General features: G+C 39.4%; 8 protein-coding genes across 9 annotated transcripts in view; 2 read left to right on the forward strand and 6 right to left on the reverse strand.

Annotated features, from left to right (window-relative positions):
• The window catches only part of zfyve27 (zinc finger, FYVE domain containing 27), a 9,196-nt gene extending 6,450 nt beyond the window's left edge, over positions 1-2,746 (reverse strand). The window contains exons 1-4 of the mRNA XM_053332765.1: positions 2,458-2,746; positions 912-1,149; positions 718-788; positions 422-608 (exon numbers count right to left, since the gene is read on the reverse strand). Coding sequence (XP_053188740.1) covers positions 422-608; positions 718-788; positions 912-1,147 — 494 coding nt within the window. The 5' untranslated portion in view covers positions 1,148-1,149; positions 2,458-2,746. The remainder of the gene's footprint in view (positions 1-421; positions 609-717; positions 789-911; positions 1,150-2,457) is intronic.
• Positions 2,747-5,913: 3,167 nt separating this feature from the next.
• LOC128374431 (zinc finger protein 558-like) lies at positions 5,914-8,691 on the reverse strand. The gene is made up of 3 exons (XM_053334698.1): positions 8,051-8,691; positions 7,088-7,426; positions 5,914-6,652 (listed from the first exon to the last, which is right to left on the reverse strand). Exons 1-3 carry the CDS (start codon positions 8,580-8,582, stop codon positions 6,075-6,077), a joined length of 1,449 nt encoding a protein of 482 aa, XP_053190673.1. The 5' UTR covers positions 8,583-8,691; the 3' UTR covers positions 5,914-6,074.
• A 6,085-nt stretch (positions 8,692-14,776) lies between these two features.
• Positions 14,777-22,165, reverse strand: pi4k2a (phosphatidylinositol 4-kinase type 2 alpha). Its single transcript, XM_053335795.1, has 9 exons — positions 21,727-22,165; positions 19,885-20,085; positions 19,307-19,438; positions 17,535-17,692; positions 17,383-17,440; positions 17,140-17,239; positions 16,314-16,447; positions 16,168-16,227; positions 14,777-15,974 (listed from the first exon to the last, which is right to left on the reverse strand). The coding sequence occupies exons 1-9, from the start codon at positions 22,063-22,065 to the stop codon at positions 15,813-15,815; spliced, it is 1,344 nt and encodes a 447-aa protein (XP_053191770.1). The 5' UTR covers positions 22,066-22,165; the 3' UTR covers positions 14,777-15,812.
• A 3,194-nt stretch (positions 22,166-25,359) lies between these two features.
• pgam1b (phosphoglycerate mutase 1b) lies at positions 25,360-28,433 on the forward strand. Its single transcript, XM_053330814.1, has 4 exons — positions 25,360-25,759; positions 26,761-27,035; positions 27,147-27,327; positions 27,811-28,433. Exons 1-4 carry the CDS (start codon positions 25,621-25,623, stop codon positions 27,975-27,977), a joined length of 762 nt encoding a protein of 253 aa, XP_053186789.1. The 5' UTR covers positions 25,360-25,620; the 3' UTR covers positions 27,978-28,433.
• A 1,257-nt stretch (positions 28,434-29,690) lies between these two features.
• On the forward strand, positions 29,691-34,391 carry exosc1 (exosome component 1). The gene is made up of 8 exons (XM_053330969.1): positions 29,691-29,718; positions 30,919-31,034; positions 31,276-31,350; positions 31,473-31,561; positions 31,653-31,686; positions 31,798-31,848; positions 32,180-32,264; positions 33,224-34,391. The coding sequence occupies exons 1-8, from the start codon at positions 29,691-29,693 to the stop codon at positions 33,328-33,330; spliced, it is 585 nt and encodes a 194-aa protein (XP_053186944.1). The 3' UTR covers positions 33,331-34,391.
• A 140-nt stretch (positions 34,392-34,531) lies between these two features.
• On the reverse strand, positions 34,532-39,144 carry knop1 (lysine-rich nucleolar protein 1). Of its 2 annotated transcripts, XM_053332451.1 has the most exons (7): positions 39,108-39,124; positions 38,300-38,400; positions 37,828-37,896; positions 36,468-37,721; positions 36,278-36,349; positions 36,056-36,124; positions 34,532-35,091 (listed from the first exon to the last, which is right to left on the reverse strand). In XM_053332451.1, exons 2-7 carry the CDS (start codon positions 38,381-38,383, stop codon positions 34,786-34,788), a joined length of 1,854 nt encoding a protein of 617 aa, XP_053188426.1. In that variant the 5' UTR covers positions 38,384-38,400; positions 39,108-39,124; the 3' UTR covers positions 34,532-34,785. The 2 variants fall into 2 exon arrangements, with proteins under 2 accessions (XP_053188426.1, XP_053188434.1); XM_053332459.1 differs by lacking the exon at positions 38,300-38,400 and having other exon boundaries at positions 39,108-39,144.
• Positions 39,145-43,730: 4,586 nt separating this feature from the next.
• Positions 43,731-47,600, reverse strand: gprc5bb (G protein-coupled receptor, class C, group 5, member Bb). Its single transcript, XM_053335032.1, has 3 exons — positions 46,496-47,600; positions 43,882-43,994; positions 43,731-43,775 (listed from the first exon to the last, which is right to left on the reverse strand). The coding sequence occupies exons 1-3, from the start codon at positions 47,598-47,600 to the stop codon at positions 43,731-43,733; spliced, it is 1,263 nt and encodes a 420-aa protein (XP_053191007.1).
• A 4,934-nt stretch (positions 47,601-52,534) lies between these two features.
• Positions 52,535-53,339, reverse strand: LOC128374691 (LITAF domain-containing protein-like). Its single transcript, XM_053334951.1, has 4 exons — positions 53,231-53,339; positions 53,051-53,104; positions 52,732-52,879; positions 52,535-52,640 (listed from the first exon to the last, which is right to left on the reverse strand). The coding sequence occupies exons 1-4, from the start codon at positions 53,337-53,339 to the stop codon at positions 52,535-52,537; spliced, it is 417 nt and encodes a 138-aa protein (XP_053190926.1).
• Between the last annotated feature and the right edge of the window lie 12,055 nt (positions 53,340-65,394).

Below are 65,394 nucleotides of genomic sequence, written 5' to 3' on the forward strand. Positions count from 1 at the left end.
TGTTTTATGAAGTACAAAATGAACTGAACAAGTTTGTAAGGCCTCGAGAGTATATAATATATAAAAACTCAAGTATCTTTAAGCATTTGTGGAGCTATGACGAATAAATTTAGAGCTGCAATGACTAGTCGACTGACGGCTTCTCAAATGTGAGGATTTGAATTTATGTGTCATGCATGATAGTAAACTAATAATCTTTGGATTTTGAACTTTTGATCAGAGAAAACTGGACCTTGAGTTCTAAGAAATTATAACAGGCATTTTGCAACTTTCTGAATTTTACAGACAATTATTATCAATTGATTTCAAATTAAGTGATAATGAAAATAATCATTAGTTGCAGCCCTAAACAAATCTTTACAAAAGTCAAATATCACATCAGTACATCTCGTAACCCTAACCCCCACAGTGTCTGTCTTACAGGTCTTTGACTTCCAACATGGCTTCCTGTTTGGTAAGATGCACCGTCTGCAGGTCTTTGCGATGCACAGCATGATAGCGCCTCTTCTGGATCTCTGCTTCTGAGGATCTGCCCGCGCACCTGTCCTGCAGGTAACCCAGGGCAGCAGGCACTGTCAATGCCACCACACCAACTGAGAACCAACCCACTGAAACCAGAGAGGCACACAGAACAGCAAGTTGATAAATTATTCAAGAGTTTTTTTTAAACACCACATTAAAGATGGATCAATATTGATGCCTAATGCCTCATCTTACCTTCATTAACAGTGCAGAAGAAGACATTGAGGAATATACAGACAAGCAGAGAACACAGGGGCATCTTCCATCTGGGGGATACAAATCAACATGGCATTGAAAACTGCAATATGAATATGGTTCCTGCTATCACGGCCAAAAACATTTACATCAGCCACTTCTCAGGTGGGCCACAAACAAACACACATACACACCCAAGCAGGAAGCGGGTCAGCTCCACGGCATCCGCAACTGGTTCTAGGTACAATGCCATTCTCTTATAGGACACAACCATGTTGAGGAGGTCAAAGTGCGGGGTAGACCGTGGGCTCCCTAACTCAGAGGCATCTGGGGACCCTGGAGTCTCTTTGGATAATGAGTGTACCAGCTCCCCCCGTTCCCCTGTGCCCTGCGAAGGGTCCTGGGAAGTTGCTGCACTGTGCATCATCATTCCTGTGGTGTGAGGAAAACAGACAGTGAAAAGGAAAAAAGATTCCTGACTTAATGTCACAGCCCCCTAAATAAAGATTAACTAAACCCTGTCTGTAAAACCTGCTTACATAGAGTGCACACAAGGCTGCAAGTATGATGATCAGCTGATAATCAAACAGCAGCAGGTGGTGGAGATGCTGCCGTAAACTTTAATTTTCTATTTTTCCAATGTTCAAGTCTCAGCAGAAACATGTGACACATTTTTCATCTGGATTCAGGCAGGACAAACTGAGAGAAATGTATGTTTATTACGTGTGTTAAATAGAATATGAGAGCACCAATAAGAATATAATAAAGAGCAATAACCTGCAATATCACTCCTTCACACACTTTGGCATCAGTTCAGGTCAGATTATTTGAGTGAGTTCTTGGGAATTAAAGTTACAGGAATAGTAGGAATAGGAATTGTAGCAATAGTAAACTACTCCAACTACTACTACTACTACTACAACTTAAAAGTGGAATTTTAAGAGTAGAGATGCACCGATCTGACTTTTTCTGTCCTGAGACCAATACTGATACCTGGGTTTTGGGTATCAGCTGACAACCAAGTACTGATCGAATACCAGTGTTTAATCAATAAGTGGTATGCCTCACTGTGAGGAAGAGACTGGGATCATTCTGTTATGCGTAAGGAAGCATCAACCTTTACTTAAACACCACTTTCCTAACTTTGTAACACAAAACATAACAAATAAATACATAGATATGAATTTACATACTGGGTATCAAAATAATGGTATTGATACCAGATCAGCTCATTGTTAACGATATCTGATACAGATATTCGTGCAAGATATCAGTATCTCTGCATCTCTATTTAACAGTAAAGTGGACATTCAGCAGTAGGCACATAATGGGGGGGGGGGCTTTCAGATATGTGCATACTCCTGATAACATCACTGAATTAGCAGAAGATTAGAGAAGATAATTTATATTAAATGTTGTTGTCAAAACAAGGAGCCACAAAGTGACACTACTAACTGGTTACTTAAACTACTGTCTTACTTTACAAATAATCTTAACAACATACAATTCTTCTCTTTTTTTATATAACGTGAATTTAGACCATTTATTTGGCCCGAGGAGCACCTGATTAGCCACAATAAGCAACATCCCTAAATCAGCGCCACGGTATTTTTGGCCTGAGAGAGGATAGCAAACAGGAAAGTTACCTCGGCTTGCTGACAGAAGGACACTGTAGATATATTATAAAAACAGGTTCAGCTCTGCTAATACGGTGTGCTATGAGTGCAGCAGACAACTTACCCCGAGCTACGTGTCCAACAACAGTCCACAGTGAGACAGCAGCGGTGGCGGAGAGAGAGACGCTCAGACGAAGCTAGCCGACATCATCCGCCCGCAGGAAGGAAGAGTCTATAGATTTAACAGCTCGGTCAACATGACAGCAGCCCAGCCTCCTGTGTGAGCTTTAACGAGTCCAAACAAAGCAATTTTACCAAACTAGCAGGCTGTCTGCTGTGAAATCCGCCAGATAAAATCAGCTATTTTGACTGTGGACGGCTGCTCGGTCCCTGCTAGCTGTGTTAGCACTTCCTCGTTTGTGCCAGGTCAGATAATTGATAGTAGAAAAGGGGTTCATTGCCCGATATAGTCGATCACAGAGTAGGATGATGGTTTTTGGGAGGGCTATGATTTAGGTGTAGTAGCCACATATTTCCCACACAGCAACATTTCATGTGTTCATTTTTGATGGTTGTTTCACAAACAGTTTTCAAACTAATAGATGAGGTTAATTTAGTTATTATTTTATGTTCACATTTAATGACATTTATATAAGCAACTGCAATTTGGGGCTTTGTTACCTATCGATGCTGTGGGTGTGGAGTCAAAAAGACAGAGGCAACAGCTAATACAAAGGTACAAATACAAGGAAATAAAGAAAAATAAAGATGAGGATGAAGGATGAGGAGAGCAATCGGAAGTACTAAGTAAGCTATTCATCTGATCTCTGTGATGCAGTTATTTCTCCAAACCAATTGAATTTTAATGTACAAGAACTGACATGTAGAAATTATCAGTGTATTACATGAACTGAGATACACACATATTCACACAAATGCAACAACCTTTAGTGTTCGGTGTTGCACTGGGAAGTTCACTGGTCCTGAAACACACATTCACTTCAGTGGGTAATTCAGCCATATAAACACACACACACACACACACACACACACACACACACACACACACAAACCACCCTTCTGTTTCCTTATTAACACACACAGTCAAATTACTGAGTCAACAGACGGGCAGGGTGTGATGGGATGTGACTATCTCCTGGGACACTGGAATGATTCAATTAAGCCTTAATGAAACAGTTTAGCAGCTGCAGCAAGTTCATAAGTACCAAATCATTTATAACTCCACCACACAGCAGCAGCATCAAGCTCCATGAGGATATAGGAGAAGACAAGATGCCAATAAGAAAGAGTGAAGCTGGAGGGAATGGACAATTACCTGTGAAACAAACTATAGTAAATCTACTGCATATATGGCTAAAAGTAACTTATTGTTTTTGCTCCCTTAAGTCTACAGAATATTTTAGTGGTTATTGTGTGAATGAGAGCTGGCTTATGGTTAGGAATGAAAAATACAGAAATTACACTACATGGAAAAGGGCTGTGGTGGCAGCAGAAAAGATAAGTCAACCGCAACTACTGATTGTGCAACTTTATGACCAACAGTAATATCATGTAACTACAGCTGTATCACAGCTCAGTCAATATGAATTTGCCTGGGAGGTATAATTTCACACCAGAATATTTCTAGTTTGGTATTGAACCAAGTCCCTCCAACCATATTTAAATAACATTACCCTCTCCAAGGGCCTAATTTCTTTCTTTTTTTAAGTCAAGATTGTGGTTGATATGACTTTAATATGACTTCTTGGGAATACAGTATATAGTAATACGTGTATATGATATATGATATGGTTTATTTATGGATTACACACACACAAACACATATACATACATACACAACCACACAAAATCCATCCAGGTGTTTCCACTTAAACATGTTATACTTATTTCAAAAGAAACAAACAAGCACAGGACATTCAAATAAAACTGAACAATGAAATCCAGACATCCAAGTACACAACATCAAATTTTAAATAAAAAATGATAAAACTCACATGAAAAAACATAAATACCTAATAATTTATTTATCACATATATATCTAGTCTGATGTGATGAAGTCTAATGATCAGCCAGAACTGACATTTCGTTTTCACTTCATGTGACCTCTGATGCCCTCTACTGGCAGCCAGCACAAAGTGCGTCTAGCACAATACAAGTATTTGTGTTGGGAGTCGACTATTGGAGGTTAGAGCCAATGCTCTCTTGGAAAGTACTCTCTTGTTACTTGTTTCAGGTGTTTATCAGGTAGCCAAGGATGAAAGCTACCTCTGCAATATGGAGTTAGATTTGTGTCTTTATTACATGCGAGAAAATAAATGATCTGAGAGAAAAAAAATGTTTGAGAGAAAAAGTCATCACACTGATAGCAAAAAAGAATTTTATGAGAAAAAAAATATTTGAGAGGAAGTTTTCATACCAATAGCAAAAAATAATATTTGAGACTAAAAAAAGTTTTGAGAGAAAAAATATAAAATAAAATATAATTTGAAAATTATTTCTGAGAGAGAGAATCTCTCAAAATACTTTTAACTCTCAAATATATATATATTTTTGCGCTATCAGTGTGAAAACATTTTCTGTCAAAAAAATGTGTTTCTCTCAAAACCTAAGTCTTTGCACTCAATGCAATTTCTTTGCTCTGGGGGGCAGGATTTTGCTCTCGCTGCGAAAATAATGTCATGGGTGGGGCCACGTTCCTATTGGCCAGTCGGGTGAGAATAGTAAAGGAGGAGGTTGTATATGATGAACAAGCAGTTACTCTTCATGTGCTTTGAGGCTAGCGCTACTCACTAAATAAGAAGTCAAACTATCTAAATCAACATATTAATTTGGCATTTGATTTAAAAATAGTATGAACCAGGTGAGTTTGCAAGTTTACCTAGCATGATGGCTAATTAGCGATTCTTATGATGGGAATGATTTTGATTACCAACTTGCTCAGCTAGCTACCCATCGAGTTGTGTGTGTCATCATCTTACCCAAACATCGGAGTCTGACATACAGCGAGCGAGCGAGCGAACCAGCGATGAAATCTTGTGCGAAACTGTCCTGATATGCAGCGTGACGAATTTATCGTGAGTATATTCCAAACCAATCAAATTATTGAGGGGCTAGCTAGCTTGTCAACAAGAAGCAGCATGTACATTTCAACCAAAGTGTATAGGAGCGGGACACGGCCACAAAATTTTGTCCAGATAGAGACAGAGCGAGCAATATTTTGAGGGGTGGGCATCATCGCTGGACAGCGCGATGTCGCCCGCGGCATGTCAGCGGCTGATTGATAACTCATGCATTTGAATCACTTTTTCTCGCTTGCTTGCGTCGCTGTATGTCAGGATGCGATGTAAGGCCACGCATCTATGCCGGTGAATCGACAATGGTGTAATGATTCAGTTTGACTCCCAAGACGGATGGTCTATGAGAAAATATTTTCTCTCAAAACTTTTTTTAGTCTCAAATATTATTTTGTGCTATCGGTATAAAAACCTTTTTTTCTCTCATAAAATGCTTTTTTGCTATCAGTGTGATAACTTTTTCTCTCATTTTTTCCCTCTCAGATCATTTATTTTCTTGTATGTAAAAAAGAAACAAATCTAACTCCATACTTGTTCACGTTAAAAAATATCAAATTAAAAACACACTGAGCATTGCATAAAATCATTTACATCTTGTGTTGAAAAATGTCGTTCCTGAAGACCTCAGCACTGTTGTGTCCCACTCTACTGGAGCAACTTGCTATGTGAACGCTGGTGGAATTTGAGTCCCCCACAGTTTCTGAAAGACTTTCCACACTGCCCGCAGATGTAAGGCTTCTCTCCGGTGTGGATACGGAAGTGTCTGGTTAAAGCCCCAGAGTGACGGAAACATTTGGAGCACACAGAGCAGGTGTATGGTCTCTCTCCTGTATGGATGCGAAGGTGGGTCTTGAGGTTCTCCATGCGGTTGAACTCTCGGTTGCACTCTGTACAGCGGAAGGGGCTGCAGCCCGGTGGGTAAAGCTGCAGCCTGGTCCTCTTGCTTCCTGCCACCGGCTGCTGACGCTTCTGCTGACACTGGCTGTAATGCCGCCGCAGCAAGCTTGGCAGGTGGAAAGTCTCACCACAGGACTTGCAGGTATAGAGGTTGGCAACGGTGTGGCTGAGGTTACGGCTGGTGCAGACATGGACTCCAAAAACCTGTTGGGAGGCTTCCTGGATGGGAGCCGGTTCTGCCAGCTGAAAGATGTTTGGGAACTCTGAGGACAGGGATGGAGGATCTATGGATGGTGTGAGGTCGGAAGTCTGGTTTGAAGGATGAGCTGTACAAAAATTACACATGAAGGAGATGGAAATTTGAAGGCATAAGTGTTAAGAAGAGAATTTAAATCATATTTGATTAGTTCATAATTATTTTAACTTAGTTGTATCTGTTTGCATGTCATTTTGTTTTAATAAGTCACTCCCCAACTTGTCCAGATGCATACTTTTAACCCCAGCACCTAAATACATGAAGATGATGAAATTGGACTGACACATACTATATGATGCAAATTGGCTGATGACATTGTGAAACTGATCAATACCACAGGGGTTATTAAAATCATGACAATAGTGGTTCTCAGCTATGTGAAACAGAGGACCAAAGCCGTTTCAAGTGCTTCTCCACCCTGACTGGGGTAAAACCAAGGCGGCATAAAATGTCAACAATCTGAATAGTTGTTATGGAGATACATTTGAACGGTTTTCCATCTTACCCTGAGCCAGCCTGGTGCAGGACAGCTGTGTGTTCAGGTCTGGGCAGTGAATATTTTCCACTTCTGGTTCCCACTCTTCCAACATTGAGGAATGGATTGCAGACATGCACTCTGGGCTGAAATCCTCCACTTTGATAGAGTCTAAACAACAAGAAGAATCACCAACTCCTCTCTCTTCTTCTGGCTTCTCTTGCTTCACAGAAACCTGCTCTGTTGGGAACTTGTCGTTGGCGTTGGGAAGTGGCGGCGAGTGGCAGGGTTGAGCTGCCAGGTCTTGACATGGATGGTTAATGTTTTCTAGCTTCACCACACATACAGGGGAAAGCTCCTCAGTGACATCTGCAAATAGAAAGAGCACAAGCACATTTAACCTTTCTCAATATTATTAACAAGGCACTAAAACATAATTTAATTTACCTTGAAAAGTTTGCATTCTTATGAGTTGCAGATACTTGAGCATATTTTGTGTGAAATCCTTTTAAATGAACAAAAGTAGTAATCCAAGTACACAGCTGTTTTTCGATAATCCATTCATTAAATAATCGAAAAACCTTCTAAAAGATATTTATCATAATGACGTACATGAATTAAGTCATTTGACAGAGCAAAAAAAATATGAGAGTGTGCTACAGGCCTTAAGCTTTTCAGCTGATGTTGGGTTTCACATTGTGTGGAATATTTTATTATAAATTACATTTTTGAGGAGGTCTCTGCACAGATATCCACACTCACAAACAAATGTATCATTCTGCAATTGCTTTTGCATCATAAAAATAAAGACAACAATGTTTCCACTTACTGTTAGTAACAAATGCACTAGAAAAGGATGTGTCAACAAAATGTGTGAAAACAATCAGTGTGTGTTCATGCAGTTAATGTACATGTCATTTGAGGCATTATATTGACCTACATGGTATGACAGTAGGAAAAGTGGTCAGACAGAAAGTAGAAAGTGCTGGTTACCTTTAGTCAAAGCAACGCCAGCACATTCATCTCTTTCTTTCTGTGGGTCTGAAGCAGCATCACTGACGAGCCGCTTCCTTACATCCCCGTCTGAGATCTGCTCCTCATTTCTTCTCATATGTTTATCTTTATGGTCAGAAGGAGGCAAATGTGCACGGCTGTGACCTTCAGGAGGATTGTCACTTCTGCCCCCCGTGTTAGGGTGCACTTTAGCTTTTTGCGACATGGGATTGAGGTGAGGTTGACTTGTCTGCTTTGCGGAACGAGTGCTGCCACCCATTTCCTCCAGCATGGCTTCAGCTCTCTCTAGCCTTTGTTTGAGGGTCTCGTTTTCTCGCTGCATTTCTTCATAGATGTCGCCTGTTGCATGACCTACGAGCTCCGTTACCTCTCGCACTGCGATCTCCACAGCCACTTCAAAAGCTCCATGTATCGCTGCTACAAGCTCCTCTTGCAGGGACAGAGCCACCTCAGATGCGGTTACAGCTGTCACAGACGGGCGCTTTTTGTTCCCAATCATCTGCGGCTTCATGATGCATTCAAAGACACATTCACTTTGCGCAGGGGTTTGGAAATGCTGGAAAAAAAGACATCAGTTATACGACTTCCCTGCCTCCTTCTCTACCTGCAGTCTGTTTGTAAGCATTGCGAAAGGTTTCACTTCCGGTGACAGCGTCTGACCCCTAGCGACGTATAGGTGGAACTGCATCAGCTCATTCAAAAAAATCAAAGTGACAAGACGAGAATAAAGAAATTTAGGTTTATTGTTTCAAGTTACAAAACATTTACAAACAGCAGGCACACTGGCTTTAATAAATGTAGACGATGCTTCCATGCAGTGCTCCATCCATCAGTTGCAGGTTTTATAGTGATCCACGTTGGCAAGTATCCAACCAGATGGTCCAAGGGTGGCCAAATTCATCATAGCCATGACAAATAGACTTTCCTGTAGGACAATACAAAATTACTCAGAAATCACCTGTCAGGGGTCCTTTAAGAGCCAGAAGTAGCCTATGAGACAGTTTCCAGTCCCTGAGAGGAGATCATTTGGGAACTTACCATGGTGCTAACTTTATGTTTAGCCTGTTTGCAGTAGATCAAGTTTGCTCGCTGTTGAATCATTATGCCTGCCCGAGGAGCCAAAGCCCGACGAGTCTTCAGGAGTCCAAAAAAAACCCCACACATATTGGAGCGGAAGATTCTACTTCAGAGACAGGCGAGGTTGCTTTTAAAGGCTTAGGGGAACACCTGCCACACACCTGCTTTGTTGGCCTGAGTTTAATTGAGTTGCCTTCAAGTGCTGTAGAAATAACTGGCTAAATCTTGATGAGTTCATTGCTCGTGTTTCATGCTGTGAAAGCTAAAAAAAAATATGATAATGAATATGAGATCATGTTTTGCATCAACCATTGGTGTCACAGTCCACATTTTCCATTCATTTTTATAGTGTGGTAGTGTTACCTTAAAAATCATGTTATTTAAAATAAATAATATCATGCTACTTGTTGATTATGTCCATTTTCAATCAGTGAAAAATGAGAGCTGAGTTCTGATTAGCTTTTGATCACAGCTCTTACTGATAACCACCCATGCCCCTTATGCAATATGTGATTAACAAAGATGACTACTGATAATACTCATTTCTAAGCAATTACACACCACAGCTTCTGCTTGATTACAATCTTATGCTTACAGGCCTGTTGTGTATGACTTGCTGTATATGTGGAGCTGTGTGTGTATTTGTGACATAGGAGGTATGCAATGTTAGTGCACTGTGGGTATGTGAAACGTAAGAGTGGTGCAACAGTAGTTCTCTGGGTAGTGTGTGTTATGTTTGAGTAAGCCACAGCCACAGTGAAGAGAGGCTCCGTACTTTGCCATGTCATGAGATGGTTTTGGGTTATTTTCCCTCCATGTGAGAAATGGTGCATGACATCCTGCACTGCTGAAAATAATAGTGCTGTTCTCCTATTCAGACTTGGTCCTGTTTTGTTTTGGGGTTTTTTTGCTGTTTTTCTTTATTATACCAGAGGTCCCTTACCACGGTCCAGGACCTACAAGCTGGTTGAGTTTTTTTCACGGGGGCAAATAATACTGACTCTTTTTATGAACTTACTTATCTTACTATCAATTCCTCAGTTTGTCAAATGTCAAAATAAATAGATAGTCTGTATTTGTTGAGACAGAAATCCATCAGGTATAGTTTCCTACAAATAGCTGAACCACAGTGGACAGAAAAGTCTACAATATTCAAAAGTCTAGGGGAAAGCACATCTTGATTGAGAAGCTGAGCTCAATACAACACCGGGTTAGCCCTAATGACCTCACAGTGACATCAAGGTTATTTGATAGAAAACTGTTCTAGAAAACATACAGCTGCTTTTATACAACTAATCTTCATGTGCAAAATCTACTATAAATCACAATGGTATTACCACACTCAAATTGAGTTAACAGGATCCCTGGTGTGATTGAAATAAAATGTATATCTGTTATAAACTTAGATGAAAAAGGGCTCCATACAAAATCTGTATTTACCTAGAGCTGCAGTAAAAGTTAGCTAAGTAAATTAATTAAAATAGTGGACTCATAGATGTACAGACCAGCCTGTTTCAGTACTTGAAGCTTTTAATTTTGGAAACCAGTAATACAAGAAAGGATTTTCTTTTTCTGTGAGGATAATAAAGCATTTGTTATATTAAAGCTCCTCCTTTCAGTGCTGTCTAATTCTGAATTCGTCCTCACTGATCAGTGTGATACTCCTTCCTCCATGCAGACACAGGTTCTTAAAGGATTTGGCAGAGATCAGGACCCAGGAGCGAGCATGCAATGACACCAAAAGGATGGAGATCCTCTGGAGGAGCACAGCAGGCATGAACCATTATTGACACACTGTTGTACCACAAAATGCTTCTGGGGCTGAATATAATGTTGAGCAGCTCTTCAAACGTAGAAACTACATATACCCCATTGTACAAACCAAAGAAGACCTTAATATAGCAAGGCTTTTAAATGATGCTTGGCCCTGTGTCCACCAATAGATCCATTTAATTAATCTTCACACTAATGAATCACAAATGATGCAATTGTGACATTGATTACTAGTGGTAGAAAGTACATTATTGACATTCATTGATTTGTTTGTTTGTTTTTGCAGACTGGCTCTTGATTTGAGGAAGCATGTCATGTCTGGATTAATTAATTCCCATAGCTTTAGCATGCCACTGACGCGCCAGCTGGAAGTGGGTCGGCTCAGCATTAGTGGTTGTGAAGGTTGTAGTCTTGTTGTTGCTGGTTCAATATTCAGGTTGCCTGACTGCCTGTGTGGTGCATTCCTCAAAGTTACAATAAACTGCAAAGGGTAAGAGGTCTCCTCAAGCTTTTGTAGACTAATTTGTTTTTTGTCAGTGTTATATTTTCTGTTCATGTTGTTGTAGACTGCTGCTCAACAATATCAGCCAGGATATAGTTTTATGAAATGTATATTGACTAATTAACAGAGATGTAAATGAGAAATTACATGTTGATTCTTTTGGTTATTCTAACTATTTGGTTGTTTATTGTCTAGATTTTCACTGGATGTTTTAGGTTTAGGGTGCTAGTGGTTACCAACCTTTATCAGCTGATGTATTCCACTAGTGATTTTACAATATTATACATTTAACCACAATATTATTTTTCCTCACAGTTTTATTTCTTTGAGTCATTTGAGAGGCAAGCAATGCAAGTTTTGAAAATGATTCATTTTCTTGTGACAGAACTGTTGTGCTCTGATTTCATCATCTCCCCTGTGATCAACCTAGCGTCCTCGTAGAGGGGTCTCAACCCCCAGGTTGGGCTACTATTTTGTCATCACAGCGCACATTGGCTTCCCTTTGTTTTTTCTGTCATGTTTTTCCCCATATGGGAAACTCCAACATGTGAACTTCTCAGGAACTAGCAAACAGTTTTGGCATTTCTTAATAGAATAAGGGTGCTAGAATTTGGCTGTTTTCATACAAGAAGCTGGAATGCAGAAACTGAATTTAAAGAACGATCATCATCTGGTTTGAATGTGCCAGATTTTGATGACACTAGCATCACTGTGCTTGTGCTGGAGTGTTACCCATCCCAAAATACTTAAGACCAACAAGGGCAATTAAGGAAACTGGGCTCTTTGGCTTCAGCCATGGAAATGTGTCTGTTGGCTGAAGGCTTGGGTTAACTGACCTCTTTATCCTTAGTTTAACTAATTAACTAATTGCGTCATTTTAGTTTAATTTGGTCTCTTTCCTTTCTCCGCCCTTCTCAGCTTACTTTTCCTTCTTGTCAGCCTTCCTGCCTTCCCCCTTTATATTATCCGCCTGTCCTGTTCTAATCTCACCTAGACCTTCTCCAACCTACAGACATGACAGAGGCCCCAGCATCCATCTCTACTGAGGGTGGCCTGCCGGTGCAGTGGAAACCCTCCAATCGACGCTGCAGAAAGACTGGATACTCCAACATCTTTACAGGGGTAAACCTGCACCAGTTGCACAGGCTGTTCAGGACAGCAGGAGACAGAGACGCTGAACATCGGGCAAAGCTTGTGTGGCAAGGGGCAGATGCAGATATGGAAGGAACAGACGAAGAGAAAGAAAAGGAAGGGGAGGAGAGAGGGGATGAGGCAGGGCTGGCCCAGGCCTTGGTGGGGCTCCGAGTCCGAGCACGGAATAAAGCAGGCATCAGGGCAGAAGGACACAGAGACCACTCTTTGCTAAGAGGATCAGGATACCTCCGGTAAGTGAGAGTGTCAAAGGGCATGGAGCCAGCGAGACATATAAGAAGGATGTGAAAAGTGAAATGTAGATGAGGAGTTTAAAAGGAAAAGAAGAGAAAAGATTCTCTCAATCCATCAGAATAGTAGTAGAATACTTCTCAGTTCTCTCCCTGTTTATTAATAATCAAAAATACTTCATTTTATACTTTTTAACAATTGGTCAAACTTAGTCCAACTGCAAAGCTGCCTTGAAATGCAGTGTGTAGATTGTCATGTGCCTAATCAACTCAGCATGACCTCACAAGACTGTGCCCTCCTGTCCCTGCATACCAAACACACACACACACACACACACACTATTCCTTATTACTGTCAAGTGTCATGCTTTGGTTTCGACATTCCTCATTGAGATGAAATTAGATTTGTTGAAGGAGTAATGAAGTGCCACAGAATGGGAAAATGGTAGTGTGTTTCTAAAAGGCGGCACAGTAAAAACAAAATGGGGAGCTGTAAAAAAAAGAAGAAAAAAAGGCTGATACTAATGACTTTTACTTCTTTTTTTAAAAACAAAATTCCTTCAGCATTGTGCTGTTTAAATGAAGTAGGTTTCTGTCTGATGTGCAGCTTGATTTGGACAATGATGTTACACGAATGCTGAATGGAGAAATAAAAAAAAATTATAAAAAATGATGATATTTTTTTAATCATCAAGTGGTTTAGGTCTTTTAAAATCCTACCCCCATCTCCAGGCAACTACACAGAGATTGAGCAGACCTTATCTTGAGTCCAGGTGGCAAGCTAGCTCCTTTCCCTCCATGGCTCTTGCTTGACACTCTTTACCCCTTCAGTAATGTCCCAGTTGGCTATTTTCTTCCCTTTCTCAATGCCCAATGTGAAACCCCTACAACCAACTTTAACTGACAGACGCCTTTAGCTCTTCAACCACCCTCCCTACCTAGGGGAAATTAGGGTTGTAAAGAAGTAAGCATAACATTAGCACGTTACTGTAAGAGCCTGTTATTCCAACAGCATCTGTTCATCTATGTCGGTATGTAATAGTTCAGCTAAACCAGAGTTCCTTCTCTGTCTTCCAGGATTGAGGAGCCGTTATCTGGCTACACTGTTGAGGATGAGATCATCGACCAATCTCCCAGTCCAGGAGAATTTCTGTTGGCAACTGAGGCAGACATCCCAGAGAACCAAAATCCCTTCAAACCCTCCTCTTGGAGGTTGGGTGTGGCAAGGCAGGAGGGTGCCAGAGACTCTGAGCGCTACCTTCACCGCATCCTCCATTAAAAACTGACGGGAGCTTGGGGCAACACACAGTAAATGCAATGAAAGTGAAGTCATGAAACACATGATTGCTTCTACATGAGAGGACATATTGTAGTTGCTCTGAATCTTACAGCTAACATGTACTCCACATGTACAAACAACCAAACAGAACTTTAGTGAACCTGTTTGGAGTGTAATCCTACTGTTATAGTTGTAATGTGCATCTGTTCCAGTGCAGGCGTGTTGGAGAGGCTGTAGATTCATCAACGGAATCAATGCATGTGTTTAAACAAACTGTTGTGTAACCCTGAAATGAAATTTCTGGTGCACAAAGTGAGTTCATTTTTGATTGCACAGTTGGATGTGCCAGATAATTCATGGTATATTAGGGAAGAATATTGTTACTCTGCATTGAATGTTAATGTTTTAAGAGCACTTCAGAGTGCTTCTAGCCTTAGAAGTTTTTTTTACTTAATATTCAAATGTCCAAATAAAGATGCCATGGATCATGTTCCTTTAAAACTTGCATTAACTGATTTTGTGGCCACTTGGGTGCAGCAGAGGTTATCAGTAAATAAAACTAGTAATACCGCCTCGCAGTTGTGTGCCTCCGCCAATGAATGAAGTTGCAGTCTACATCCATCCAAACAGTTTTTTTTATATTTGTGTCACATGACTGTATATTCATCATTCACAAACACACAAACCATCTGTATTAATGGAATATGTTTTAATTATAATCTATCATTAAATATTACATACAAATTATACAGTGCATTGTCACAATACATTTCAGTTCAGTACAGCAGGAAGTTACTGTGTTGTTTACTTGCGTCCACCCTGTGAGTCAGAAACAATTAACATAAATTGTATCAATTAACATGGTCTAGACAAGCAGGAGCTTGTGGGCTAAGAAACCCACCAGCCCCCCCTTCTGCCTGCTTGCAGATGGGATAATTTTGTCTTCTTCACCATTGATTTAACTCATGAGTGAGAAGAAAAATTAGACGAGCCAGTTGCACTTAGCTAAGCAAACAATTTGTCTCTGCTCTCTGACATCACTCTGATGACTTGTTGATCCTATTCTAAACAGTTAGGAGCAACGAGTGACTGTGAAACCAGTTCACGGGGCTTGTGTGGTGAGACATACACACCACTTAGTGTCCAGTTTCTAAATCTCCCAAGACCACAATGAACACTTCTCCTTTTTTGTTAAAAAAATAAAAAGCGGATCATCACTAGTGGCACCACTGCTTTCACCTTCCCCGGGCTTTTAACAGCGTGGGAGGGAATCTGCAGGTGAATATTAAAAGGCAGAAAGGTAGTGAAAAAAATGAAAAAGAAACAAAACAAACCAACGAAAAACAACATGGAATGCAACACCTCCCATCCAAAAATCAAGCATGAGAGGCTTCTGACTGGCGTGCATGTGTGGGTGAGCATATGTGCACCCAGGAGTCCAACTGAAATCTCTCTCACTTGCAGGAAGGTACAGAATCTTCATCATTTCGGTGTAAATTCTTGACGTCCACACAAGGCACGGAGGCAAACAGGGAAGATGTGTTGTGAAATTCTTCCTCTTTTGGCCTCATCTCTCCACCCACTCACTCAGTCTTTGCAACCAAAGAATCCATAAGGAGAGGAGAGGAGGGGAGAGTGATTATTTCTGTTTCCATTCCGTCCTCTCTTCCATCCACACATGGACATGCCGGCTTCCTGCTGTTCGTCCTCCTCTTGGCTGCTCCTTTCCTACCACCAGGTGAAGAAGGGTCTTCTGCTCTGGAAACTCTGTGTGTAGGACTCACTGTTAGCTCTCTGAGGCGCTCTGGCTGTTTCCACAATTACTGGAGGCATCTGAACCAACTGGAGGGGTGTTTTGCCATCCTTCAGGGCTTGGCACAAGTTCAGGATCTTAAAAACAGAAGCGGGAAAGAGCTTGATTTGTTTGTGAAATACATTAAATTCATGCATCCACACAGAGACTTTCATATGGGTAGAAACCGTTTTACTGGTGGACACTTATTCTTTCGGGAGTATGACTTCCCCTATTTGGTTTTGGTGGATTAGTATCTCTGTAACCGTAGTAACTCAGTAGACAACTCACCTGCCCCCTCATTACAGCGACTTGTTTGTGAAACTGTCCTCTGTCGAAACCGGGGTCTTTCTGTGGGACACAAAACATGTATATTTTACATAATGTTTACAGCCTCAAAACTGAGTCATCATCAATCAATCAGAATCAAACAATACCTTAAATAATTCGTAGAGGTCCTCTTCAAGGTCTTTAATGAAATTAGGGTCAGAGAGCTTGGGTAGGACCAGCTCTCGGATTTCCTGGGAGAAAGGAACTTTGGCCTGGGAGAGCCACGCCCAATAGAACGGGTCTAGGGATTGGACAACAAAACATGTCTTATTGAATATGTACACTGGTTGTAAAGAGCTGGAAAATCAGTGAGTGATAGAATAAATGTTCGATAATGAAAAGTTGAAAGAGTTCCTCAGAACAAGAAGGATTAGAATTAGAGCTGGAACAATTACTTGATTCATCACTATTTTGATAATCAATTAATTGATTAATTTAATTTTTTATGTTTTATAAAGAAAGAAATGCCCAAATTCTATGGGCCAGTTTCTTAAATGTGAATGTTTTCTGGTTTCTTTAATCTTCTATGACTAAAGTATGAGTAACATATGAGTAAAGTAAATATCTTTGGGTTATGGACTGTTGGCTAGGACAAAATAAGATATTTTAGGTTACATCTTGGGCTTTGGGAAAAAGTGATAACACAATTCACCATTTTCTGACGGATTTTTACAGACCAAACAACTAATAGATGAATCAAGACAATAATCAACAGATTAATCAATAACGAAAATATGCATTTTTGTGGGAGGATAAAACGTTGATGATGGATATGTAGACACAGGTAAATAGAAATAGATTAAAGTATCTGAAAATAAAACTGTGACAAAAATACTGTAAACAGCTTTCTCTGCACACATGAGAGAAGCAGATTCTCTAAAAGCAAGCTTTAGCACTGTATATGGTTAAAATGAAGTCAATATAGGTGCTCACAGGCTCTCCAGGAGTCTGGGTGTTTGAGAGGGAAGGCCAGGCCATTGTCTATGGCTGCCAGCTTGATGATAGGATCCTTTACTACCACCCAGTCTGTGTCCTGCAGAGAGGAATTAAACAAACACATATTCAGCCATTGGGATCAGCACTTCAAAAGGTTCAGGCTGTGTGTATGAGTGTGAGTGTGTGGGTGTGGGTGTGAGTGTGAGTGTGAGTGTGAGTATGAGTGTGTTGCTTTCTCACCCTATTCCCAACAGTGTCCATGGGGCAATCATATTTCAGCAGCCAGTTGTCATTTCCCCTGTCTAGAATATTAAAAAAATCATTCAAATTCACATACTTAAGAACATTACCTAATGATAATGAAGCAATGATGACCCAGCCCTGCTGTATACATGCCTGTGTTCCTGATGATGTAATCGAGGACTACAAGCCGCTCGAACTGTAGCTGGAGCTGACGGTTGGTGTTTTCAGGCAGAGGCTCTGCTTCAAACCTCCGCAGCCAGAAATCTGCATCTTTGTACCCATCAACAAAGAGCTGGAAGGAACCCACCTGGTGGAGCAGCAACAGATTTTTCTCAACTGGTTCATTTTTTAACATTGTAACATCGATCACATGATTTTGAGGAACTCTTTGATCTCCTTGATACAAAACAGCCAAGTCATTTTGTGGCAAAATGGTGTCATTTCTTGTATTCCTGTGGATGAGTTGACAAACAGACATTGTGAAATCTAAAATGACATTTAACTCCAGAGACAAACATCATATGTCAAGTGTGAATGTGTAAAGAATTCACTTAAGAGAAAATAACAGCTGTGTTTTTTAAATTAATGAGATACTTCAAAATCACAAGAGAAGCTCCCATTCCTACTTCAGTGCTCAATTTCATGGAGGCAAACGTGTCCACCCCGTTTGGTTTGATCCAGTTTTGTTTCAGTTTTGGTTTGAAACATTGGGAGGTAACTCGTGTTTGTAAGTGATATAGATGGTATTGTTATCAGCACCCCAGGACAGGAAAAAATGTTTCATCAAAGGCCAAAAATAGATGGAACAAACAAACCAAACTCATAAAAGGTTATTGTAGTTTACAATTTCCACAAACAGGTAGAGGGATGACTCATCTTTAATACTGTCAGAGACCACATCTGGACCAGCTATCTTTAGTATTTATCTTATAACCTTTTGGCAAAATAAAAACAGGTCAAACATGAGAAAAAAGTACATTGCGCAATGAATGAAAGAAACCCTGTATATGTATCTTTCAAGACCTTCATCTTGTTCAGAGGCCTCCCCTAATGTAATTACACTAGTTTAGAAGCAACGAAGTACAGACAGCAGTGTTATCACAGTCAGGATTTTGAGGTCCTAATAATGCAGAAAACAGAGCAGACTTATCTTTCCATGAAAACTTCTCTTAGAATTCTGAGACAAATATCTCATTAATTCGAAATTCAGAGCAATTTTTTCTCTCAAGTGAATCCATACGTCTCCTCCAGTCAAAAATATGTTTCTGTTCTTGTTTTTTCTGTTGGATGTTTGAGCTTCAGTGATGTATGTGTAGAGTTTGACACATGAAAGCTGTTTTCACATTCATCTGCTGAAAGTAGAAAGTGCTCACTGAAAATCTGACCTCTGAGCATGATTTGTGACATCACAACTAGTTTGGAGCCAATCATTGTCCAGTAAATAACTTACACAAGTGTGATGTGGAAACTTGAAGCCTGCAGTGTACAAACACTGAGAATGAATTTTACACTGAAGTAGAAGACATCCTGTGTCCAACAGTTTAAACTTGGAAATGAATAATATTTGCATATTCATAGTTTGAGAGAACTTAAGGAGATGCCATTTTAAGGATTTATAACAAAGTAGCTCAACACTGAAAAAACATGGCAGATAAAGTTGTAAAATTCACATTTTGTGTTGTGTGAGTACAACTCATACGAATGGAAACAAATGTATTCACCTTTCTTTGGGTGGCTTAATGTTATTCTGGGTAAAGAAAGTAATTACTAAATGTGGTTAAAGTGGACAGCTCACCAAACAATCCATTGATAATATCCAACACTTCTAACAGTGAATACTTTCTTTCACTGTTTGGTCAGTATTACACAAGAATCAATCACTGACTTAAATCAATGGAGTAATAAAAATGAATCAGCTTACTTTGGGTGGCAGTCCAATCCTGTGGAAGCGCTGGCCCACTTTAGGCACCTTCTCTAGGGCTAGCCTTTTTCCTCTAGATTTAACCCTGTCTATGGCACTGTAGTTGAATGTTTCACTAGCCAGGTACACCACCTGTGGAGCGGAGAAGATTGATTAAGAGATAGAACATACTGACCCTGTATGAGCCAGCCTGCAGCCTTAGATCCAGTGGGGCCCTTCTGTCTGCTCCAAAGATGAGGCTTGAATCTAAAGGTGACCGTACTTTCACCATCAGTGCTCCTCTGCTCACAGAATCAGTGACTTCTTTTATGTCACTTCTTAAAACTAATTTCTACAGACTTGCTTTATGTGATGTTGTCTTTTAATCTTTTTGACTCTATTGCTTTTGTCTTCTTAATGTGTGCCTTGTTATTGCATTCTGTGTCATGTGCTTTTGTATTATATTGCCTTTGCTTTGTCTGTCAAAGCCCTCTGTAAACTCTGTTTCTAAAGGTGCTATATATATATAAAGTTATTGTTATTGTTATGTCTCAAATGGTTTGTTGCTTTGTGTATTGCGTATGTGTGTGCATGTGTACCTTGGTCCTGGGAACAATGTTGAGCTCCAGCTTCTGATCAACCAGGCTGGCCCCGGCCTCAGAGAGGTAACCCTGATTCAGGACCAAACAGTCACGACCAAAACAGCACGGACAACACAGTTTCTGGAGCCACTTAGTCCACTTTGGGTTCAGCTGGCCGTAGGGCTCTTCATTCTTAGGTTTGAACACTCCGATGATCTTCTGTAGGGGGAGACAGAGAAAGAAAAATGAGGATGAAAGGCAGAGACAGAACGTCAAAGCAAAACAAGATTCTGCTGTTTTTAATAATAGGTGTGATTTATATAGCGCCTTTCACAAACCCAAGGATGCTTTTTGAGGTAAATAAACATTTTAATTAAATAATATTTTTCAATCTTCTTTGCAAACTGTTCAAAATATGACTGGAATAGAATGAGCACATGGATGGAGAGTTAAGAAGAGGATTATTTGAAAATACACTTTTTTTCATGTCAGTGCAAACCTGACACTTTCAAAATCCACTCTAACTAATACAAGCTGAGGCCAATGTGCTCTCGATAATCTGAACCTGCAAGCTTTCTATAGAAACCTTTAAAGCACATAGGGAATGGGCGTTTGATAGGCAATTTTTTTTCACTTTTAAGTTGTTTATAGAAATCACATGTTGCATTACGCTGGAATGACACACACACTTACACCGATTACAACATGAAACTTGGTCATAGAAAAGAATTATATCCTCACAGAGAGCTAGCACATGACTGCTAAGCACACTGGTGACTAAGTAAAGACACTAAAGAGGTGGGGGTGGGGAGGGCAGGGTCACTGGATACAAACCTCACACATTCAGCCTAGAATACTTATTTCTGTGCTGTAACAGTGAAGAAAGAGGTACACAAAAGATCTAGAGGATCCAGCCACAAAGTCCACAGACAGGCTTCCTTGTTCAACCTTGTTTTGAAAATTGGGGTATAATGGGGAGACAGTGAGTTGCTCAATACTTTAACTGGTTGGCTCCAGTAGTGCTGATTAAATTTTACTGTTGCGAATCAGGCATGAATAGAAGAGTCAGGGCAACAAATGTAAGATAGGGGAATATAATATCTCATGTTGATCCTCTGATTTGCAGCTTTTTGCAAACGACTGCTGTGACGAATCAGCAATGTGTGCTCAGTGTCTTCAATTTGATTAGATACTCAGGACTTTGTTCTTTGCCCGGAAATGCAATACAGAGAAAGACGAAGGCATAGAGGGAGCACTACCTGAAATAACTGGGAGAGACTATGTAGGTCTGTGAGTGTGATGTTGTTGACATCATTGTGACTATGTGTCAGAAACGGAAGTTCACAGATTAAAATTATACCTGCTGCAGCAGGAGGATCTGAAATGATGAAAAAACTGCCACCATTGCCAAAGACAGTAGTATGTGATCAAATAATGCAAATAAAAGCTCAAATTTCCAACTGGCTGAAAACTACATTTTAGGTATATTTTGTTTGTCATTACTTATGAACGATTTATATTATGTTGTTGTTGTAAGTCGCATATGCATGTTTTCATAAACTCTCAGACAATGAAACAACTATTTTCCACCTGGGTGAACTATGCTATTGTATTCTATCCAACTCTAAAAATGTCTTTATTACTTTATTATCGTTGTTAGTAACGCAGGGTAAACGCGGGATCATGTTGTGTTGGTGTGTCTTAAAGCCTATTTGCAAAGTCATCACGGGCTAGTTACAAAGAGGCCTCTCCTAGAAGCGAGTGGCACTTTTATCATAAACAGTCTTCACTGCATCTAACATCTCACACATTCACATTTCATGGATCACCCAAAGGGCCCGATAGGACAGCTGTTCTTACCCCCTGTGAGTCTTTGACAAAATAGCTCCCACTGGATCCCTGGTAGATCCTCTCCGGGTAGATCCCCTCCTCGATGGCTCGCTCGGCCTTTCGGATGATCTCTCTGAACTCGGGATCCTCCGGGAACTCGTTCCTGTGAGGCTCCCGTGGTGAGTTTCCACGATCCCGGTCCAGCAGCGGCTGTCTCTCCCGGCTGCGCCCCGGGCTGCCAGCCGGGATGCGCACCACAGAGCCCGGCGTGCTTCCAAACGCGCCCCGCGGGCTGGTGGGCTCTGTGGGACAGTAGCCGAAATCACCCGAGTCCCGGAGCGGAGAGACAAGCGGACTCGTCTCGTCCATTTTCGTGTCGTGGAGGTGGTGAAGAAGTTATTTTAAAGTCCTGGAGAAAGAGAAGACACAGAGGAGAGTGAGAAAGTGGGACGGTTGTTTTGCTGGCTAGTTGTGACGCTGGCTAACAAGGAAACAAACAGAGAAAAAAAAAGAAAAATCAGATGACTCTCAGCTTCCGGGAAGAGGCGGGGCTTGTTGTGTATTTTGATCTTTAACCAATCAGCGTTCAAATAATCCTGTCAACAACCCAATCTCTAACGTTGATTGGAGAGAATTGTTCCGCCCACGGAAGACATGTGAGAGTGCAAATCAATTAACTTCAAATTTGAAAAAAACCCTTTGATTAACATGGCTGTTATTATGGGACTGAGGAAAAATCACATTACTTGCCAGTGTCAGATTAGTAAATCGTGGAAAATCATTTTTCTCTAACATCATTTAGATTCAAAGAACCAATAAGCATAGTTTGATAAAAACATTCTTGAAAGGGTATTTCCTTTGTTAATTCCTATTTTAAATTGAAAGTTGTTTGCCATCATTTTATTTATTTCAGTTTATCAATTCAGTTTCACTTTAGTCTTATGTCCCATGACAGTTTAATTAGTAAGGATTTAACTTCAGTTAGTGATATCCTCAACATAGTCCTGCCAATGAGCAATGACACTGAGTCTGTAAAAAATAACACACACACACACACACATTCAATTTTAGCCTTTTTAAGTGGATAACAAACGCATTTTGTCTGTAACCCTAAAGTGTTTTTAATCTAGTTTGTTCAGTATGAGTTGCATGAGACCTCAGACAAAAGTTTGTCTTCTTTTAAGACATGAGGGCAGAGCATTGTGTCATTGATTCATCAATCTTGCAGAGAAATTACCTTACAATGTATTTATAATGAAATTGTAGGGTAAAACGTTGTGTATGTTATTCAGCCTGCTCATGTGCTTTTGTCACTCTTGTCCAATGACAATTAATGGAGATATCAGCACATAGAATTATGAATGCTACACAAATTTAATTAACAAAAGCCTTGTGAGCCTATGTGTCCCATAATGGACTGTGCACCCCTGACTCCCTCCACTTGTGTTGCCCCCAAAATGCTGAATTGCCGACTTTCCAACATGAAGGTCAAAGGTCAGGGGTAACACCAGCTGTCATCTGGTGTCTCAGTCAAGAATACTGGGTCACTCCTGAATGCTTTATCCACACACAATGCTGCATTTTGAAATCTCAATGATCCTATCAGTCATTGCTTCTTTCAAGGCTTTTGGGTCCATATCTTATTATTATTATATCGTTTATTTGCCGAGGACAATGCATATTAATGGACAATTGGTGCAATGACATCTTATAAATATACTGGGTTTAGCTCAAGGCTAATTTCCACCCGTAGTCCTCACATTAAAAGACAGACAGACATACCATAAAAACAAACAACAACTTAAAATATAAAAGAAGGCACAATGTTAGCAGTAATTATACAATAAGTTACAGTAAAGGATAAGATACAGACAACAAATAACAATACCACGCAGCTAGCGATAACCCTGCATGGTATTGTCACCTGCATAAATATAAAAGAAGGCACAATGATCAGCAGCAATTATACCATAGGATACAGTAAAGGATAGGATACAGTGAGAAATAAGGACTACAGTAATACTGTATTAAAGTGCTAGTCAGTATGTTATTCATGGGTGCAAATTTGGTGGGATCGTAGAAAGGTCTCAACTTCTTGAGGGCAGGTCAAGTCACATCTTCATATTCAAACTGCAAGTTCAAATCTTTGATCGCTGATCATTGAAATGACACTGCATTTGAGTATTTTAAGGATGTGCTAACAGTGTATTTTGCATATTTTGCACAGTGTTGTAAATGTTTAGTTTGAACAATTAAACATTGAAATGTGCCGCCATATAATGCCTCCCTGGTGTTGTTTAATCAGGTCAAGACTTTTTTTGCTTTTTAGTTTTACATCAAGTAAGTCAAGTCTCCAGGGATTAAAGTGCAAGTCAAACATTCAACTCACACACGTCTCAAGTCAAATGTTTGTGAATTAGTCTCTGGTGTCTGTGCATGAACGCAGCACAGCTATTCTACTATACATCACCACTGGACATGATTCTGTCCATATTTGGGTGGTGAGGATGAAAATGAGCAGAATGGACTGCTGGCAGTATTGGGAAGTTACATGCAATGGTGTTACGTCATTTAATTACAAAATAAATGTAACTGTAATCCATTACAGTTACTGCGAAAAAATGTGTAGTTAAATTACAGTTAACTACTTATGAAAATGTTGATGATTACAAAGGGGGTTACATCTGAATTATCTTTAAAAAGCTCAGGATATATGTTGAATAAAATTCATTATTTTGCTTTGCATGTATTTTGCTATTTCCAATATAGGCCATTTAGTAAAAACGTTTGATGCTATTCTGATGCTTTTCATTGGTTCTCTGTTTGAATTTGCAGTGCCCCAAGTCTGCCAATTGAATCAATCCACATTGCCAGTCAAAGCTAAACAACCTGTCTGAGAACATGTTACTGAATATAGTGCTGTAATACTTTTTATATTATATAAATAAATCATGAGGTGGACCTTATTTGAAACACACATGGGCTTAAATGATGTCACAATACCAATTAAGCCCATGTCAGACTTCATAAAATATCTTTATTTTATATTCCAAAATCTTGAACTAATTATTGAACTAATTAATACATATTCAAATTAGAGCTAAATCTTGCTTTATAAGAAATTATCGCCCTTATAAATCATGTCAGTATGCATGAAAAACAGCTTAATTTAGATTTTGGTAGTCTTAATGGGTACCCCAACAGCTGAAAATATTTGTTAGAAAATTAGAAAAGTAATCAAAAAGTAATAAAATGTAATAAGTTGCATTACTTTGACTAAGTAATTAAAATAGTTATATTACTTACATTTTAAATATGGTAACTAGTAATCTTTAACCTACATTTCCAAATTAACCTTCCCAATTCTGACAGCTGGTGGTGTACTGGCGCAACCTCAGATAATAGGCCAGTAAGGTTTACTGTTGTTTGAATAATGTAAAATGGCACACATGTAGTATACGATGACTGGTATGTGAAGATATGTATGGGAGTATTTTTTCCACTGACTATGGTTATCACGCTTGATGTTAGTCTGTTTAGTCATTTTTTTCCCATATGATGCACAAACGCCAGCCTGCAGGATGCGTTTGTGGGTGTGTGGACGTGCTGCTGTGCGCATCCTCCTGCCTCCCTCCTCCTCCGGTGCTCACAGCTCGCCCTCTGATTGGTTGGAAACCAGCAGGAAGAGAAGAAAAGAGCTTGCCTAGTGAGATCTGTCAAGTTCAGACAAGTCAAGTCGGTAAACGTGCAGCCGCAACGCACCATCCCTCCTATCCACCAAACATACTGCGCCCGGTGCTGTGTACCTGTCTGTGGGGCTGCGGCCGAGTCAGGACAAATCTGCGAGCGAGTCTGACTCGTGTGAAGAAGAGTCACATACCCCAAAGTTTCCGGAAATACAGAGTAGAGGGCATCGGTGTGAGGATGGCTGCGTACAAACTGGTCCTGATCCGCCATGGAGAGAGTCGCTGGAACCAGGAGAATCGCTTTTGCGGATGGTTCGACGCGGATCTGAGTGAGACCGGGGAGCAGGAGGCGAAGAGAGGAGGACAGGCTTTGAAAGGTATCAGATAATGTCACAGGGCCTAATCGGGCTTTCTCTCTGTCGTTGGATTAAGGCAATGCTTATGCAACTCGGCCGGATGAGGAAACAGGTAGTCGGCCCACTGCGACACAATGAGGGCCAGCAGTAGAGGAGTGAAAGAAGGGATGGAAGTGATAGAAACAGTGTTTATCAGACTAGGGTGATAATATGTATTAATCAGGCAATACTTGAAGAACGTGGCTTACATTTTGCACATGGTTTCAGTCAGACATGTTTTTCAGTCTGACTCAGATCACAGACTCACTGCTGGATGGCTCCACACACCAGTGCAGCCAGACAATCTGGTGCTGTTGTACCATCCCTATTTGATGTGTTCTTACCTTTTTGATAAATAATATTAGCTATATGTATTGTGAAGTGAATTTGTCATGATGTAATGAAAGAGATGCATGCTTTTTGAATGTGATTGCTATGACAAATCAATGTAAATGTATATATGTACCCTTTAATACAACCGAAAACATATATAATCAAAAGGAGGATCACAATATCTATATATCATTTTATTTCACATGTTCCCTTTCCATTATTCTCTATATACTTTTTAACTTTTACTCAAACACTTTCTGTCACATTTTTTATTAGCAGACTCATAATTTTTAGTTTATTTTTCTATTTAAGAAAGCAAAATATGACTGAAAAAGATGCCCAAATGATCTGTATGGGTTACTGGTGTTTTGGATTTCTTTTTCCTATTTGTGTTGGATTATTTGATTTTACTGGCACACACCCTCCTGTTGGCCCAAAAAAAAAATCTGCAGGCATTCTGCAGAGCCGACAGTCTACCACTGTCCTGTGGCTAGAACTGCCACTGACTAAGCAAAACCACTTGTAAATGTTAGCAGAGGAGCAACAAACAATGCAGATCGTTTTCTTTGGGTCTCTTACTAAAAGATAAACTTGTATGCACATATTAGTGAGTGACATCTATTTCATGTCCTGTCTGTAATTCACCTCAGATGCTGGCTATGAATTCGATATTTGCTACACCTCTGTGCTAAAGAGGGCCATCCGCACCCTGTGGTTTGTTCTGGATGGCATCGACCAGATGTGGCTGCCCGTTCACAGGACCTGGCGCCTCAATGAGCGCCACTACGGCGGCCTGACCGGGCTGAACAAGGCTGAAACAGCAGCTAAACACGGAGAGGCCCAGGTCAAGATCTGGAGACGCTCTTTTGACACCCCACCCCCACCCATGGAGGCGGAGCATGACTTCTATCAGAGCATAAGCAAGGTGACACCAAAGTCTGTTTGCCAGTGACATACTGAGACATCTTAATTACATCAGTGTAATCTAAAATGACTCTATAGTAGTTTACAACATCAACTTTCTCATTTGTGGTAGGATCGGCGTTATGCTGACCTGTCAGACGATCAGCTTCCAACCTGTGAGAGCCTGAAGGACACCATTGCTAGAGCGCTGCCCTTCTGGAATGATGAGATTGTTCCACAGATCAAAGACGGAAAGAGGGTGCTGATTGCTGCCCATGGCAACAGTCTCCGTGGCATTGTCAAGCATCTTGAGGGTAAGAGGCACAGACTGGTGCCAGGAGTATTTTATGTTACTCAACAGTGAATGAGTGAATAATTTCATCTGTTTTAAAAAAAATTCAATCGAAGCTTCAACTGGGGCAAAGTGAATCATTCCAAAACAATGTACGACGAATAAGTTTAAAAGTGGGCCAGGTGGTTGGATTTCATCCCATTGTGGGAATAATAAATATCTTATCTTATCTTATAAATTGAAAGTATTATACCAAGATAAAATGCTTATCTTTGTTATTGACTAACTCAGGGCAAAGATGAGATCCCACTGCTGAGCATGAAGCCCTCTGAGAAATCTTAACTGGGTGACCATAAAATCTTTGCCACCATATCCAGCTAGCAGCAACTGTTGCTGAGTGACTTCTTGGAGTGAAGCTTGCCTTAGTCTGCATCAGTTGACGAGATACATTTAAGGCACCCATGCAAATAAGTATAAGCCCTGAATGTCTGTCATTGTTTCCCAGGTATGTCAGAGGAGGCCATCATGGAGTTGAACCTGCCCACAGGCATCCCCATTGTGTACGAGCTGGACAAAAACCTGAAGCCCTTAGGACCCATGCAGTTTCTGGGAGACGAGGAGACCGTAAAGAAGGCTATGGCAGCTGTGGCTGCTCAGGGCAAGGCCAAGTAATAGACTCCTCTAGAGTAGAGATCAAACATGCTGTTCAGTTATCAAGGTCATTCATTTTCAGTCTCTTCACAGTCTTGCACACACTCACACACACAATGTGCACTTTATTTTAATATGATGCAGCTGTAACACAAAAATACAATCTAGTGTTTGATTTGATTGCTCTATACTTTGATATACCAATGTATTAAAACATAGATTTAATTAGACAATGGTTATCAACTGTAATATGATTTATGCACTTACCAAAATGCAAATTAGGGACCAGTGAATAGGAGCAAACCTACACTAACCTTGCCAGTGTCGCCCCAAGTATTCCAGTTTACAATCTGTGTAGTTGAAGTTGAATGGGAATAGTATAACCTAAGAAACACTGGGCAATTTGATATGCACTGCACTACTGATTTTTGTTTGCTGTGGCATTGTGAGAAAAAGAATAAATGTTGTGAGCCCTTATATGATGAAATCTCTGATCAGTGTCTGATATTTTTTGTTACTGCTCATGTACTGTTACAATTTTTCCTGTTTGGAACTTTGTGCATATATAAGCACTCACACATACAAATAAAACAGAAACAAAAATGAAATGTCTGAATTACATTCACAGTTATATAATGAAGCAGAAATATGCAAGTTGTTACATGAGACTAAATCTGCTTGTCCATTACTACCCATGATTGTTCTGCCGGTAAACTTAAGCATCTCTGAGTGGATGTTTTCAGATCAAATTTTGGATTTAAAATAATATATATTAGCACACCATTACATTTCTAAATGATCTGTTTGTGTTTCAAATTAAGATTCAACACAGGAATTAAATGTCACAGAATGCTAATAAAACATTTCAATAGATGATCAAAATGAAAAAGCATTAACCCTTAAACAGGCAGGAATGGAAAAAGATGTAAAAAACATAATTTTATGTTACTAGTTATGTCATTTGCACCTAAAGTAAAACATTTCCACTCATATTTTTTAATATATTTTGGATTTTATGAGTTGTGTCACCACCAGGATGTGTTGCCCTTATTAAGGTATACAATGGTGATAATGGTAAAAACATTTAAATGTGTTATTTAACATAGAAAAGTGACACATTCTGGTCATTAATACTAGTTTCTAAACTGTTTTTTATAATTTTATAACAACCACAGGCTTCAATTCTACCTTAACCATCCTAACAGGATGTTAAATAGTCTGTATCTCCTGGTGCACGCTGCCTGTTTAAGGGTTAACTGGCAAATAATCAATATTTAGTCAGCAAAATTGTTTAAAACTTGCATCATCAGTGTTTTCTAGAATGATTTATAATAATAATCTTTATTTACAGAGCACTTCTTAAAATCCATGTTACAGAGGCAGCAAAATAAAACAAATCATAAAATCATTACATTAAAAAAACATTTTAATCTAACATAAAAGGAGAACATTGAAACTAAATAAAAGACAAGAGACACATGTGCTGTCAATTTAATATAAGTAATTATCAATAATAAGAAATTACTAATTGTTCATAGATAACCTGCCACATGTGTCAAAACGTGTTGCGTTGCTATGAAGCAGAACCATGTGGTCCCATGTGCCTCAACAAACATGGCGGACCGAGCTGTCCTCCTTCCTTTTCCTTCCCCCTCGACGTGAAACTGACCAATGAGAATCAACGCGAGCCCTTCGTCATAGCCAATCAACGAGCGTTCTACTCTTCTCGAAAACATGTCGCCCATGAAGCTGTGTGTTCCAGGTGAGTCCCGTAAATTTGTCTATAATTTCACTCATAATGTAGCATCTTTAAACTTCACATCGTTCAGAAGTTTTTTGCGGATGTTACACTTTGTAGACGTCGCTGTTTCGAGAGAAAAAGTCGTCAAACTACAGTTAAACAGTGTGAAATCCTGTCAGTTATCTCTAGCTCCTTAGCTAACGTTGCTTTTTAAACTTGTGGCTGCCAAAAGTTACTCGTGTCGGGTGAATGTGAGGTGGGAGTATGTTTTTGGGGTCGTGTGTCCCCCCCAATTTTTATGTGAAAACGAGTGTGTGGACTGTGCAGGGCTGAGAGTTGTTGACATTCACTTTCCACGGTAGGTATTGCTTAGCAGCCCTGCCCATCGCCTTAGGCAGGACTGCTACATTCCTTCTCGCACTTGTTGTGACTCACCCGTTGCTTGTATTGTGCAGGTGGCATTAGGCAAATGTCAAAATGTTTTACACTGAAAACTTGTTAGATGTGTGATTGTAGTGATTTAATGACATGGTAGTAGTAATCTGGGTTAATGTCAGCTCTCTAGATACCATGCAGGACTGTATTTCATGTCGTGTTAATGCCAAGTTTTAAGGGCTTAAAGCGTCTTTAAATACGTTACTCTAGAGCAGAGGTCTCCAAAGTCTGGGATTGTGGTTCTCCCCTCAGACAAAGTTTAGAAAAAGGTTATTCTATGTGATCTAATTTTTATAATAAATGTAATATTTTTTCTCTTCCTTTCACTCAACCTCCCCTGAAACTGGCTGCACCCTCCTTTTTTATTCTAGAGCAATAATTATCCATAAGGGGGCAAGAATGAGTTGTAATATTAGCTAAATCATAGCTGTTTACAGTTCTTGGTTAAAAACCCTGGAACACTTTACAGACTTTATACCTGAAAATTATTTTGCCAAGATGGTAATCTACCCAGATCTTAACTTATCCTGTGTCACGATCAATCAAATAAGCAGATAACGGTCTGAATGACAAGCCAAGCTCATTAAATATATGGCGATTGCTTTGTTTTGTTTTGTTTTTCTCCGGTAGTTAATGTTTCATCAGACAGTAGTGAATTGGTTTATTATAAAGTGAGCAGAAGTGGTCCAGCTCTACCCTTTCTGACAGCACATACAACTTTTCACCCTCCTCCTCCTCAAATGTTACTTTCACTGACATTTCCACTGTTTTTCTCTTCTCGCTCAGGTGACAAACTATGCAGTGTAGAAGACTGTATACCCGGCACAGGAGTGTACCTGCGGCACGGCTACATATACTCCTCACTAGCAGGCTACGTGCTGAGGAAAAACGAGGGAGAGGAGGTGAGGAATGTGTTAGGAGTGGGTGGGTGAGAGGTAGGGTAACACTGCAAAAGCATTCAGGCTTGAATGAGTGCCAAATGGTATTTGCGCAACATTTGTGAATATGAATGGGGATAGGTTTGTTCAGTGCGTCTGAGATATGCACCATATTTTGCGTGACAGGCTTCAGGCTGTCCTTATGTAACAGGTTTGGTTTGAGCTTTGTGTGCAAATAATTTGTGTGTTTTTTGTCTTTTTTTAGTTACCAGTAATCTCAGTGGTGAGGGAAACAGAAGCACAACTACTACCAGATGTTGGAGCAATAGTCACCTGTAAGGTATGAAATCTGACACATTTTTTCTACAGTTGGGTGATCTGTTGAACTGATGTCACACTACACAGTTTAGATATGTATCTGTTGGTCAAAGAGGTGCTCTACCTTGTTATGTGTTTGGACAGGTGACCAGCATCAACCCAAGGTTCGCCAAGGTCCACATCCTTTATGTAGGCTCCACGCCGCTCAAGGACCGCTTCAGAGGCACCATCAGGTAACACCAAAAACTACCTCCACAGTTATATTATCAGCGATATTATTCAGTGTCTTTGCTGAAACTGAGCTCTCTCTCTCTGGCTCTGCAGAAAAGAAGATGTACGAGCGACAGAGAAAGACAAGGTGTGCTCCCATTCTCATATTCACTCACATTATCATCCTTTCTCTCTGCAGCTCTTAATGGCTGAAAGTGAGATGACATGCTTAACGTAAAACTTGTTTTTCTTATTGCAGGTGGAGACCTACAAAAGTTTCAGACCAGGTGACATCGTCCTAGCAAAAGTGGTATCCTTTTCCTGCCGCAGGGCCAAACAAATACCTTTTTTGAAACCACATACCATACTCACAAACATTCACACCTCTTTCATTCTTAAACTTGAGTAAAATCACCTCCAAAGAAGTTGTTTGTTGTTATGTGTTGCTATCCTTGCTTTAGGTGTGAAGATTATAATGATACATTTTGTACATCTTTGTGTGTGCCTGCCCTTTGTATATTTAGGTAAATGGATTTAAAAAGCAATGCGACTTCTAGAATGAATATCTTGGTAATGTCTGATTGTCATTGACATGGATGTAGTTTACTTTTGCGTCGCTAACCCTTGACCTAAGATGTCAGATCTCTCTCGGTGATGTGCAGTCGAACTACCTGTTGACTACAGCAGAGAATGAACTGGGGGTGGTGGTGGCACACAGTGAAGCAGGTAACTGGCAGAGCTCAGTCAAACAACACACATTTACAACAACATTTACATCTGTTAGATCAAAACTTTTATCTATCAAATAGGATCCCTGCACAAATGAACACCTGTTTCAGCACAAAGTGGTGCATGTGTAGCTGTTTAGACAACACACATACTTAGACTAAAAGCAATATTTATGAAGCTGCAGCATTATATAGTACTATTTTTTTCTAGTAAATATCAGATCTTATACAGTATCTCACAAAAGTGAGTACACCCCTCACTTTTTTGCAAATATTTTATTATATCTTTTCATGGGTCAACACTATAGAAATAAAACTTTGATATAAGTGTACAGCTTGTATAGCTTATAGATTTACTGTTAAAGTGTATCAAAGTTTCATTTCTATAGTGTTGTCCCATGAAAAGATATAATAAAATATTTGCAAAAAAGTGAGGGGTGTACTCACTTTTGTGAGATACTGTAATCTGAGTTACAAGCACTCACATTTGTTCCTATTCTGATGTGAGCATCTAGATTAATCTAATCTTAAAGATGACCTGTTGAGTTTTCTGATGAAACATTTCTGTTTAGATGTAGTGTTTCTCACCCAAATACATTGCCTGTATCCTTGAGGCCTAACTAACATATATTTTTTCCCTCCTTTTGAAAAAGACAATTTTCTTAAATATTTCAAACCTGCAGTGTTTACATCAATGCTTTATTTTCTGTCTTTACTGGTGAATTCCATTGCTGTGTTTCTGTGCCACCTGTAAAAACATTGCTACAGTGCTACTAGTGGTTTCTGTGAATTTGATTAAAAGGATTCAGGAAGGAAGAAAGGACCAAATTAAAACCTCCATAATACCACATATACCTGATTTTTGCATGCAATGTTACATACTTGTGTACTCCCAATATATCTTAAGCTTATTACAGTACCTGTTTTTCTACATCTCATCTCTATCACATCTCACAGGTGCCCAGATGATCCCCATCAGCTGGTGTGAGATGCAGTGTCCTCGAACACATTCCAAAGAGTTCCGCAAAGTGGCACGAGTGCAGCCGGAGTATCTACAGGCATGAGAGGCCTGAAAAGTCTTCTTCCCACAAGGAACACACAGCTTCCCCTCCCTCCTTCACTATTGTCACAGAGCCTCCCGACTCTGTTTCAGATGTTTTATGAGAGACTGGACGACATGCGTATCGTCGGCTGCTTCCTGGTTTCATGACTTTCTTAAGTGTTTAAGTAACTTTCCATCTGCACATTTGTCACCATTTGATTGTGCCACCTTGAAAACACTAATGCAGCATCAGACCAAACTGCAAAATTGTCAGGACGTTATAAACAATGTAGCATTAGTGGAAATTTGAAAGCATTTGCCAGTGATGCAGGGCTTTTTAAGTTTTCATTAAACTGCCTTATGACAACCTGATTTAGAACTGTAGACAAAAGAAATGACTCAGTTTACTCAGGACGTTATATTACGCTGATAGTCTCCAGCTTTCTAAGCTGAGAAGCTAAAAGCATCTGGATTTTGTACCTAGTAAAGAAAGGTCTTTCCCAGATGCTAAGTTGCTAATAAGAATTATGGAATTATCATCAGGTCACTCAGATGATTTTAGCATTTGGTCAAGAGTTGTATCTTGTGTAAGGAGCAAATGAACGCTCTGTATTTTGTAACCAGAGAAATCATTGCAAATGGCAGTGACTTTGTTTCAAAATAAGGAGGATTTGACCAAAAATGATGCATAGTGTGCATTGCACTTTGAATTGCATGATGTCATGTAGGTGGCCGACCATTTTTTTTATTCTTTGTCCATAAAAGTGACAGAGACATTTTTTATCTACCTTTCCAACTTTTCCAGTTTCAAGAAAACTGGATGGACGAATGTTGTCCACAGACTAGGTTTAAAGGAAAGTGAATGTTCAGTTAGAATTACAACACAACTACTGAGGACAGAATGAAAAACGTGATAGCCATATATTTCTTAGTTTTCCAGCACATTATCAAGGTGAAACGCTTGTGAACCAGCAAAGCAGAAATGTTGTAATGTTTTTCTTGAAGTAAAGCGTAATTGGACTTTCCTTATTCTTTCCTTCTTTACAGCAGATGTCATGTGCAAGAATGAAATAAAAGGACTATCAAAACCAACGTTTCCTCTTTTTATCTAGACTGATGCAAGTGATGAAACTTCAGTTGAGAAATGGTGATTTGTAACTACAGATTTTATTCAAAAGTAAACATCACAGCTGTGACTGAACAACAGTTTACTCATTTCACTCTCCTCACCTTAAAGCCTTAATATAATTCCTCATATGAAAAATACTCTAATGTGCTCTCAAGATATGGCTAAAATCAGCAATGTACATGACAGTCTCATTATGAGAATGAAAAAAAACAAAACAACTGGGCTCAAAATGTGTCTTTAAAAAAAAAAAAAGGACGAAAGACGAAAAAATTAAAAAGTTCCATATGAAATCACATGTATTCCACTGATAAAAACAGTACAAGCACAACCGTACCACACACACCTTAATCAATCATCAAAGCGGATTGATCGGGTTGCACTGATGTCAATGGAGAACTTCTTATTAGATGGGGCGGTGAAACCAAGTCCTGACCCCCTGTTATTGAAGTCCATTCTGCGTGACTGGGCGCGCTCAAACTCTCCCAACAGATTTTGCTGTAACTGCTGCTGTCCATCTTTCCCCAGTGCCATATTTGCTCCTCCGGTGCTTGCCGCTGCCGGCTGGAAACCTTTTTTAAAGCCACCCATCAACCTGAGGAACTTCTGCTGCTGATCAGAGCTGCTGAACTGGGCAGTGCTCCACTGGCCCAAACCCTGAGGAACAGAGATTTGAGGGACAAATGTCAGTGATGAAGAGCGTTAAAGGCCACTCAAACATAAAAGTCTCACTTCATCTGATCAGTTTGTGAAAACAGAAAAAATAATAGTAATGACATCGTTGTTATCTTGTTTAAAGTTTGTTCACCGTACATTTATATCTGAAAGCCTACATTACAAAGTGGCAGTGCAGAGTTTAAAAGACAAAGACATCTATCAGGTAGGTGTTTGGTGGAAGCTGCTATTAAGTTGCATTACAGAAGATGCAGGATCCAGTCTTTGGAGCTTAACTCACAATAGGGATTAAATGTCAGGATATCTGCCTCCACTGCACAAATTCTCACCATTCATTTTTTTAATCTGACTTTCCCATTCCCCACAAATTCAGTAATGACTACAGATGACTAGACATGCTGACCCCTGGCTATGGGGTTGTCACTATGGCTTTGTGGTTAACACATTCATCTGTGGTGTGGGAGACCAGGGTTTGAGTGCTGTTGTGTGAACTCTCACTCACTTCACTGAACCTTTATAAAGCCCCTCAGGTCTGCTTCTGTCTGAAACCGGCCATTATAGCTCCTGTCCCTTTAAGCCACCCTGTCCCAATGAACCCACTATGATCGGATAGGTTAACTTCAGGAAGATGCCACTTAACAGACTTCTGATGGCGGCTCAGGATGCTACATGAACAAACAGCAGTAGTAGGATTTAACTTCTATTTTTTTCATTCTTTTCTTGAAATGGAATGAACCCGATCAAATGAAGCATTCAGAAAAAGACTGGAGCCCTGGCTTTTGACTTTCAGGGAACATTTCACATATGTTCACCGCAAGTTTTGGAACTTTGACCATGTTTAACACACACAACCAACATCATAGCAAAATTACAAAAAAACAAAAAACAAAAACACATGCAGATTCCATTGTGATATTTTTTGTCCAGGACAGGGTTTGATACTGACCGAAGGTGCAGCTGGTTTTGCAGGTTGAGAGGCCTTGTCAATCTCCATTTGTAAAGCCTGTCTTCTCTCCTGTGACAAACCACAATAATACATTTTTATTAAGCATTACTGCATAAAACAACTTATTCAATCAATTTTGTGGAAACCAGATGTTTTACTGCTTTTATAATGACTCATGAGAGGAGATGTCAGTGATGGGTTGATACTGAGAAACACGTTTACCTGGTTGATGTTCACTTCATCAGTGTTTCCAGTCTTCTTGGACAGGAACACCACATCTACTTGGGCCGACTCCTGAAACACAAAAAAACCCAACAAAAGTTTTACTAACCATGCTTGAAAAAAAAAAAAAAAAAATTCAAATAACAACATCCGAGTTCAGTGTCAGTAACCTCTGATAATACACACTCACATGTTGGTCGTCCTCCACCTCTTGTTTGATCTTCTTCTTTTTCTTTTTTGCACCAGTTTCAATACACACATTCTCCACCTGTGTTTCCTCCTTAGAGCTCTTCTTCTTTTTTTTGCTTTTCTTGCTTGTGTCAGTTTCCATACTCTGTCCCTCCTCCATTTCACATTTGAGTATTAATGGTTCTTCTCCTTCTAAGTTGGCCTTTTTCCTCCTCTTCTTCTTTGTTTCTGTCTCCTCCACACCACTGACCTCCTCAGCATTTTTTCTCTTCTTTTTTTCTCCTTTTGTCTTCAACCTTGTCTTCCCTTCTTCTATAATAATCTCACTCTTTATAGATTTGTCTTTTTTCTTTTTGACCACAATGTCTTTCTCTTCCATTTCCTCCTGAATCTCAGCTTCAGGTTCATCTCTATTTGATGCTGCTTTCTCCTTCTTCTTCTTCTTCTTTTTGCCTTTGATTTCCTGTGTTTCTACTTCATGTTCATCTTCTTTGGTTTCATCTTCATGTTCAGTTTTGGCTTTTTTCTTTTTCTTCTTTTTTACCATCACCTCAACTTCATCATCGTCTTCCTCTGGTGTTTCCAGCTTCACTTCACTCTCAGTTAGTTTAGCTTTCTTTTTCTTTTTTGTTACATTTATTTCAACTTCTTCAGCAATTTTGTTTTTCTTATTTTTCTTTTCTTTAATGCACTCCTCAGTCTCCTCTGTGCTCGCAACTACAATCTCATTTTTTTCTTTCTTAACCTTCTTTGACACTTTCTCCCCCTCTTTTTCTATTTCTTCCATCTTTACATTTTCTGGTTGAATTTGTGAAGCCTTATTCTTTACTTTTTTCTCCTTTCTCTTTCTCTTTTCCTCTCCATCTTTCATTGAGTCCTGTTCACTCTCATTCTCAGCCAGCTGTTTCTTTATTGTCTTCTTTTTGCCGACTGTTTCATCATTTCCATCCGTGACACCAGAACCATTGACATCATTCAAAGAGTCAGTCTCAACTTTCTCCTTCTTCTTCTTCTTTTTCTTCTTTTCCTTTTCATCACTTCCATCCCAAGGCTGTTCTTCTTTAACCGCTGCCTCAACACCTTTGACCTTCTTCTTTTCTTTTTTCATTCCTGCTGAGCTCCCGTCATCAACAGTGCAGTTTTGTCCTGTCTTTCGTTTCTTCTCTTTCTTAACGGGATTTTCATCCTTCACATCCTCCACCTTCATTTTCACCTTTCCTTCTGGCCTCTCCACAGCAACAGACCTTTGGCTTGTCTAGTGAGAGAAATACAATTACTGGAAGTTAATAGTTTTCTCTGATATTAAATTACAGAACCAGGAATGTACAATATATGTGACTAACAGAACAGTAAATACTAACCAGAGTATTGGCTAACTGCTGTGGTTTGGATTCCAGATCAATGTCTCTCTGCAGAGCCAATCGCTTTGCCTGCATGAAGAGAGCATAATTTAATCAAAATATATGAAAATGATGCAAACACACTTCAATTACTCTTTTACCTAACATGTTTTTTCAATTTTGTACATCTATTTGTATTATGTTTAAAGTTTAGTTGCTTTTTAATCTGATTTTACCTTCATTTTTAACCTCAAGGTCTTTGTATATGTTCTTATTTTTTATGTATGTGTCTGAATGAACTACTGGATACCTGAATTTCCCCTATGGGAATTAATAAAATATCCATTTCCATCTATTATTACACAGTGCAACCTGTATGCACAGGGATGTTAAGTTTGTCCAAATCTAACATCAATCCTGGATAATCAATATGTTTTGCAACATAGATTGGTTAACACAAATTATTCAGAGACTAAATGTGGGATATCATTACCTGATCAATGATAATCACACTGGATATAGGTGCAACCTTTTCGGAAACAAAGACCACCTCGTCATCTGAATCCGTCCCAAACATGAAATGTACACGGTGCCCTGCAGATGCAAATAAACATGTTGAACAACTATTTTGATTATCAATTAAACACTTAAAATAACTTTCCAAGCAAAAATGTCAACCATTCCCCTCATCCACACTTCTCAGATGTGTTGAGGTGTTGCTTGTCCTTGTCTGATCAGATGACGCACCTCATTACATTAAGACTTTGTTTTGAGAGACAAAACAAGTAAATACTGTAAGTGACTTCACCTCAGGCTTTGATCAACTGTGATTGCCAATCTTCACAGTTTTCTCAAAAATACTGATCAGAATTAGTGAATTATAGTCAATTATTAAGAGCATAACCAGCTCAATAATCTATAGAGGAAATAACCACGAGTTGCAGCTCTACTGCTTTCTGTGCCACTATTTGTAAGTGAGCTAATGTGCACTCTAACAGACTGATGTTAAAGAACAGACCCCCGCTACATAAGGGGGTTTGTTAAGATGCTTAACATATACGTAATAAATTCAGAATGGTACAGCAAGAAAAAAAACCCTTGCACACAGACTGAGCAGCGATTATTCAATGCACTCTATGTATGAAAAATGCTACAGCTAACTTAGCTTACAGCAGCTAAATAGCAGCTAAATGGTTAAACAGATGCAGAAACAAACTAATCAGTCGGGCAGACAGTGAGACTATTACATTATAGTTACACCATGTGTTACAAACTATTCATTCTATGTGTGGCTTACTTACTTTGCACTCACTAGTCATTCACGTGTTTACTTTCTTGACCTGGAAACAGTTCGTCTCGTTATTTCCTGTTAGCGACGAGCCAGGCGTCCCTAACAACTAACTGGTGCATTCACGTGCTCTTCGGATCGTCCGTAAAACGTGATGTGGAAACAACATGGACACTACAACGAAGATCTGGTGTATTTTATTGCTCATAATATTTATACAGCACGTTGATAGCTGTTTCCAGTTGTTGTGTGACAATGAAGAGCAACGGGAAGTGATCCGCTGTTCTAATTAATCTTGGTCTCTCTACGTGGACAGCAATTAACAGTTACAAGTTAATACCATATCATAAATGACGTGAGCAAAAATAATTCAAAGTTAATCAGCTGTGTGTATAGGTAAATATGTGTAAGTGTATAAGCTGTATTTTTCATCTTTATTGGACTAATGACGCCACAGTGAGATAGAAACAGGACTGAGCTTAGTGAAAATAATACAACTAAGTAAACAAATAGACAAATAAACACATGTTTCAATATGAATGTAAAATACTCTTCTTTGAATAATAAGTTGTGTCTGATGCAGGGTTATTTTAGTTTTAAAAATGTCATTAGTTTTATATATAATAATAATAATATTAATAATATTTTTTATTTCGTTTTTCAGTTTGCTTTTTTATTCCAGTTTAGTTTTAGTAAGTTTAACAAGTGATTAAGTAGTTTTAGTTTAGTTTTTATTTCGTTAGTTTCTCAGATATTAGAAGACAAAGCCTTGAGTAGTAGAAACTGAAAAGAATGAAATAATGCTGACACTGAGGTAAATTTGCTGTGCTTTTGGTCTCCCTACTGGTTCAAGCCCGTTATCTCAAGAAGTACAGTAAAAATGGAGGGAGAAAATGAAAAGAAAACTAAGCTGATTTTAGTTTTAGTTAGTTTTGCATTGTTTGTTGCAGTTTTTATTTAGTTTTCGTCTTCTTTTTTTCAGTTATCTAAATAATTTCTAGTTTCAGTACTAGTTTTAGTTTTAATTAACTGTAATAACCCTGGTCTGACGTGGTTTTTCCAAAAACATGAATTATCTTGTGACAATTTAAAAATCTAATTGTTTCTCCTCATTAAATACTCTGAACTCCAGAAACTCTGAACATGTAAATATATTTAATAAGTTTAATAGCTGGACACAACATGAGTCTTCCTCCTCACTGTAAAGTTCATTCTCAGTATCTGTTTACTAGAGGCTTGAAGTTTCACATCACATCTGTGCAAGTTTAATATTGGACCAAGATTGGCTTTTTAAGTAGTTGTGATGTCACAAATAATGCTGGTGTGTACACAGATTAAAATCTGATTTTCAATCAGTCAAACTTTTTCACTTTCAGCAGATGAAAGTGAAACCAAACTCTCCATGGATGTCATTCTGCAGAGTGAAGCTCAAACATCCAACTGTAGGAAAAAGAAGAGAAGCACATTTTTGACTAGAAGGTGATGCAAAATGACACAGAAAAACAAGGATAAACAAATGATAAAAATCAAACCAGGTTTTCAAACACTAAGTTTATCTTAGATCAATGTTAACTTCCTACCTGCCTCTTCAGTATCTGAGCAGCAACTTTAGGCCACGTCCAACAAGTTCTGTAAGTTTCTAAAACCAACAATCCCGCAAGCATGTCCATGTCACTCAGTAATTGGCCAGGGGTGTGGAGTGAAGACAGTGGGTAGGGTTTGGGCTTATCTATCAAACTTTCTTTTTACACACCTACTGTCACGTTTGGCATGTAGACTACAAGTTAAAGCAACAGCATGAATGCCTTCAAGACGAAACAGAAAGTATGCACCATTCTCCCACAGAAGGCTTTGTACTCGGGCCCTTATTTGTTGACGTTCTGAACAATACCTTCACCTGTCACCAACAAACAAGCAGCATTGTCTCAGTACAAAAGGAAATCAGTCTCAGCCATTGATCCCAGCCTGAAACTAAAGCTTCAGTCCCAGTCTCCATCTGCCTCAAGCAAACTCATGAATTTAAGGATACATAGCTTATATAAAGCAAAGGCTACTTTTAAAGCACTCCTACATGAAGTGAGCTATTTTAGAACAGCTGCTCCCTGTCTATTTGTGATAAATAGAGCAGAATGCATGGGTGAGATCATGAACTGGCTCACGATTCAACACATCACACTGACAGGAGACATCATGCATGTCTTCACTCAGCTCTTCCATAATCCATGAATTATTTAATCATATTGCTATTCTACAATTACTGGCAATAATGAAAATGACAATACATTTGACATCACATTCTGTTTATAGTAGCAGCAGTAATCAAACTTATAAATACATCTAAGAACATGATGTATTAACTCAGGTATTCAGAGTTTTTAAATGATGGATGTAGTGAGTACTTTTCATTGAAATTACCCTTTAAGGAGAGAGACTGTGAGTGATTGGAGCATTCGTCTCACATTTGGACCCTTTTAAGTATAATCTTTACAGAAAGCACACATTTATTATTTTTAGTGTCCTCTGGAAAGCTCTTTTGTGGTTGTCTCATACAGCATTTTCTGTATTTGCTTGTACTTTCTGTATTTACATGGAGTTTCAAATTTGTGAATTATAAAAAATGTTTTCTTTATTTACTTGTTCTCTTCTATCTGCTTGTGTTTTTTATGTTGCATTGCACTGAGCTCTCTGGGTCCTTGTACATATACCCCTACTGAAAGTGTAGAGTGTGTATAAAATGACACATTCCTACAGGTAAGTGGCTCCAGTGGTGTACCACAAAGCACAGGAGGCTGAAGACAAATCAGTTCACAACCAGACCGCATTTAACAGAAAATGTGCACTGATGTATTAGTCACTTTGTGCAATTCACATTACAGACATTCATGTTACGCTGTCATAAAACAGTAACAGTGCTATCATCAGAAGAGCTTCATAAAAAGAAAATACCAGTGCATTTTCACATTTGGATTGTTTACTTGAGTAAAACTCTGTTATATAAGTTTATTACATAAAAATCCTGCAATGATAACATTTTTATTATACAATATTAGAGCACTCACCCATACACAAAAGCGAAGTCATTAAAAACTTACTTAATTAGTTAGATACAGTAGCAAGAAGAAATGGTCACAGCATGAACATGTTCACAGCTCTTTGAATTGTAATTCACTTGGATAAATTGTTCTTCAGTGTTGCCTCGGAGACAAAAACATCAATCTAGACTTGGAGCCAAGCTTTGTAATGTCATCAATGTAAACAGTATGCGTTGGTTTGATTCACAGTGATGGATGGCTGAATGTTTTCTCTATATTTGATGGAACTGAAAACTTAAAGGTATCCTGAATGCCAGAATACAATGCGCTGTTGCCATAAAACTGTACAATAATGAGCATAGCCTTATTGAATCCACATTCTGTAAACACAAGTTAAAAACAGGCTAACACTGGTCTATTTAGTAGCTGTATTGGAGATTTAAGTTGTATCACGTTCTTCCTCAGCACACAGCAAATGCCCAAAGTGTACATGTTCAAAATAAACATGTTCTGAGCACTTTAATGACTTCTCATCCATGTGGCTTTAAAGTGGTGAAATTGTTATTTCCACTCAGCAATAAAACTGATCAGTTTCTTCAACATGTTTATCAAAAGTCTAGAAAACTTGACAAAATACATTACCTTTTGACTTTTACATGCATCTGAAATGATCATAGATCTCGAATATCACAATGCCCAAACATGATCAGCGCTGATAAAGTGCAAAATCACCTCCACAACAACCCCTATATACCGCACTGTATTGCAGTATTAAATGGCTTTTTATGATCTGCTAAAAAACTAGTCATCCTTGAGTTGTAGACTCCTCGTTCACCTTTTATATAATCTGATATAGTAATCCATCAGGATCCTGTTTATGGATAGACGTGGAGAGGAAAACACTATGAGGGGTGTTTTTCGTCTTCCCAGGAGAGTGGGTAATTTACATGAACCTCCTCAAGGTTTTTGTCTGAGTTGGAGCTTGAAATCAACCAGAAAGAGAAGGAATATATGGTTTCATGAAGCAAACAGACATCAGAAGGTAACAGCACTGGTTTAGAGCTGCTCGGGCAGGCAAAGGGTTTTCTTCTTCCTACATCCAAATGCCCCTTTAATCATTACTTTCTCATGGTCCGACAGCAGCTATTTCACTTACTTTCCTTCAATATCACAATGGACAGTAGTTGTTGATCTTCATATACACCTAATAATTAACATTAGCACTCCTTGAATATTTCATCTCAGCGTATTTACATATTAAACACAACACTATATGCTGATCTGAGTTGATCAAAGTAATGCACTGTAAATGTCCTGAACTCTGGAGGCTGCCTCACTCTCACCTCCCTCCCTTGTGGTTCCATGTTCATCTGGTCATAAAGTGGCAAATAAGAAAATCTCAGCAAAAATACTATTGCGGTTTGTTTTAAAATTCTATATGTATGCAGAAACACAAACACTTAAAACTTATTTTGCTCCCATCTATCCATTCAGTGTGATATGTTGTGTCCTAGACATTTCTTCCTCCCTCTTAGGCAACAGGGAATTCTTCCATCTCACATGTGGCACCAGTGTACATCATCCTCCTCAAGTTTTGTCTCACTTTACCATAACCGTCGTCCAGTGTAGTTAACTGGGGCTGTGGGCATCTACAAGCAGGACACAAACATGTAGTAAACAAGTATAACAGTCTAATTATTTAGTGATTGAGAGACAGTGAAATACATAGAGTATGTGTGTTTGTGCCGTACTTACCGTGCCACCGTTCATGACCAGAGCCATTTCAGTTGGTTGGTAGACGTGACCTCTGAAGGCAATGCCAGGACGCATACTCCCATGGCCGCTGTGGTATGTTCCACTTCGGAGAGCTAACAGACCAAGAAAAGTCAATCACACGCAAAAAGTTACAGGCGACAGTTACACAAACAGGTGTTAGGTCTTCTGTATTATTTATTTATTCCAGTGAGACCACTAGCCACTATAAGCTATATGTGGTCACACAAATCGCCTGACACTGCAAATATTCTGACATGTTTCATTTTTTATGAATTCATCTTTGACGACAACTGTGTTTTTTCTCTTTAAAAAGTTACATACTCTCCCTTTAAGCCCCTGAGAACTTGTCTCCATGACATTATATTATAATATTCATAACTGAAAAAGCCAGAGTTAGAGTTATTAAAACAACATCTTTAGGTATTAATAAATTTAACTCTCAAAGAATCAGTTGCTAATAAGAAACATAAGCACCTAAAATCCTGCTATATCCTTCTTGGTGCACAGGAATGTGTGACATCAGCTCTTTCCAACAAAAACAAAAGCACAAATACAAAAAGCTCATGTGAAATTAACCAAACTGCTGACATAATAGGTCATAATATACATTGGGCCTTCAACGTTTTTGTCAACCTGGGTCTTATTTCTGGCCATTTTTCTTAAAATAAGACTTAATTAACAAGGTCTAGTGCAGAGACTGCAATCTAAAACACTGTATACACCATACTGTCCATTAGGGCATTTAACAAAAGTTTTAACTCCATCCTCTCAACCACAAAGTAAATCCTCTGGTGACTTCTTTCGCTATGTTACACACATTCCTTTCCTCTCCTGAAGTCTGTATCTTGCAAAACACTCTTTATGTCGCCTTTCTGCCACTGCCTCCCCTCTGTTTATCCTGCTTCCTCATGGTTCAGTTCTTCGTCAGTGTATTTGGCTACAACGACGGAGAACAATTATTTTAAAAGGAAGAGTAGCGTTTGATTAGAATTTTTATTGTGCAACGTAGCTAAAAGTGAGCTACATTCTGCTTTAAATAAACCTACATGGCACTCCTGTATGGTAGTCATCTTGCATGTATACCAAATATTGATCTGGAGTACAATGGATGGGTTTTTTTCATATTAAATTTGATCTACTCAGTTCAATTTCAAATTCTCAGGGACAGTACGTATTAATAAATATTACTGTAAATATGCCAGAATTAGCCCCTGGTCAGGTGTGACGTTGGCAGCCTAAAGTCAACGCATTTTCAGGCATATTACAATAAAACCAGAACACAGACATTGGCAGCAATGAAGGCAGATCAAATTGTAGTTCAACTCAAAAAAACCCAATTACAGAGCAGCTTAAATTACAGAGAGATATGAGTAACAGGACTACAGCAGCACAAAGGTAAATCAACCAGTTTAGCAGCATACACGTTTTATCTTCCTACCTAAGTGCTGACAGATTTGGTAGCAGTTTTCCCAGTTCAGTAGGTTATATTTTTCCACTATGTTGCAGTGGTGAAAACTAACCCAGGTTTCTTTTCAAGGCCTTGTTTATATAGTGATTCTAGTTTCCTCAAGATGTGCTTGGATCTTCATCCATGGCAGTATCCATCCATATCCATCTCATAAATAGCATAGATTATACTTAGCACATCTGCCTCAACAATATCCCTTATGTGAAAGGTGGTTCTGCAACATCCAGTAAAGGGGATAGTAGCTGCAAAGCTGCAGCCTCTGATAGATTAGTATTTGTTTCACTCACAGAGAAACTCTCTTCAATAGGGGCCACTGAATCAATAACATAATGGTTGAGAGCCTCAGCAATTTTGAATGGGTCCCTTGAAAGGTTTCAATTGATTGATTGATTGATTTTTTGCCTTCCTACTTTGTGACGTTGTTCCACTGTAGTTCCTGTTCAGTGTCTCAAATTTTTTTGAGAGTTCTACTAAGTTCAGGGTCTCTGACAGCAGGCGGCTCACTTTATGGCACTTTGGCTTGTGGATGACATTGTAAAGCTGTGTTTAGTTGAGTCTCCTTCACAGACCAAAAACATTGGAATGAATTGATGTGTTGCTTTCAAGTGGGAGGTGTTTAGTCTGTCCCTTTTGAATGACTCTTTTGGCTGTAACATTCAGAGGGTAGGGATGGACAGTGGTGGAAGCAGGTGCGGCAGGGGTGCATTGAGATTTGGGATTATGTGTATATTTTATAAATACTTTATATCCTTTAAGAAAACATTTTAAATTATATTAAGATGATCCAAGACAAATGTTACTTTTGTTGTCCCCTTGTTTTTTTCAGCCATAAGCATGACATTGAATATAGAAAACACAAAGTCATCCACCATTTTTGAAAATCAAGACAACGTCCATTTTTGTTGTCAGTTACCTAGCAACAATACCCTACTGACTTACAGAAAAACACTTAAATGCCAAGCTTGTTTTCTGCTTGACCTCCCATGTCAGAAAGTATGACCTAATGGTTCCATTTGAAGCCATCACTTGACCCAGGTTGATTTAAAAAATAAATAAAAACAGATTCTTTGTTATACAAACAGAAACATGCACAGTGACACACACAAACATGTTATATAAGCTTACTTTCACTATGCTCCTCCAGGGAGAAGGCCTGGTTTTCTGGGAATGGTCGGTGAGAGTGTGGAGGAAGCTCATCTCCGAAATGTGGAGGAGGGGACGTCTGACTGGTATCAAAGAAATCTTGTGTGTTGGATTGTAGAGGTTTGCGGAGGCAGAGGTGTGTCTCTGGAATAGCGTGGAACAACAGCAGAATCCAGCCCTGAATGACCAGGGCCACTGCTAGCGCAGGTTCGTCCAATCCCTTTATGTCCTTCTTTCCACCTCCTCCTAACCTTTCCCCTTTTCCTTTCACCCTAGAAGCCTGGCTGCCATAAAGATAAAACCCCAGCCAGGCCACCCATAGCAATGCTGATGCCAGACAGGACAAGAAGAGCCAGACAGCATTACATTTCCATCTCCGTTTTTCGCTCTCTCCTTCTCCATCTTCTTCACCTGCTCCCTCTGCCCCAAACTCTCCTCCACAGAGCACCACCCCCAGAGAAAGGCCCATGGCTATGAGGAGCAGCCCTAGGGTGTAGCTGCATGTCAGAGCAAAGTCTAAAGGTGGATATTCGCAGGCTGGGTGACCCTCCCTAACTACTGTCAGCAGGACCCATTCAGCAGAAATTATCCCCTGAACCAAGGCCAAGGCCAGGCCCAGTGCTGCCAGGGAGCTGCCCGATGGGCTCATCTTGCCGGCCACCAGCTTCCTGAGCCTCACACCCTGGACTAGCAAGCTGGAGAAGCAGAGGGCAAAAAGGGGCCCCCAGAAGGCCCTGCGGACCACACAGAGTGCCTGATTCTTCCCTACCAAGAAAGCCAGAGAGATGGTAAAAAGACCGAGGAGTGTGCCCAGGAGTAGGAGCAGAGGCCCCAGACCGGAGCGTCTGGCGGGATCAGAAATGGAGTGAAGTTTGACCAGCAGAAGCACAGAGAGGACCAGAGAGGCGAGGCCACCGCTGCAGGCTACTGCCTCCAGAACAACACCCCAGACTGATTCCAGGTCACACAGCACTCTGTACGAAGGGTCCACATCTTCACTGCACCCCCGAGGTGGAGGAGAGGGGTAGGATGAGCCATAGCAAGTCAGTGCCAAGAGGCAGATGATGATAAAAGGGCTGACAGCCATCTTAGAGATACAGAAACAGAAGGGATGTTATTATGAGCAGAAACACAGAAAGGGTTAAAGCAGAGACAGAGGGAGAAAGATACACAGACAAACAAGAAGAGGAAGGAAAAGAATGATAAATATGCATAGATATATTTTATACAGTTTATACAGTAAAATGCAGGATCTTCATAACTCACAGTAATAGAGGAAACAGCAGTTAGTACATGAATATTCAAAAAACCTGTTATATATTAGAGATGTATATGTTTCTCTGTCTTTCAGAGACACACAAACAGATACACTCATACACTCACAGCACAGAATAGAACTGCTTTTAGCACTGGGCAATGGTTTCCATGGTAACGGCAAGCAGCGTGGGCTGACTACATTTCATACTGGGCTTTGAGAAGTCGAGTTTCAGTACCCAAAAACACAGACACATGCACGCGCGAGCACACACACACTCACACACTCACACACAATGTTTGTACTTACTTGTGATTACTCTCACTAACAGAACACATTGTATTGTATACTTAAAATTGATAGTCTTAACTAAGTCTCAACCCTCAACCAGGTTGAAATGTCCTTACCTCTAAACCATGTTCTCACTCTCAATGTCTGAAACTCAAATAACACTTACATATACACAGAAATACACACACATGTATAAAATACCACAGCATTAAAATAAATCTTCAATCACTATCATTTCAAACTCACCTCAGATAAAGTCTTCACTGGAATTCTTGATTATTGATAAAGAAGGGGCATCATCATTTTCCATTCATTATTTTCGGCATCACTTCACTTCAAGTGTTTTTGTAATCCCAGTTAATAAAATCCTTTAGGCAGCAGAAGCAAAATGGTTTCCATTTTGTCTTTGAAAATGTCTCTCTGAACACAGCTCCCAGGGTTTTAAAGTGCAAAATAACACTTTGACAGACCGATAATGTCTTGCTGCTGCAGTGACACGTCCGGCTGCTCCAAGAAAAATCCACAATTATGATGCATGCCTTGATACTTCACACACCCACATGGTCAAATATATCTTCTGTCTCTTTTACACTTCTCTCTCTCTCTCTCTCTCTCTCTCTCTCTCTCTCTCTCTCTCTCTCTCTCTCACTGTCTCTGCTTCTCTCTCTCTCCCTCTGTCCTCCTCTTTCTATTCATTCCGTCTGCATGTCTGTATTTTTCTCTCCCTGCTTCACACTGAATCTGCGGAGGTGTCAACAGAGATTCAATCCCAGCTTCACTTCTGTACACCCACACACAGGGAGTATGAATTGCTCATGCACCTGTCTAACCAGGAAGAAAATAGGAAATAAGTACAGTATATGAGCATAGCAATTCTCGGCTGATCTGGTATTAGTCATTCGTTTGCTCATCTCTGTGTTATTGCCTGTCTTCAGACTCCCATGTCTTCCTCACCAGTTATGCAATGCTCCCTCACACCCAGAGCTGTGGGAGATGTTGATTCATCTATGACTCCTGCGGTGGAAACCAGAATGGACCAGAAGAATTGGAAGTTTCTTCAGCAGTGAGATGTCAGTAGACGCGCAGCATGTGTTGCAGAGTGAGGATGGGATTTGGATTGGGAGGGGCAGATGGTCAATCTAAACACAGGTGAGCCCAGTGGCCACGTGGCGAGCCTAGTAGGGAATGTTACATAATACCCATGAAGGCATGATTTAGCCAAGTCTCCCTTTAGAGTGGGGTAATCTCCTCCCCTGGAGATGGCTTCATGTAGGGTTAGAGAGGGACACAACACCATGACAAGGAGTAGCCATTGTGCTAGCTAATCGTGTCAGTTTGGATCAGCGTGTGAGGGATTGATGCTGACAGATACTAGAGAGCTCAGTGACAGATAGAGGTCAAACACAGGAAATGGCAAAGCTGGTTTTGTGGTACGCAAATAAACTCAGAGATACATAGACAGATGTAAGTAAAGGAGTGCACACCTGCAACCTGCTGTGTCAAGACAGTCTAATCCAGATAGTAAGTCCTTTCTAACATGCAAGTAGCAGGAGTCACTACTCTGTGTGATGGCAACTGAAGAGTCAAGAAAGTATTTCACACAAGGTTTTCAGTTGCAGGTGTATCTGTGGAGCAAGGAAGCTGAATCCCATTATAGTTCTACAAAATCCAGGAGTGTTTTAGGAAGTCAAGGTTGACTCTGTAGTTTTATTTAACTAATATTTATCAAAATGCAAAAAGGCATAGGACAGACAATTCTGATCACAGGTCGACTGCCTATACGTGCCATCATGCACCAATCCCAATAATCCACGATTGACGGGGTTAGAGTTTTGTGTTGTTTGTTGTCTTATTTGTCATTATTATGGAAAGAGCTGCTGCTATTTATCACAGACTCTCTACATAATATCCACATTTCAACAGGCCTTACATCGACTTGTCATGCTGTTTGTTGATTTGTTGATTGTTGTTATGCTGTTTTTGATTTTTGGTGTCTACGACTTTTTTTTCTTATCTCTGTGTATTGCAGGCTCTGTTTGTATGTGCACTACTTTTAAACTGTAACATTTGTGCTTTCAACTATTTGCCTGTCCAGGGACCACAGATGAAATTGAACCTCTCTGGCTAACAAGCTTCACCCTTCTGAACTGCCTTGTGAAAGCCTCTCACAGACAAGACTCTCTGGTATCCCTGTTTGCCTTAGACATCATTCTAGGAAACTTTCTCCAGTTCAGCAGGAATTTATTGCCTAAAAGGGGAGAATGTGTGTACTGGTGTGCAACATGTATTTGATCCATTGTGTGTTTGAGTCCTTTGTCAGAGATAAAAGTAGACAGAGGTTCCGAGACAACAAGGCAGAGAAGTGCTGACTAATGGGCCATCAATCCTAATCTGGGTAATCCAGTCGTCACTACAGCCACGGTCCAATAGGACCTTGTTAAGTATCGTCCATCCCATAATCCCATCTTTATCCCACCACAGGTCTCTCCTGACAAACCCTCCACATGTAAATTTGGAAGGGAGGGCTTGTTGGGATGAATATATTGTATATGCTGTGATATTAATTATTGATTAATTATTATGTGACTAGGATGTATTGGAGTTTTCAGTAGATTCACGAGTCCTGAGTTTAATACAGTAATAGTTGATATGAAGTATTTTGCAACAATATTGGCATTATTGACATCCACTATACAAGTACATTTTTTTCTTGGCTACTTGCATTTCTGTAGTAATTAAAAAAGACCCACCACCAGCAGCCAGGAAGACGTTCTGGCCTTGGACACAATCCAGTAAAGTGACTCCTACCATCTCTCCTTCTTCCTCTTACTGAAACTGTGTGTTTATAGTCATGACAGAAAATAATCGGAATTCTGATTATTCTGATTATGTAAATAACACTGTTGTCCTCGTACTGTGAGAACTCAGTAGCTCTATTCCTGATCTGCCGCTCTAAATTTATCTCCCTCTCAAAATCACATTTATTACAGTACATAACAACATGTTCTGTATTTTCCACTAAATGACAACACTGATAAACTCTTTCCCATTAAGCGCAGCAAAGAATTAAAAGCAGCAGCAGCTCAGACCCTTTAACAGCCACACACAAACACACATACACACCCAAATAGAGCTAATATCATTAATGATGACTCTGTTCCACTTATGTATTCCAGCCAGCTAAGTCCTACACATTTAAATAAAATGCCTCCATACTTTTTAATATCAAACACACCTGTATGTTTCCTACTATGCCAAAATGTGTGAAAAAGTTTAATTCTGCATTAATGTCTTCCTTTATTACATGCAGCCTTCTGTCTGGCGCTAAACTGGCTCACACTGTTTATGATTTGACCTCTGACCTAAATGAATTTCTAATACACCTCAGAGTTCTTCCCATTACATCACAACTAGGGAAGGTCAGAGAATTCAGCTGAATGGAATTTTGAAATCCACGAAGACACAAATAAGATAATCACTTGGATCATCATACACTGAAATAAGCCAAAATGATAATGTGTACAGTGTAAAAATAAATTGAGTCTGTTGCCCTTTAAATGTTTACATTAATGACACATGAAAGCATTTATGTTTTACTTATAAAATACTTTTTGTCTCCACTGAACGACAAAAACAATTTCAATTTATTTGACTGTGAGACTATGTATTAAAATAATATTCAGATATACATACAGAACATATACATACAGAACCAACCCATAGTGCTTTTATAAATAATACACTTAAACTAAAATATAAACTGTATGATGAATGTTTTTGTCAAAGTAATCTCCTCACAGCCTCTAGGTGACACTGCAGCATTTAGTCCAGTTTGTCAGACACTCTGTAAAGAAGCCTATAGTCACCATAAGTGGGACCTAGACTAAATGATGAATAAATGCAGCAGATGTATTTATTTTAATCTTTCTGTAGTGGTTATCATGTAGCATTGATTATTATTTGTTACACAACTTAATTAAAGATGATTATTATGTAATAATTACTTGATTGATTATGACAATAATTTACATTTTATGACAACATGTAGCTGATCCTGTTTTTACATGAGGGTAGAGAGAGGGCATTTTCAATATTTGTTTCTATCCAAAACAATTGATTTTTTTGTCAATATGTCAATAAACTAAAATTTCAATGAAATCATTTAAAATGTAATCTACATAAAAAAAACATAATTTAACTTTACTTGCACTTCTTATATTTAAAAAAACAACAAAAAAACAAAACATTATAGAAAAGAATCTGCCAAAGTTTATAATGTTGGTGCAGCATCACTTGGATCACATTGAGCTAACAAGTGTGACAGAGTGACACATGATTCTTACACAAGTGAACACAGGGTTCAAATGACATTCGATGTGTTCATATGAGGTTTGGCTCCTGTGCAGATGTTGGTTTAGCTATGCTTCTCTACCTTTTGTTGCAACTGCAGTAGAGTTAACCAATGCGTTGCTGCTTCACATGCGTTTATAGACGTGGAGGACATTGTTGCAGGAGGGGCAGGAATGCTCCACATCTTTGCAAGAATCCACGCAGAATGGGATCAAACAGCAAGGCCAGCATCTGGTGTGGAGCATCAAAAGTTAAAATGATACCTCAACATTTGTGTATATGTGTGTATACCTGAGTTGTGTGTATTGGGCGTGTTACTCACCCTATGATTCCTAGTACACCAAAGAGCACCCAGGTGAATGTACCATTTTTGTACTCGATTTTAGTGACAACAGTGTTTTGGCAGTGGGGACAATTCATCTGTGCAGGAGTTTCGGTTGGCATCGGCTGCACCATCACCACCTGGGTCACTGTGAGGGACAAAAACACACTGCAGCACTCTCTGACAACTACAATCTGCACCTGCTCACCAATCTGTCACTGAACTCAAAGCTGACTTGCGAACTGTTTTTGCTGTGTTAGCTGTATATTTTGCAAATTAGAGCTTATTTTAACTCGTGAGAGACAGTTGGAGAACTTACCAGGTGTTACGATCTGAGGTTGTTGTGGGCTGTAGTGGTAAACAGGTTGTTGAACTGGGTAAGAGAAGTAGATTCAATTTATTAAACAAGCTGATAAAAAATCAACTAATGACAGGAACAACTCAAGAAATATGGCAGTAAAAGAGCAGGTAAGCAGGTTAAATGACCCTGATCTCTTACCAGGTTGAATGACCTGAGGATGAGGCTGAACTTGGTAGCTTTGGTCCAGAGGTGGGCCTGGGTATGGCGGCGCTGCCATTGACTGGGGAGCCTGTGGACCCTTTTCCATGATATCTGTCTGAAAGGTTGTAAAGCAGAAAAATATGAAGAGAGAGAGCTGAGAACTGGTGTGAGGCCTTGTAATCCAAAAGAAAAGAAAAAGAGAAAAAAAAACAACATACAGCAGTTCTCCTGATCTCTCTGAACAAAAGAAAGCAGAGAAGTTTATCAGAGGATAGGTTTTAAAATGCAGAGATGACTTGAGTCCAGACTGAAACATGGAATCTCAGCGTAAAAACTTATTGAACAGGTTGTTGGTTCATTGTTGCAACACTTTCAGGCAAGCAGGTTTGGTGACATTGCCTTTCACAATGTAAGCAAATATTTCCTGGTAAGAGTCAGTCATCACATTTGTCTATTATAGGTGACTCCTACCATCTTTCCTTCTTCCTCTTACTGAAACTGTGTGTTTATAGTCATGACAGACAATAATCGGAATTCTGATTATTCTGATTATGTAAATAACAAAACTGTGGTTGAAATGGTTGATTGGATTCAGGTGGATGTTGTTATAAAAAATTAGGATTACACTGTATTACAGATATCTTATATAAGACAATGTATGTATGTTCCTGTTTTTGCATGACTTTGTTACTTCCTCATGACTTAATGTTTGGCTGAATCCGGCTGAAGGAGAGTTCAACCATTGTGTGGGGGGTGGGAGACAGGTCAGGGGAGTTGGCATTATTTACGAACTTCTGCTTCGTAACTGATAAAGGGAACTGAGAAAAACATTATGATGCCATCTATGGGGTATTTTTGTCAGTTATGGGAGGGGGCTGGGACAGCCCAAGTAAAGGAACTATAGAAGAACTATATGACAATGCTCCTCAAGAAGCCTTTTTCTTTTGTGACTCTGTCTGTTACATTGGTGAAACGCTCCACTCTTGTACAAGTTTTAATAAATTCAACTTATACTTTGATATTTCGAATTCGGTCTCCTTCATTAAGGGTTAATCATTTAAATTCCAATAACAGATGTTTGTCAAGCACTGTATTCTGTCTAGCTAAGTGTAAATATTCCCCAGTGAGAGAGATGTGCCATTTCCCATCTCTGTGTTTCCACATTGTCGATGGGTTTGTGTGTTCCCTGTATCTGTGTTGTCAGGTTGTCTTTTAATCTGACTTTTATTTCTTTGCAGCTTGTTTGTGGCCTAAGTGTTGTGTGTACCTTCTGCTTGTGACAATAAAGTTTCCATGATCCTTGATACTTGATCTTAATGTGCTTTAAGCTGCAGTGCTTTCATATTTCTTGGCCATGGTACAAATCAGATTATATTCTCTGGCATGGATCAAAGAAAAAAGAAAAGAAAAAGGTGTGGCAGTGAGATATATGACAGATCTCCTGTTGTGTTCCAATAATTTGTCCTTTGTGGAAACCTACCATACAGGATTTTATTGTCTTGTTTAGTGAGTCAACTAAAGTAATAAAATGACCTGGTAAAGCATTACGCGGTCAAAACCCAAACCTAAACCTAAAGTGACAAGCAAAGCAAACACACACACAAATTCCAGGATGAGGTGAGACCTGCTGGAGCTGGCTTTCTTCTCACCACTACATTAAAGACATTACATTGACACTGTGACTAATTTGTATGCAACCAGTTAAACACAATATTCCTCGCCATCATCATATATCAGTTTAAGTGGGATGTAAGTACAGAAATGATTTAAGTGTGAACAGCACAAAGCATAGTTATTCTCAGTCATATTGATCAATATTCTAATAGAGACTCTAAACCTTTTCTTCTATCAGCTGGATCTACATTCTGTCGGCAAGATACAAAAACAGTCTGAACAGTATTGTGACCTTTTTAAAGTTGCTCTCAGTCCCTCATGTTTGGTCAAGTGATTTTTGCTTGTATAGCGTCATTACTTTGTGCATCTTTGAGGCTGTTGTGTTCATAGCTATTATTATAGTTTAGTTTAGTTTTTTAATGTTTACAGCTTTTCATAGTGTTTAACTTTGTGATTAACAATATTTTTTATCTTTCTTTCCTATAACCAATTTACTCTAAATAAAGTGAAAAATTGAATCAGAAATAAAGAAACACACACACACACACACACACACACACACACACACACACACACAAATTCCAGGAGCAGGTGAAACTTGCTTGAGCTGTTTTTTTCCCACCACAATATCCAATACATTTACACTGCGTTTTATTTGCACAAAGCTCTAAAGGCTGATCCCTTTACATACAAACCTTTTCTAAATAGCTGAAGTCTGACTATAGCTGCTTACCTCAGCAAGCATTTTAGACTCCTTCTTGTTTTAAATGAAGAGATGAAAAACGACAAATAACAACCAGATAAAACATTTTCCTAAGTTTTCTCATAGTCATGGCTGCTCCTTGATTTTAAAGTAAGCATGAAAAAAGACATGTTACATTTCAACTCCTGCTGAGTGCTGACATACAGGATAGTTGTTAGTTTTATCCTTGCTCTAAACTTCATTTTAACTCATCTAAAGACATATTAAATGCTGCTTACCTTGATAAAGAGGCCAAGAGTGTGTGCGAGAGCCTGTTAATACTTCCTGCTCTGATGTTTCAGAGATACTGAGACAGACACATGTTGTCACAAAGAGGGAGGGAGGGGCAACATTTTCAATAAGCTGCAGTAATTATGAATCAAAATGTCTGACTCTGGCACTCCAGCACACACATCTCAACTATATCTCAATTATACTACTACAATGAAACAACAAAAACCTCGATAATATTCATATTATCTACTATAATTTATATTATGCTGTGATATTATTAGATTTTTACATGTAATATGTCAGCTGGCTTTTATTTATGCTATGGGAGTGTCCAGGAGTGCCCTGTTTAATACTGTATACAAACAACCCAGTGTCTTCACTGCAGATGCAGCTTTTGCGTGTACACATGGAGCATTCAGGCACAGTGTTGAGTGTAGGTCTTCTCTGTTTTGGAAGCACTCAGAGGTTAAAAAAAAAATACAATCACTGAATTATGCTTGTAAAACAAAGGGAAATAGAAATGAAGCTAACTATGAAAACTTTTCAGTGTGTAAAATCCCTAACTATTGGAAGTTATTCAATTTGTAAGATACAAAGTAAATTAAAAGGTGTTTTTCCTGTAACTTCATGCAAACATGTACATAGAACAGAATGTTACCATGTTCTGCCCAAAATTACATTTAGTATTATACAAGCGTATTTCCACAAATGAATAGTAACACAGTACCAGAGGGCTCGGTTACACACACATTAAATACAGGTTTCATTTTTAAATACACATTGACAGACATTCAGTTTAGGTGTCAAACTGTACCTGACATTTGAAATACCATCTTTATCCAAAGCTACAATATTAGGGGCCTAATCCTCACTTTTTGTGTTTGTACTCTTACAATATATTAATGGTGGCAGTTTTATTTGTTTTTAATCCATTTTATTTCTTTTCATTGTGCAAGAAAATCTTCTTAAAGTCTTTGAAAGCTTGTAATGTCAACAGCATTGCATGAGTTTCACATGTAATGCTGTCTATTGGCCACTTGGTAGAAGCAGTTAGCCAAGAATGGGATAGAATCGGAATAAGAGATACAGTCTGTTGCAACAAGTGTCCACCATAGTTACAGCTTTTCTTGAACTGAATCTTATGTTTTGGTTTGGTCTCCTGTTCATGACAGAGTGAGTCTTCACATCAATCTTTATCAGCTTGTTTCTACAGCCAGGTGGTGTAGGCTCAGAATCCATCTAGTATGTGAAATAAGTTTCTATTTGTGACATATATGGTTCACTTCATTCACTGGAGGATGGCTTGGTACTAAGTATACTGTCACCTCACAGCAAGAGGTTTTTTGATGCTGCTAAGACCAAAGACATAGAGGTTAGGGTTGACAGATTGGTTGGACTCCAGTCTTCCATGAGGATTAGTGGCTTGCCCACCAGAGGGCAGGAACCTGTGATATTTGTAATATTTGTCAGCAGAATATGTGATTGTGTCCATCTTTCAACCCAGCAGGGATTTTTGCAGAGGTCAGTGGAATTCAATAGGTTGCATTTGAAATTTGAAATCCGATAGATGCTCTCTTTTTTCTCCCCTTCTCACAGGTAATGCAAGTGTGCCTCAGATTTTAGACACAGCAAAGATTACAATGCGAGTCTCTAAACCTTTTATTTTATTTGCTGGATTTACAGTCTGACAGTATTGTGACGACCTGTTCAAAGATGCTGTTCTGGCCTCTCAGTTCCTCACATGGAGGTTCTGTCCAATGCTTTTTGCTTGTACATCATCATTACTTTGTGTATCTTTTGGATTGTTATATTTGTAGTTATCATTTTTAAAAATAATTTCCCCTCTAGTTTTTTGCTTACAGTATTGCTTTTATCTTTGTGATTAATATTATTAGATTTTTCCTTTGTATCCTATATATATCATAAATAAAGGTTATATTGAACTGAATGTAGCTGCTATGATTGGAAACCTGTCTGTGCAGTTATTTTTGTCCCCGACATTTGACCAACTTAGCTGTTGATGTGTGGAGGTTGTTCCCCATCACTGCTTCCCCTGGGAATAAGCTCTTCAAGTGTTTTGTCTCTTACTGTACAGACTGTAAGAGACAAAACACTCCCTACAGAGGTCCAAGCCTGTAGCCAAGTGTAGAAATGAAGACAACAACAATGTTACATTCAAGTAATTCTATCAGTATGCATTAAACATCACAAACAATAACATTTCTTTTATCTCTAGCAGTAATGATGATCTTGTGTTGTTTGATTTGAGAGATTTATGTTTCTGTGATGCCCTCCTCTTTCTCCTCCTCCTACCTCTCTCTATCTCTCTTTCAGCATACAAAGGTAATTTAAAGATGAGAGCTTCTTTAGCTCCTGTGTTTCTTTCTTTGATATAAAACCAAACAGGAATATAACAAAGCCATGATCTCTACTGTACCCTTAGGGATCTTTTTTTATCATGTGTGCTCCTCTTGGTTCTTTCTGCTATTATCGAAGTCAAAAAGACTGTAAAGCTCAGCACAGGAAGTTAATCAAGTTTATAGTTGTAGTTAAAGGTAGAATATGTAGAATGAGCAGAACAACGCCATCTAATGTCTCGAGATTGTAGTCGCAACAACCAAAAAGTAATTCCAGCAGTCGGGTTGCCAGGTCCGATGCCGGATTTTATTTTAGCTCTAAATCTGTAAATATACCACTTTATCCACATGTCTAACCTTTTTAGGCGAGAAAGTAGTCCTTTAGATCCACAATGTGACGCTAATTTGTCCAAATAACATCTGCTTAAAGTTTTGTTCCTGCGAATTCGGAGCCACTCAAGTTAGCCGTAGCGAGTAACGGACTTCCGGTCATTTTCACAAAATAAAACACCCGTTGCCTTTTATTATTAAGAAAACCATAACGATAGAGTTGGTGGTTTTATTTTGAAAACAGGAAGCGAACATACCCTCGCTGTAACTGACTTGAAACCACCGAGGTACATTATATTTTAACCTAGCAGCAATGTCTCTGCATGTACTGCCTAATCCTAAACACCGATTGGCTTGTGTGTGGTGTCGTCAGAAGCAGAAGAGGCTCACGGTCGTAAACATCTAGTCACGTGTAGTCTGAGATGGACGCGCAGGTCAGGAAATGACGTAAACGGACCGTATATGGTTTGTTATTTGTGTTATTACATTACGTGTTAAACTAAATACATGGACATATTGAGGAAAATATTCCGGTTTTATGAAAACGGATTTCATATTTCACAAGAATGGATACTTGGCGAGCTGTACAGAAAGTCCTGAGTCATAAGATGATCGTTGTGGATAAAGGGAAGACTTTGAAGGTATGTAGGCATTATAGCTTTTCTCACTTAGCTGAGTGGCTAGCCGAGCTAATCGGTAATACTATTACGGCTGTGAGCAACCATATAAGTCGTGAGTGGTCTTGAAGGAATCAGAACAATCTAAGCTTTCCAACAATGTGCGGCATGAGTATATATGTTTAAGGGTTGGTGTTTAAAACATTCAGAAGACCGTGTGGCTACCTCCTAACATCCGTCCCGTCCCGTGAACGGAACAGCGTGCGTTAAGAGGTTAATGATCAAATATCAAATCCGAATAGCGTCAGAAAGTCAACCCACTCTCCACATTTCCATTGCTACCGTTTTGATACTTCATGGTACACAAACAAATAGCATCTCATATGAAAGCTAAGACCCTGGCGAGTTCAACAGTACCACTGTTATTGCGCTAAAAACTCAGTGAACCAGCAGCCAAAGAATATAAGAATAAGAATACAAAGGTAAACAACCACTTATTTACAGCGACTAACAGATATTCTGTCTTACCTTCGAAGTTTTGTGATGAAAAGTTGTACTTGAGAGCAAAAAACGCTGGTTTTAGTGAGTCCAACACGGCCGTGTTTGTTTACAACTCCATTTCACCCAGTGCCTGCCTACAGTAGCTGCACCGGAACAACAGACAACCCTGGCAACCCGCAATTCCGTCCGTTAATTGGCTGGTACAATGTACACAGAACGTGTCAGAACGTCGTTGTCGAACCCGTCAAAAAAATTTAAAAATATTAATTCAGACTAAATATTTTTTTTATGGAAAAGCAATACTTTCATTCTGTACCCCTCAAAACGCCCCGTGGCTGTATTATTTTAAAAAATATATAGCTTTTAATATTCTACATATTCAACCTTTAATATGTGTTCAGTGTCACTAAACACAAACAGACAACTTTCTACTTGCTTTTCATTTCATTACATGACAACAAAGCAAAACAACAGCTTTTGTATATATATAGACTATATGCCTTTATATAGCATACATCTTGTTTCAACATTTTTACACATATTTTTCCCAGGGTAGCATTTTTACACATATGTCGTTGGCAGATGGACACATTCATCACATATATTCACATTCACACTGGGTGTTGCTGCAACTGCAGATTTGTGAAATTTGTGTCACGCTACAAGTAGGCTAACAGGAGCCTTGAAGACTTAATGAAAGAGTGAGATGAAAGAAAAATTTGAGAGACTGTGGCAATTCAGGAATAACAGAACTGAGTCATTTACTTGGAAATGAAAAGTGGTGCAAGAAGAATAGATCTGTAGAATAATGAGATATTTGAAAACTAGTCTAAAGTCTATTGATAATCTGCAGTCTACCTATCCAAATGTTCATAGTATGAAGAATGGAAACATACTGCATTCACCAAAGTGGAGACTTTATCTCACGTTGACTTTCATGATTATGAATTGTTACACCATATTCTGTATCATATTACTAAACATAGTGGTGGCACCAAATTATTTAGAGAGGATCACACATTTTGACAGACAAAATGTTTGGACAAAATTTAGCTAATTCAGCTAATCTTCATTTTTTCCTTTTCTTTCACTTTTGCTGTATTGTTTTGTGGAAGTGTGTGGTACTTTTTGGAAGACTTCCAAAATTCCTAGATACAGTAATAGATGTCTGCCAAACATTTGTCCCTTTGTTTTTCTCTCCCTTCCAGAGAGTGCTTAAAATGCTTTCTTTCAGCTTGAAGTGGATCCCAAGCAAGTGCCATGATTCAAAGAACCCTGTCTGTATTTTTTATATTTCAATTAAAGACAGAGGAAGAAACATAAGCACATATTAATAAGTGCTACTCTGGAAAGTGAAACAAGAAGAATTTCTGGGCTCAACTATTTTTCCTTTTAACTTTATACTTTACTTTCCGTTATTTTGTACTGACATTGTTGACTCTACACAGTCATCTTTTCAGGGTACGTGCTTTCATCCACTCAAGCTGATGGAGGATCGTTATGGCAGATCAGCCAAAACATTAAAACCACTGACATGCAGCATTAATAATATTGATTATCTTGTTAAAATGTCACATGACAAGGGTTTGGGATGAATTAGGCAGCAGGTGAACAGTCAGTTCTTGAAGTTGATGTGTTGGAAGAAGGAAAAACAGGCAGGCGGTTGGACCCCAATTGTAATGGCTAGACGACTGGCTCAAAGCATCTCAGGAACGGCAGGTCTTTTGGAGTCTTCCTGGTATGCAGTGGTCAGTGCCTACCAGTAGTGTTCCAAAAAAGGACAATCGATGAACCAGCAATAGGGTCATGGGCACCAAAGGCTCATTGATGCAAGTGGGAATCAAAGGCTAGTCCAGCCGGTCCAGTCTCACAGAAGAGCTAATGTAGAACAATTGCTGATAAAGTTAATGTTGGCTATGATTGACAGCTGTCAGAACACGCTTGCTGCGGCTGGTGATGTGTAGCTGCAGACTGGTCAGAGTGCCATGCTCACCACTGTCCACAGCAGAAAGCATCTACAATGAGCATGTGAGCGTCATGGCCTGGTCATGTTTTCTTTTATATCATGTGGACGGCTAGGTGTGTGTGTATCGTTTACCTGGGGAAGAGATGACACCAGGATGCACTATGGGAAGAAGGCTAGCTGGCAGAAGCAGCGTGATGTTCTGCATGGTGCTCTGCTGGGACACCTTGTGTCCTGACATTCGTGTGGATGTTACCTTGACATGTACCACATACCTAAGCATTGTTGCTGACCAAGTGTAGCAACTGTATTCCTTGATGGCAGTGGCCTCTGTCGGCAGCATAAAGTGCCCTGCCACGCTACAAAAAAATATCCAGGAATGGTTTGAGGAACATGAAAAGAGTTCAAGGTCCAAATTCCCTTAATCTCAATCCGATTGAGCATCTGTAGGATGTACTGGAAAAGGGTTTTCACGAGCAAGGACCACACCACCAATGAGATACGTTTGACACATTTATTCATGAGATTTGGATTAATCATTTGTGCTCTTGATGCGGTGTGGGGAGGCCGTATGAAGGATCCGCTGCTGCACCTGGGCAGCGAGGACCACCAAAAACCTCCACCAAGACTGAGCGGATCTTAAGAATGGTGTGACGATGATACATGGAGAAAGTGCTTGTGTGGTCGGGAATGATAAGGAATCGATAATGAAATAGTTATGGTGACGAAACAGGACAACATGTAGGTTATGTTGAACGTATGAAAGGGGCGTTGATAATGAAATGGTCGAAGTGACGAGAGAGAATGACAGGTAGGTTGCGTTGAACATGTGAAAGGGGCGTTGATAATGAAATGGTTGTAGTGATGGGATAGCACGACAGGTAGGTTACGTTAAACATGTGAAAGGAGGTGGTCTCAGCTGGCCATTTGGCGGAGGACGATCATCCACCATGGAACCCCCAAAATTGGCATGCATGGTTCTGTCTGATGAAGTTGCGGGAGTAGCACTCCCGGGCAATGACAGTGTCACTGCCCGGGAGAAATTAGCTGCAGGGATCAGTGTAGTCGAATATGAGTGATCCTGGTACCTCGATGAGGAGACAGCATTCATTGGTGGCTCAAAAAGGAACAACAGCAAGCTGGCATGAAACATCCAGGTTCTTACTGTGGCCATGTATTCAATGAGCATATAATAGCTGAGATGCAGTGGATAGAAAACAAGCAGGGGCTACTTTTATAAGGATCTATTTGTGTCAGACATGAAAAAGAAGAAGAAGAACTTTAATCCAAGTTATTTCTAGTTCACAACAGTGTTGATAAGGTGTGAAAGGTTAATGTGTGAATCACTGCTGCAGAACCAGTAGACCAAGAACTTATGATCGTCAGAATGCTTTATGTGTATAATGAAAAAAGTACCTGTTTTAGAGGAAAAAGGGAAGCAACTTAAAAGATTTTCACGAGCTTCACAATGAATAACCACTAAAAATCTGTTGAAAGCCTGAATAAAATGGTGGTCTATCTCTAGGTTTATCTTAGTATCATCTACATAACAATGAAAGACATTTTGGTTTTGCATTACCAAGAGAGAGCACATAAAAACAAGATTTGGTTCTGGTTTGTTTTGTTTAAAGCCCACTAGACAACATTTTGCCCAGATACATTTTAAATATCTTTAAAATACTTATTTTGTATCTCGACATCTGAATAGCCTTCACATTGATAAAATAACAACGTGAGGTAAAATATTTCATATAAAAAGAACATATTAGATGGCATGTGGAGCTCAGAACGGTAATTAAAACAGTGCAGCAGCAGCACAAAACTCTGTTAGTATTCAGCCTCATGTTGTGCATAAATTTATCTGGAATCCTCTTATCCCGTTTGAATGAGCTTGAAATAAGATGAACTGAGTTAGCCTATCCTGAGAACATGTGAACGTGTGGGAAAAAGAGAAATGTTTCTGTCCTCCATGAGATTCTGCTACTTCTAATCTAATTTCGATATTTTTTTACAGAATATTCCAATAGACTTCTTATTACTGAGATTATCATTACTGGAAATAATCTGTATAATTTCCAGTTGATAAAGGCAGCTGAACTGAATGAGGTCAGGTGACATGGTATCCTGGTTTTGCAGAAAAAGGAGGTCAGGTAAAAGTAGGAAAGGAGCAACAGATTGATGCTGAGTACAGCAGAGAGGGTGGTAAAGAGATGAGAAAGGACCAGCAGAGTGGAGTGTGAAGATGAGACAGAGGAGAGAGAGAGAGAGACACCGGTGCTGTGGAGCTGTGATAAATGCAGACCGCCGACAGCGTGGCCTTTCGTATTTCAACACCCCTGCCCCTCATTTCTTTCCCCAGTAGACCTCATTGTCTGGCCCAAAAGGCTCATAATCTCACCAGGGGGTCTCTAGCTTTTAAACAAAGACATGATTCTAGTTCACCACAAACTGTCAAATGCACAGAAAGTAACACACACACACACACACACAGACACACACACACACACACACACACACACACATGAACAGGATTTCTGTAGAGGTTTCATGTTGACTCTCTTTCTGCTCCAGACATCAAAGACTGTTCCAATCATACAGGCGTGGAAATGCCACAATTGCTATGGTGACTAGGAACGTCATTGTAATCAGTTCAGACAAGAAGCCACTGTGTTAAAGTATTGGGTGTGACTAATTCTGATTGTTTAATTTCAAAGCTGCTACATCTTTTTCTGTTTCTGTTACCTCTCTCTTATTCTGCCTCCGCTTTGGATTCTTTTCTTCTGCTCTTAATCAGCTGCAGCATATTTCCCTCTGCTGGCTCGTCTTAAATGACCCGCATTCTTTCTCCTGCTGTCACCATCCTCTTTCACGGTTTTACCCAGCACATCCTCCTCTAATGTCTTACTGTACAGGATCCAAATCATTGTTTGTCTCTTTTAAAAGAAAGTGGCACAGCAGAAATTATCTGCACACCCTCACAAATTAAGAAATAATAGTTGTTTGCTAACTGTCAGAGTTACAAGCAAGCAGTGAACAGTTTCTATTATAACAATGACTGTAAGGTAATACCATTAATTCAAAGACGTATTCGTACCATTGAGTCATCTCTCAGCTACAATTCATGCCATTTTGAATTTACCCTTCTGAATAAATGGTCATGGTCATGGCATTTCCATTGAAAGGAATTTACTTTTCTATGAAATGTACTTTTTTTAAAAACACAAATTGTCAAAATCTTAATAAAAAATGTATATGGGAAAGAGGACTGCACTGCACGGTTTGTCTGTCCATCACGTGTGATATCATATCTGTGAGAGCATTTTGATGAAACCTTTGAGAAATGAAGGTGCATCTCACTTCTGATTGATCCAGGTGGTACATCATTGATTGTTTTTCTTCTTTTGTCCATGAGTACCAATCAGTATCTCTGGAACCACAGACTGGACATTGATGAAGCTTGGGGAAATGATAGATCTCATCAGTGTAGTCAATCGGTTTCAAATATACACTGATTGGCTCAACAGCCAGGACTCTACCATTACAGGTCAGATATAAAGTGACAGACCTGCTGCTGATTGGCATTGAAGTAGACTCCATCATCTAGGATGATATGCTTACTGTTGTACTGTCTTACACTAACTGTCAACCTGGTGAAAATAGAAAATGAGGCCACAGGAGATGACTCAAACATATTCTGAACCTTTGTTTCCTCTCTGACAACTGTGCTCTCTCTTTCTCTCTTAGTCTCTTTGTGTCCCTCTCTATCCACAATGTGTTTTCAATTTTTCATGATTATTCTTTCA

Source organism: Scomber japonicus, chromosome 2, assembly GCF_027409825.1.
Source record: "Scomber japonicus isolate fScoJap1 chromosome 2, fScoJap1.pri, whole genome shotgun sequence".
NCBI lineage: Eukaryota > Metazoa > Chordata > Actinopteri > Scombriformes > Scombridae > Scomber > Scomber japonicus.

Coding starts and splice junctions, on each gene's coding strand:
- LOC128374431 (XM_053334698.1), bottom strand. CDS start 8,582: ATGAAGCCGCAGATGATTGGGAACAAAAAGCGCCCGTCTGTGACAGCT. Junction 7,427..8,050: donor TGGCGTTGCTTTGACTAAAG/GTAACCAGCACT, acceptor TTCTATTTGCAG/ATGTCACTGAGGAGCTTTCC. Junction 6,653..7,087: donor CTGCACCAGGCTGGCTCAGG/GTAAGATGGAAA, acceptor ATTTTTGTACAG/CTCATCCTTCAAACCAGACT.
- pi4k2a (XM_053335795.1), bottom strand. CDS start 22,065: ATGGACGAGACGAGTCCGCTTGTCTCTCCGCTCCGGGACTCGGGTGAT. Junction 20,086..21,726: donor TTGTCAAAGACTCACAGGGG/GTAAGAACAGCT, acceptor CTCCCCCTACAG/AAGATCATCGGAGTGTTCAA. Junction 16,228..16,313: donor ACCTCTACGAATTATTTAAG/GTATTGTTTGAT, acceptor TGTGTCCCACAG/AAAGACCCCGGTTTCGACAG.
- pgam1b (XM_053330814.1), top strand. CDS start 25,621: ATGGCTGCGTACAAACTGGTCCTGATCCGCCATGGAGAGAGTCGCTGG. Junction 27,036..27,146: donor TCTATCAGAGCATAAGCAAG/GTGACACCAAAG, acceptor CATTTGTGGTAG/GATCGGCGTTATGCTGACCT. Junction 27,328..27,810: donor CATTGTCAAGCATCTTGAGG/GTAAGAGGCACA, acceptor ATTGTTTCCCAG/GTATGTCAGAGGAGGCCATC.
- exosc1 (XM_053330969.1), top strand. CDS start 29,691: ATGTCGCCCATGAAGCTGTGTGTTCCAG. Junction 29,719..30,918: donor CATGAAGCTGTGTGTTCCAG/GTGAGTCCCGTA, acceptor CTTCTCGCTCAG/GTGACAAACTATGCAGTGTA. Junction 31,687..31,797: donor GAGCGACAGAGAAAGACAAG/GTGTGCTCCCAT, acceptor TTCTTATTGCAG/GTGGAGACCTACAAAAGTTT.
- knop1 (XM_053332451.1), bottom strand. CDS start 38,383: ATGTTTGGGACGGATTCAGATGACGAGGTGGTCTTTGTTTCCGAAAAG. Junction 37,722..37,827: donor AGCAGTTAGCCAATACTCTG/GTTAGTATTTAC, acceptor TTCTCTCACTAG/ACAAGCCAAAGGTCTGTTGC. Junction 36,350..36,467: donor AGGTGGAGGACGACCAACAT/GTGAGTGTGTAT, acceptor TTTGTGTTTCAG/GAGTCGGCCCAAGTAGATGT.
- gprc5bb (XM_053335032.1), bottom strand. CDS start 47,600: ATGGCTGTCAGCCCTTTTATCATCATCTGCCTCTTGGCACTGACTTGC. Junction 43,995..46,495: donor CCTGGAGGAGCATAGTGAAA/GTAAGCTTATAT, acceptor TTGGTCTGTTAG/CTCTCCGAAGTGGAACATAC. Junction 43,776..43,881: donor TGGTCATGAACGGTGGCACG/GTAAGTACGGCA, acceptor TCCTGCTTGTAG/ATGCCCACAGCCCCAGTTAA.
- LOC128374691 (XM_053334951.1), bottom strand. CDS start 53,339: ATGGAAAAGGGTCCACAGGCTCCCCAGTCAATGGCAGCGCCGCCATAC. Junction 53,105..53,230: donor TCCTCAGGTCATTCAACCTG/GTAAGAGATCAG, acceptor TCTCTTACCCAG/TTCAACAACCTGTTTACCAC. Junction 52,641..52,731: donor GGTGTACTAGGAATCATAGG/GTGAGTAACACG, acceptor GCTCCACACCAG/ATGCTGGCCTTGCTGTTTGA.